Genomic DNA, 72,089 nt, shown 5'->3' with positions numbered 1-72,089 from the left:
TCCCAGATGTACAGCGCCGTGTATAACAAGTAACATAAGAGTATGACAATGTATCGAGGGATATTTATATTTACTCATGCTGTTTATTTGCTGTGTATCGCGTTACCAGTTTATGAAAAGATACATCTTTAACAATATATCCACGTCTGAACTGTTGAATCGCCTTGATAATCCCTCTTGAAACTCACATGTAGTCCTTTAGGCATGATGGGGGGGCAGATTGTCTTAGATGGTCCGTTGGCTCACCTCATTAGCCTCTCTGATACGATGGTGGATGCGGAGATGCGCAAGTTACGCAAAGAAGTGTCTTATTGTAGAGTTCTGAGCTGTCACAGATCTTTACACCGTGACCACGCTGCCTGCCACCAACCCTGGCCTGAGCTCTCTATGGCAGGTACGAATGGGCCGGGGGCCATTAGAGGAGACTTGCACAGGGCCACTTTATCATTAAAGATGGCAGATGGCAGTGGGCGTCACAACTGTACAACACCTTCAAGGTTGTGCTTGTTGGGGGGGACCCTAATCTTTGGGAAAGGTGATCACCTCAAATAGACAGTCTGTCTTCAAGAACAACAAAGGCAAGGGGTTATTCCTGTAGGTATTTTAGGTATAATGCGACGTGGGACAAACTGTCACCGACGTAACTATACATTATACACGGCCAGAATCTCATAGAGGTTCCTCTTCATAATGTATAGCGAAGTCACGGAGCTGAAACCCTAGCTCTCCTGCAAACTCTCCCTTTAGTGAATGGGAAGCTCTGACCACAAGGCAAATTCATGGACGTTCCATGTTCTATATGTTAAAATGTTCGCAAAGCCAAGAAAACGCCACATTCTCTCTTGTTACAAGTGTTAGGAAATGAATGAATGGTGAAAATTCACATTATACGCATTCCTGTCTCATGATGGAATACGTAATGATAAGATAGTTGTGTGTATGCGTGTATCAGGCATGCGTGTGCGGTATCAGTTTAAATGCACAAGGCTATTTCCCGGTTGCGAGAATAATGACTTTGTCAGTTTCCTCCCCGCTTCATTGAGAATAATGATCATCGTAACCTCAGTCCGGTGAGTTTCTAGTAGCGGATCCCTGCTGGAGATGCCTTTGGGACACCTAACCTCCTGCAGTGTAGTGTTATTAGGGGGGTCATTAGTAAATCTGATGCCTCTCTAGCAAGGTGTAAGCGTGACCACCTTGTTTTTGAGTGATTTACAAGCTATTCTGGGGCAAGGCTTAACCAGAAACTCTTTATGTGACTTTATGACCTATAGACAGTTATTTATGTGGGTAAATCACTTACAACATTAGGAAAATATTTACCTAAGAAGGCAAATGTTTATTCCCCGCTGTTGAAACGTATAGTATTGTTAGTGTTAGTGGATTTACGCCTCTGTGATACGGTCATTCATCACAAAACAAACTTCTGGGCAGAAAATGATGCAAACAAGGCTCGGGTTTCTAAAGAGCGGGTATCCAGAAGAAGAGTCCTAGTCTATTCTGGTGATCACATAATACCCAAGTTCTTCTTTCCCACAATGAGTTTTTGATGACTGCCCTTCCTGATTTACATACATCAGTACTGAACAAAGGTGGACAAGGTGCCCCTAAGTAATAGGGCCACAGTGAATCCCAATCTTCTCCTTCTGGCCTTCATTGTCCTTCATTCCTTCCCTGGCCAAGAAAAGGACAGATCTTCTAGGACCTCCATGAATGATATCTAGGGAGAGCTATGCAGTGGGTTACTTATGCTTTATTTGATGCGTTTCCACAATTTAGAAGTTCTTTCTGTCTTCATCATTGTAATTTGTGACATTTGCCAGTACAAGGACTTCTTGTGGTATGCCTGGCTAGTGGGATTCAGATAAAGTGATCGTGTCTTCTTCATACTGATAACTCCTTTCTCAGATCTGGTTGTAATTATCACGGTACTTAGAGCAGACTTCCTTTTTTCATTAAATGAAGATTATAAAGAGACATACAGTTCTCACCTCTAATTAATCTCTGTCTACCTAATTCTAATTAACAGCTACAGCGTTTTATGTGATTTGTGAGCAGGGTCTATGAAAAAGATCATCATGTAAAAAAAGCAGGCATTCTTGGCAAATGTTTACTGAAGACAAGGCTTCTATTCTTGATGTCCAATGTGTTGAAGTCTAATTACTGGTCTTTCTAGACCCGACTTTCTCTATAGAGACCAGCATAGTCTGTACCTAAGTGCTTTGGTATTCATGGGTACATTATTTGGGTGTTGGGGTCATTGTTTACCAGACATGACCTACAGTAGGTACCACTGTTCATAGCTAATTCAAATTGGCTGACACCTCTAGTGGCTCCTCTGATGCTCTCTTTGTCTGGTGTCTTTTTTTCTGATAGTGTCCACTTCTCCACCAAGGGTCTGCATTAAATGAAATTTAGAGGCAATTGTGAAAATTGTGTCCCGTATGGTCAAATTTGATGTACAAGTTTAATGAACAAAAGCTCCATCTGTCAAACTCCTCTAAGAGTGTAGGGCACCTGGGCAAATACTTGGCCGATTGATCACGGAAGTATGTTTTTTGGCACAGTGGAGCTGAAATATAACAATATGCATGTTTTGGACAGTTTTATGAATGTAGGTTTGTTGATTTTTTTAATCATTGAGTAAATAAAGCAGTCTTTCATCCGTGGTGTGGAAAATTAGCAGTGTTGTTGTATGAGAACACCCCGTTCATCTGCATTTGTTTTTAGAAACCACATTTAGATTGCAGGGTAGGGTAGACTGGAAATGCCGAGGTGGCCCTAGCACTAGGGCAGGGGCGTCCAACCTGCGGCCCTCCAGCTGCTGCAGGACTACATCTCCCATCCTCCTCAGCCAGGCCCTTAGCATTATGGGAGATGTAGTCCTGCAGCAGCTGGAGGGCCGCAGGTTGGACGTCCCTGCACTAGGGCATGACTATAACCGTAATGCTGATCTTGAGAAGATGGCTGCTGCCATGGTGTCCATATAAAATGGGTTTTAAAACATTGATATTGCTTATTTTATTACATAAACAGATCTGGGTATTGGGATAGGGATTGCTTAATTGACAGATTCATCTCAAATGCTCCTGCTGTTCTGACAAGGTAGTCAGAAAAAAGTCCGTAAATGTACCTTGATTTGATTAAATTGTTAGAAAATTACAGCTCTGTAGCAAATGCGACTATTTTATTTTTTTTCCCCGTTTCTGACAGTAAGCTCAGTTTTTTAAGAAAAAAAAAATTCTAGTTGTTTAAATATTTGACTAAGCGTCAGGACGGGAGCAGCGTTTATGGCGTAGATTTACGAGGGTGTGATTGGAAATGCTGGAGTGTTTTGGATTTGTTTGTCTTGAAACAATAAAATCGCGTTTACAAATCCAGCGCGTGTAAACAGATCTGTGCCTGAAAGTAATGGATGGTGGAGAAACGGCTGTGACAATCTGCCTTCATCATTTCTTTTCGGTCTTGATTATTATTATTTTTTCAGTTTGTATTTAACCCTTTCATGCAACCTCTAGAAATATTAACATAAGGGTCCCGAGGGGCCCTAAAGTGATGCAGATGCCTCTTGCTCCTGGCATACATAATATTCATTGAGTGACGACACGTCAGAGGAATCCCGGACTTCTCATGGGAGGGAGATGGCGTGTGAGTGATGTGTCATGGGTACCGTATTGCGACGTGCTGTGAGATGAGTGGATCGGTGCTTTTCGCATAGAGGCATTATTGGAGATGTAGCATCTCTGTATTTCTGTAGGCAGCGCACACATTGTATTGGTATATACACCACAATTCAAAAGTTTGGGGTCACTTGTCCTTGTTGGGGGGTTGTCCATTAAAATAACACCAAATGGATCAGAAATCCAGCGCAGATGTTGTTAATGTTGTAAATGACTATTGTAGCTGGAAACGCTGATTTTTTATGGATTAGGTTCATAGGCGTACAGCGGGCCTTTATTACTCCCATCACTCCTGTATTCCAATTTTCCTGTCCCTGCCTCTCCTCCACAGTATCCATACCTCTCTACCCCCTCCTCTCTTCGGTGTTTACCTCCTTCCCCACCTCCGTGTCCCTACCCCTCGTCCTTCCTTCTCTCTTCAGCGGCCATCTTCCTCCCCACCTCTACTGTCCATACCCCTCTGGTTCCATACCCTTCCACCTCCCTGCCTCCCATAAGTATACTTCTGCCACCCACTCCATGTCCATATCCTTCTATCTCTACCCTTATGTTCTTTATTTTGTTCAGTTATCCCCTTTGTTGCTTGTGTTAAACATGGTGCCCTGATAGAGCCTCCCTGTCCACTTATAATAAATATATATATATATATTTTAGTGTGTGTGTGTGGTCAGCTATATTGACCATGGTTCATGTAATACAGACAGGGAAATCGGAAATAATGCATTTTAAGTGCCTATAAAACATTGAGTGGATGTGTTAATGGTAGGAGAGAATTGTTGTTTGGTCGCCAGCATCTTGGTGTACAATGAGCCACCCGAGTGACCCGGTAGCACAATATTATTCATAGTAAGTATCTACGCCAGGGGCCGACAGACTTAGTTTGGATCTAGGAGCCAGCCAGCTTTGTTTCCTCCCCAATCATGTTTTTATTTTCATATATTACCCCCTGGTCTGCAGTTAAAGGATGTTTATTCGCGCATGTATTAAGTCCCAAAAGGGTTTTATGTGGCCGCTTTACACTCTTACTTGTTTTGACATTTTCTCCAAAAAAAAAAACAAAAAAAACTGGGTGTGCAGAGGAAGTTCTGCAAATCGAGAAGATGAAACTGATAATGTTCCTCCGGCAGCTATCGGTGGGACCTTAAAGTCACCGGCTTGTTTTCTTTCTGAGGAATCATTTATTTTAATTTTTTTTTGCTTTTTTTTGTATTATAAACCAGGTTGAAAATATAAAGCCCAAGACAAGCAACTTACTCATAGGTGAGTAATATATATATATATGAAATTATTTTTGTCTTAACCTAAATACTTAATCCTAGCAGCACATCTGAGATCTTCATACTTCAAAGAACATGTTGTTACCCCGAACATGCGTATATGGTCTTAATACAGTATCCGAGGCCAGGCAATAATGAGTTTTTCTCATGTTCTTTAGCGTTATCGTTATTATGAGTGAAGGAATCGTCCAGCCCCTCTTTACCCCAAAGTGCCTTATTGTCTCTGATGTTGAATCAGTCCTTCCTAGCACAAAGATGGCAGCGTCTGTAACATTTCTTAAAGTTACTTATTACAGTGACCAAGGTAGAAGACCACTGATGGGTCATTTATTGTTAATTGTATTTCTTTTAAATGATGTGTCGGAAATAATGGACATGAAAATCATCGCTTCTCCTTATTTACTTCTTTGATTAATCGTCCTTAAAAGAGATGAAAAAAGCTAATTTTATATAACATTAATGGTATTTAGCGGGGAAAAAAAATTACGCGCTCAAAGGGCCACTTGCTTGCAAGCAACACATGCAGGGTAAGACTGTGTTGTATGCATGTAACTCTTTGAGTGCCAGAGGCTATCGTTATCCATCTGATGCTTAGAGGTTTAACATCTGATTTACATGCCGGGAGGTGAAACTTGAGCTTTAGTTCTGACCCTGCGAAAAAAACCTAAAATTGTTCACCGTAACTGAAAGGTATTAATTGTCCCCCGACCCATTTTAATCTTGCAATTGTTATAATGTATTGTGCTTACAGAAGTTTTTCCAGTGATTGCGTTAAGTAGAGATTGGGGAAGTTAATAGCGGAACAAGGATGAAGCTGCAGCTTGGGTTATGTTGCTAAATCAGCTAAAATTGTGCCCTTTACCAACTTGTGGACCGAGTAATATAGTTAAAAAGAATTGCTCATCTCTTTTCCTTTATCCCTTTTTTATGGCCCAAAAATAAATAAATATATCTCAAAGCCTTCAAAGTCTCCAACCTGGTAAAGGGTTAAATCTGTACAGTCCTTTTTCGACCTTGTCTTATTTCGGCAGCTAAATGGTTAAGCCCAGCCTTCGACCTGTAACATATACTGGGATGGCGTCATTGTGTGTTTCCGTTTGATTGTGTTGTGTCCTTGTGTGTGTGATTCATTGAGTCGTTCAGGAACACCGCGTGTGTCTCGTATTCACAAGGTGCGCCTTGTTCCAAGCCATGACACCAAACACCTCTCCTAGCATCCCTCCTTCCTAGCTCTATTCTCTCCGAGCGAATCGCGTCGGCCGTCCCGAAAAAAGGGAACACAAATTAATCCCCTGGTATTGACACAATGCACAAAAAGGTGATTTATACACACAGGGGTTATTTTCAGAACAACTGATGCTGGAGGGAGGTGCGTTAAGACAACATTGATTTATCGGATTCACCGTATTATACATCTGTCATGGCTTGTCTCCTGTCTATTGAAATTATGACTTTGACCTCCAGTAGCCAATCTTTTTGGACAATTCTTTAGCTTGTACAAGTGTTGGTACAATGAGATAATGTTTACCCAATGCAACGGGCGTGACGGAGTTAATTTTGATGAATCCGTGTATATCTTGGGCAGGTATTTGTAAATACCGGTTCATTACCTTTCCAGCGTAAACTGATACGTTTTTTAAGAGAGATGTAGCACTTTGTGTGTACAGCGATACATTTTTAAAAGAAACATATGCGGAAAAACATATATAAACAAAAAATGTATCTAAAAATGAACTTCAATACCGGTTTCTAGAATGAGGAAGGTTTGGTATAGTTCTGCGTGGCTGGCAGTACGTCAAATTACAAATTGTCTTTATTTTTTAATATACCAAATGTCGAATTGACCTATAATGTATCATTCAATTCAATGAATTAATGTTGAGTATCCTTGCCAGGACCCTCTTTACCTAATGTATCGGTTCGTCTTAGCCTGTCCGTTCTGGTTTGGTGAGACGCTTTGAATGTATGTGATGTAAGAAGCGCTGCAGAATGTTTTGGCACGGTATAAATAAAAGATAGTAATAAGTCGGCTATGACTCTAATAGATTGACTCTGGGACATTGCTGAGTTCATCACTTTTCTTCAGAACCCTGCAGGGTTTGTCGGAGCCTTTAGCTATTGATTATGTTTCTGCACTCCCACCTAATTCAGCTAAAACCACAGCTCCACCGGAGTAGTGTGACCCCCTTCTTCTTGTCTCCTCGTACCGGCTCAAAATAGTTTAGAAAGGGCCCTTCCGCACCGATCAAGGTCGGAAGGGCCCTTTCTATACTATTTTAAACTGGCCCAGGGAGACAGGAGCCTATCGGGGGGGGGGTCACATGAGGTCATGTGACCCTGCGGTGAAACCGAGGCTGCCCGCACGGTGTGTCAGCAGCTGCACAGAAAGCTGCAGGAGCGGTGAGAGGTAAGCGGGGGCGGGAGGTGGGATGGATGTATGTGTGTTTGTGTGTATGTGTGTGAGCATGTGTGTGAGTAGGGTAAGATGGAGAGTGTGTATGAGTAAGTGTGTGTAATTTGTGTATTTACATATGTTTTATGTTGGAAGGAGGGGCAAGGGGCAAAGAAGCCACAGGCTAGTTGTTGGGGGGAATTTTCGCATCAGGGTCTAGTTACGCCCTTGCACAGCTTAGTGACGCAAAAGGAGATGGAAACATAGAATTTGATGGTCGATAATCGGTCCTTGGTCTTGTCTTCGATTTAGAGTAGCCTTATACCTCTCTCATGCGTGTTTAAATTCCCTTACTGTATTTTATTCCTTAAATTTAAGCTTACCTCCAGTTAAGTATTACGTATTGTACGCTGCTTGTGACTGCAAGGAGAGGCTAGATAGAGGAAAAGAAGGTTTTGTACACAAGAAGCCATTTAGTTTGGGGCAAAAAAGTGAAGCTTCTAAAAATATATATGTGGATCCTTCTGTGTTTGTGTACATATATATGTGGATCCTTCTGTGTTTGTGTACATATATATGTGGATCCTTCTGTGTTTGTGTACATATATATGTGGATCCTTCTGTGTTTGTGTACATATATATGTGGATCCTTCTGTGTTTGTGTACGCAAATGACACATTTAAAATACAGAGCCTTGCACAATGGCAAAAGAACATCATTCAGTTCCTTTGCAAGCCGAGTGAAATGTATCTCTTGCCTGAAAACCACTTCCTTGAGAACAAACATTTTCTGTAACCTCCCAACAATGTACTTCTCTGCCTGGGTTAACTCTATAAAACTTTTCTAACAACTTTTCATCTCTGTACAAATCTGCATGATAAACACTATTTCATTTTTTTCCTGGCACGTGCAAAACTCAGCTTATTAGTGGGGTGAACCGGGCAGGGGGTCAATTGCCCTGTACGCAGCCTCCAATACTTTGCCTCCTAGCAGCTGGGTTGAGGTTGATAGGTTTAACGTAAAGGAATAGTCAGAACAAAACAATATTTTAACATGAAATTTCCGTTGGGTTTTGCTGATCCTGCGATTCCTCGAGGCAGTCACATGGAATATCAAACAACTATTCTGAATTCAATTTGAAATAAACGTGGAATTCTTTCGCTGAAACATCTGTTTTCGTCTTTAGGTTCATGAGATGGTCTGGAAAGTAGACTTATGTAATAAAACCGCATAAGCTGCAAATTGGAGGTTAACTAACATTACAAGAATGCTCAGACTTGACAACTTTCTGAAACTGCCGATCTGGTGTAATTACTGCTTTTTTTCCTTAGTTAAAGCTTTATTTGTTTAGTATAAGTAGATATGTTACTGAGTGTTCCCCGTTGAGTGAAGCAAATCATATTAGTGGCTCCATAGATTGCTGGTTGTCTCTGTTTGGCAAACCCTTGTTGAGTGTCAAGGTCATCTAACCCATTGGATGCCTGCGAACAAACATGGGTTTGCCTGGCTGCGTGACGCACTTCTGGAATCCACTGGGAAGCAGAGCTAAGTATTTGAATGTTGACACAATTGCTTCTTTACCTTGAATGATGACGCCACTACGTATGTTATTTTAAACAGTAAGTGGTACTTCATCTTAAAAAGGGGAGAGTGAAAGAAAGAATCTTTTCTGATAGAGAGACTGGAGTTTGCTTTCTTAGCACTGGTATAAGGTATGGACAAATAGCTTGTACCAGATATTGGCCAACATTTCTCCTCATTGGCTCTACATTGCCACCTTTAATAGTGTTTTGATCAGACCCATGTATCAAAGCGAGTTCCAGGTTGCATCCGTGCTTTGGAAGAGGTCATTGGTATGCTCTTGTGTTAGTGTCATCTTTTGCATGTCATATTTCCCTATTTTACTGGTCGGCCACGGTCAATCTACCATCCATTTTCCCTTATTTAATTGATTGATCAGTAGATATGTCACATGGATCGTTATTGTAAATTAATTGCAGGTTACTTAACAGCTGACATTGTGGTTACGTGTCATGCTCTGGCGTAATTATATCATGCCTGTACGTGCCGATCATAATTAATGTGTATGGTCTCTTGGCTGCTAAAAGACTTTGTCATTAGATCATAGTAATTAATAAGAGGTTAGCTGAAGGAATGCCAGCACCTGTAAGTCAGATGGTTGATTTATACGCGTTTAACTTGCATGCTGCCATAGGATATGAGTAATAAACTGATATGATAGTGATAATGAAATACTACCATGTCATATGAAGCAACAAGGAACTTCCCACAGCAATTTCTTCCGTGTGCAAGTGGAAACTACTCCATTTTGCTACAAAATAAAGTACAGTAGATATACCCAAACTTCCTTCCGAGAGCCATCCATGTTATTGCTAAAACAAAGGGGGGTTGAATATGTTTAAGGAAAAAAAATATTATGATTATTCCTTTAATGAGACATGTTCACTAAATGGTGAATTGCTGTAGAACTTCGCTCCTCTTCCTTAATGTATCTTGCATGAAGCATGTATGCTAAATGCACATACATTCTTTACATATATGTAGCCGGCAGACAATAGAAATAACTAGAGGACACACGAGCCGCGTGCATTAACTCTGCCGTTTTAGGTCATATGTTTCTAACTCATCAATCAATTGTAAGATATTTCCCTTAAAGAAAGATAAACTATTTTTTTGTAGCCGCTGATAATGTTCTTAACGTGAAATGTCTTCTCCAGAATTAATTGTTTGGCAAGACTCTTACAGCGTCATGTTCCTTAGCTTATAACAATTCCATTACCCCGTTATCTTTTGGTGGTCATCTCGTACCAGCGTGTGGTTTACACACAACACAAAAACTTTCTCTTTTTTGGACTTTATTAAGTATTTGTCATCTAGATGTTCTTGAGACTGCTTCTTCGGTTGTAAGCGTCATAGCAGTCGCGTTCCAAAAATTACTGGACAGCAACTGATTCATAGCTCCTTCTTGGATGTGCTTTGCATAGGTTGTTGGACAGAGTTCCACAATCAAATGTCTTCAAGAAAATTGCTGTCTGGGTCAAGTTGTGCACATGGTGTTGACCCACTGTCTGACCGTTTATTATATTGATATCAGATAATCATTTCCAAATGTGACCATCTCTAAAGTAATTGTGGATCAGCTGAAAGGGGAAAGCCATTGAAGGTTCTTTTCGGGGTTCTCAGCTCCCTGTCCTAGGCCAGTGGATTTAATGGCACAACCCCTGATTTTTGGAAAGCAAGGTTTATTATGAAATAGTAAAAAGAGTTGAATCATCTGAGCAAGAAACAAGACTCCACAGATCTTTCTATCTAAGATCCAGCAGGCTGCTACATAGCGGAGTCACTGGTATTGACGACAAGCCTGGACATTGGAGTGGGACAAAGTCCTGATTGTTAAGGTTATCATTAGGAGACCAATATCTTGCCTTATCCATTTTAATTGCACAGGTCTCAGGGCATGTATTTGCAATAAACTCCCAGTCCTGGAGTGCCTATAAGGTCTACTGCCCTATGACATCATTCTGTTATTGCCATGCAGGGTGATGCGTTCATGGCATTACATGGCAAGCATCATATGGCGGTACATGGAAAGCGGATCAAAGATTTGAAGGCGTAGATTTCCTTCATCTCTAAACAAGGTCGACTTGTAGGTCTCTCTCGTTCATAAGGCTGGTTAAAGGATCTCAATGTCCACTAATGCTTGCCAAGCAATGCTGCAGGGCTAAATTTGGGAAGGGAGGAAAAACATGTCGAATTCGAGGATAAACACCAAAAAATTAGTCTTATTGCATATTGAAATAAATACTATATGACCTTATCCAATATCTCTTTAAAATCTATAACTTTAGAACAATCTGCTTGTTGATTGAAACGTCTGTTCATTTAGCTTCCTGCTCCCAAACTCGTTGTTAAAACAATTAGCAGTCGGAGGCAGTATTTCGTATGTTTGTTTGTTTAATCTGCGTTGCAGTTCCTAGTTTATTAGTTATTACATTGTTAAAGCAAATGCAATTTTCTCGTTCTTCAGATCCTGGATACAGGTTGCTAATACCATTGAGCCCAGCCTCTTCTTCCTGAAACTGTTAATCATTATACAAGTTAAAAATACACTATTCTCCTGTAAAATGAAATATACCAGATTAAAAAAGGGAATATACAAGGGAAGATAAGGTTTATTATTTTTCAAAGAGCCGCATATGCCCCCTGGATTATTCATTCTTTTTTTCTGCTTTGTCCCCCTTAATCTCAGAGTAGCCTGAAAAGGTATATATATATATATATATATTTGTAGTTATATTCCAAAAATATTTTTTGTTCAAAAGGCCAAATTCTGCTTTAATATCTTTTAGCATAATTCGGTTTCTTTTTTTTTTTATTTCTACAAAAGTGGTTGATTTTAATCTGTAAAATCCTTTTTTTGGTGTGATGTAGGTTTTACAGGTTTTATTCCCACATGTTGACATCTGATTGAACGTTCCAAGCCGTCACCGTCTCAGCATTACCGATATAATCTCTCTGATTAGGATGAGTAAACATTTAGTACGTTTTTTTATCCTATAGTATAACAACGGCTTAAACAGCTGAGCCATGAGTTCATTTGATTAACATAATAACCATGTTCTGTTTTGCTTCATGATGTGTATGAGCTGTCGGGGCCTCATGGTTTAATTACATATATGCTGGCGGCGAACATGTTTTCCGTGTTAGGTGTGCGTTATCAAAACATGTCAGTCTAGGCATGTAATTGATAAGACGCTACCAGCGCGGTGCCAGCCCATATCTGTCCTGCTCATATGTTGGATATGCAAGAACATAACATTTATCTCCTATGACGAAACTTTTCTAAACTATAACATTCTTTAGGTTTTTTTTTACTTTAAATATGTGACTTTTTTTTCCATAATTGACTGGAAAAGGGCTTTGATCACTTAACTCAAGTTCTAGAAGGAAGTGAGTGTTTTCATACTTAAGCCAGTCTTCACATAGCAGCAGGATGGAGTCTTGTGGAATTATGTGATGGAAATAAATATAAATAAATATAAATATATCGTAGGGTTTATGTGTAAAAAGTGTTTACGGTGCAAAGTTCAAAAATTGGTCTTATCACCGTGGCAACCATTGGAATGGTACTTTCCCCAGAACCATTCCAGTGGTTGCTAGGGAGACATCAAGACCACTTTTTCTAACTCTGTACCAGAATAATTTTTTGTACCGCAGTGAGTGGTGACTTTTGTTATCAGTCACAGTTAATTCCTAGGTTTTTGGGTTTTTTTTAGCCAACAGCCTTGGGAGGGAATGGGTTAACACCCTGTCTTTGCCAATCCTTTGTGCAATGAACTCTCCGCGGTTGCCATGGAGGGAGGAAAAGCTGCTTAGAAAGAGAGGTTGTCTGACTTCTTTGTTCGAGTCTGTGGCTCGTCTACACAGCTCTTTAGAGCGGACTATGTCTCTCCGCATTGCTCCCTTTTCCGGGACCCCTCACATTCTGCCTCCCTTTCATTGTGTTAAAGTGACCCTCTTTTTTTTTTTTAACAAAATCTCTCTTTTCTGCACATTTTCCCCTCCTTTGCCGGTCCATCTATCGCTCTCTATAGCACACGCTGCCTTTACCATGAAAGCATGTGGCGTAGATCTCCTCCCAGAAATCTCTACGTTCTCACATTGTGTCTCCAGAAAGGGAACTTAGTTACATTGTTTTAGTGTTTACTTTCCCCTGTGTTGTTACACCTTTCAACATAACAAAGTGTTAATGTATTTTAATCTGTCCCCTTGCTGTTTCCCTTGTAGTTATTTTGTAACGTAACATTTGTATCCGTGCCTGTATCATAATTTGCCCAAAGTTTCTTTTTTCCCCTCTCCTTTTTGTCTTGTTAAGTTGAATCCAGAAAGGACTTTATAAAACCAGTTTGACTCTGGTTGAAGTTGGAATTTGCTTTGAATAGACCCAGCGGAACCTAATAACCAAAATTCTGCTCTACAATCGGCACCCATACATAAGCTCCTGTATCCAGATTTAACGCTAGGAGAAGGCTATAAGCTCCTAACACTCATTTTAAAATACTAATCTGGATTTTTCCAGAAGAAAATTCTATACGATTAATTAGATTGCCTTCTGTAAATCATACTTATGTGAATACTTCCTCATTCCACAAATAAGGGGTCTGTTTCTATTGCTCTAAAACCCCGGAGTTAACCTCTTGATTATAAGGGAAGGGTAAACTCTTGGAAACCCATTAACTGCGAGGTACACCTTGTAGCACAGTGGTCGATATAAAAGCACTTCTCCACCAACCTCCCTTTCTTGACATTGTAGGAGTTCATGTAAAAACACATTCTGTTCCTGGTAATGAAAAGTGATTTATTATGTATAGAGTGAGTTTCCTTAGTTATGAATATCAAGTCTTATAAGGGTAAGTCACAATCCTTCCAGTGGGTAAAATTCTCTGTATGTGGGGAACAAACAACTAGAAACGTATAATTTGGCAGCATTTAAGAACCATTCGGCACATCTAGTCTGCCCATTTCGTCCTTGGCATCGCCTTAGACTCAGGATAGCTTTGTGCCCATTCTAAGCATGTTTAAATTCCTTTACAGTATTAGCCTCTACGATGTCTGATGAGTGTCTGTTCCATGTATCTAACAGCCTCTCAGTAAAGTAAAACTTCCCAACGTTACATCTAAGCCTCTGTGGTTTTAGATGGTGACTTCTTGTTTTAACAATTCTTCTACTTTGAGATAAACTTCCCTTCTCTACTTGTTAAACATTTAAATGTTTCTACCATATCTCCTGTCTCTCTATAACTGTTGAGGTCGCTTATGTCTTTTGTGTATCTTAATCCTGCAAACCATTCAGCTAATGGTGATCTGTCAGTAATAGGCAGGGCTAGGTAAAGAATGTTTAAGAGGTGATCCTGCCTCGAATGACAAACCTGAATTACATTGTTAGACGAACAGAGAGGAAGTGGGTTGCTTCATCTTTATGAGCTGTCTCTTGTGTCCTGAGTCACTCCAGCTCTCACACACCTCTTCTAAGTGCTGCATCTGTAACTTCAACAACTTTTCTCCGGTACATTTAAGTATTCGTATACCTATCATCGAACTGTAAGCTCTTGGGGTTCAGAATTTACTTCCCCTGTATACCTTGCTGTTATACCTTGCCGGACGTTTAACTATTTATTTTTTATTACGAAACATGGAGACATTTACGGAGTAACTTGACTTATTCACCGGATACAAAGCCGGAATGTTAAAAATGATTCCACATCACACATGTTCTGTTCTATTCATTTCTCTCCTTTTTTTCCTAACCACATTTGCATTGCTTTTTTGCGGATGGGAGAGGGGAGGTGGGGAGGGGGCGACGATTTCAGTTCTGAAACATTTTCCTAAATCTGTCTTTTTTTTTCTGTGTTGGTTCGCAGCTCTTCCAGAAAGCAAAGGAGTCTACGAGGGGTAAAACTGTGACATGGTGTCTGACGAAAAGCTGTTCTCCTGCTGTAGACTGACAGGCTATCACCCGGCCTCAGCAGTGCCTGTCTGCAACCCTAGATAAGCTGCACACGCTTTTTGGGAGGAGGGACCTGGGCTTCTTACCTTACCCCAGCTGCAGACTTCTCACGGCGGATGCAGGCTTACAATGTGAATGAGCCAGGCGAAGCCATAGCAGCCAGGGACTCGACAAGCTTGGATCTGTGAAATTCTGGGAGATCAGGAAAGGAAAAGCCAGACTGGATTAAAATGCCATCCAAGGGGAAGTATTTTATTAACGATAACGAAGACTGGATTATTACACATTCACTTTATGAGAAGTACCAGTGCATCAGCCAGCACTACCCGCTTCTGCTCATCCTACTCTTTGTGGTCGGAACAGCTTGTGTAACTCTCATCGCCCTCTTCTTCGCTTCCGACCAAGTGAGTAAAACTTTCTACCCCGGCTCTTGTATTTACATGGCTCAGTAGAAAGGTGGCTGTAACTGTTTCACTGCCACAGATACCTCAAAAGCCCCTAATTGCAGCAAAATGGCTAGGCATACAAACCAGAACTGCCATGGATAAATGTTCGTACTGAGTTCTAGATATTTTAGATCCGAGTTTTACGTTCGAGCTTCATATTCTTTAGAACTCCATGATTTGTTTTGTTGTGTTGTGCTTGATAGCAGCGTCTCTTTGTGGGTTACATCTTTATGTGACCTGAACGTTCATTTATAGTTCATTAAGGAAGCCTGTACTTCTATAGTGTCCGAAAGACACTCAGTAAAAGTAGATGAGGACCCTTTTCACTAGGGAGCTATAGTGTAAAGAAAGCAATTGTTATGGTGGGGGGTTGATAAGAGCTGTTAAAGCCTCATTGTTCAGGGTGGGCTGGCTGACGGATAATTGCTTTTCCTTTCCTCATGCAAAGTGAGCACTTGGGGGTGATGGAAGTTTTGTGATGGATAATTGATGCCACCTTTGATGTCCTGAGAAAACTTTGTGCTGAAAGCTTCTTCAATATCTGGTCTTTGGGGCGAAGTTCTAAATACTATATGCTGGTATTCCTTCATTCTACTTTTGGGAGACTTTTCTGAAGATCTGTTGACCTTTCCAATACGCAAATTGCCTTTAAAATCGATGTCCTATCATGCCCTTTTAAATGATTAGGAAATATAAAACTGATTTCATCCAATACCATTGGTTCTTAGGATTTAACATTAAAAGCCAAGCTTAACTACATTTGCTTTCATGAAAAAATATATTCATTCTATATATAATTCATTCTTTCATTCATTCATGCTTCCTACTGGAAAATATTCTTCTTTTTTTCTATGGAAACTCTAAACTTAAACCACAGACAATAGTGTCAGGATCTTCAGTGGCATACGGGTTCTCTCAAAAACCGGTTTACAGTTTCAGTTTCACCGCTGGTACCTTTGGCAGGAAATATCTTCATTAACATATTACAAGCAGCAGGCCAAGCTGCCATACCTCTGCTAAAGTGGACCCCTAATCCTGAAAGATTACCAACTTCAGTTAAGCAGTTGTGTAGATTACACTCGCTTTGTGCCAGTGGAGTGGGTTTCATCAGATTTCATCCTGGGGATGAAAAAAGTTTCAGTATTTTTGGGACGTGGGGGCAAAGGTCTCGGTTAAAATGAGTACTGCTCATCAGTGATTTATAAGCATACCTAATACAAAGGGACCTCTGGTTGCCTTGCTAGTCAAAGTATTATACTGTTGAGCAACTTTTTAATACTGATGGTCATCTATCATTCAAATATTCAGACAATATTAAATCAATGACCTCATACAGTGGGAGCAATGGTTACATAAAATGGACAACTTTGATGTTGTTCATAGAGAAGTAAGCCTTATGTACATAGAGAAGATGCATTGTAACACAGTCAATGCAAAACTGACTCCCCACCCAAACTAACTATACATCTAAATGTCATTCCATTAAAAGAAAGTGATCATCATATCATAACCTTTATGAATAATGGTCATAGTTTGAATCATAACATGACATGTTCCTGATTAGACAATAAATACTGCTTTAGATGCATCAAGTATGCTTTTCATGTACATGATGAAGGCGTCATTCAAGCTTTGGTCTTCTTACTGACAATAATTGGAAAGCATATTGGCGCTCTATTAGTGCCAATAAATCTGCAGGATTATGCAGCCTCCTGTATGGTTTATATACTAATTGAATTTAAACAAACATAGTCTTTACATCAGGAAAAATGGGCAGACTAGGTGGGGGGTATGGGTCTTATCTGCTGTCAGATTCTATGTTTCCTGACAGACTACGCAGAGGGATTCTTTAACACCTGTTGGGATGTGTAGTGTCATTAAACACATAGCCCATTAGAACATATGGAGGAATTTCATGGTTTATATTGGCAGAAAATGTAGCCTTCGATGTAACAGAAATCTATTATGTTTACATACTTTGAATTTAGGATTCTTACCATCCTACGATTCTTTAAACTGAAATCTGTCTCCTAGCATGTAATTATTTTCGAATTATAACCTTTTTAGGGGTAGTGCTCCAGTCCTCATCAAATTCATATACTGCAACATTTCCCTAACTACTACACATACTGGGAACCATTACTGTCTACCCAAATGGTGCATCTCATATTTTTTTTGTGTAAATAGTCTACTGGGTTCAATATAATTTTAAATGTTTGTTCTTGCCAACCCCTACTTGAGTAGTATTTCCCCATTTTTTATGTAGAATCTAGAGTATTTTGTTTGTTTTTATTTATCTTACCTTAACACTAGGATTTGCCTCATTCTAGTTGAAGAAGAAAGAGATTTATGAATGTAAAGATTCTGCAACATCTTGGCTCCATTTGTAAAACATATGGACATTTTGAAGCCGCTGTGCTGTTCTGTATGAGACAAACCACCTTTTTGTGTCTCTTGGGAAGCATTTAAACCCCCTTTATAGGTTTATATGCACAGATGGACAATTCCTAGAAACCTGACCTAGTGCTAGAACCCTACAGCATATGGAGATATATGTTTAGTAAAAATATGTGGTTAAGGCTTTCTGCACGCAGTTTGACCATTTCATGCAGACAGCTCACATATGGTTTTGTTGACGTCTAATAAAAGTATAATTGACCCAGTTTGGTGATACCAGTTAGTATTGGCAGTGATATGAAACACACTGAAGTTACGTTTAAATTTAACATATTAGAGAACAAGTTGAACACATTTTCCACACCCGTATAATCAGTGAGATCTTAGCTGAACTTGTATATCCTGCTTTTGGAGCCTTAAGTCAAAGCTGGTAACTTTTTTATAGCCATCATAGAAAAGGATATGACATGAGCTTTAAGGACCTCAAGAGGTCCATTCTTCAAACATATTGCTCTTGACTGAAGAAGACACCCCTGAGATTCTGAAAGCTTATGTGTGTCTTCACGTTTTAGTGTGTTCTTCTAATCTCAAGATTGTAAGCTCTTGCGAGCCGGGCTCTCTCCACCTAATGTATCGGTTTGTCTTGGTCTGTCAATTCTCGTCTTGTCATACCCCTTGTATATATGTATTATGTTAAGCACTGCATAGATTGTTGGTGCTATATAAATAAAAGATAACAATAATGAATGGTAATATCTATTCTCCTAATTATATGTAACTTGTACACTGCTGATTTATCGATAAATTATAGTGCCAAAACTATAAAAAAAAGGCAACAATGTCAAAACTGTTTTGGCAACGTAGATTGACATGCTTTTATAAAATGCAATCTGAGGGGTGAATCCACTAAACAGAATTGTGGTATGTTTGAACATCTCCAAATCCCAGTGAGAAAAAAAGACAAAACGGCCCTTTGTAATCTATAAATACATTGGAGAGGTTTCTTGGGTCATCTCTCCAAGGATTCTATTTGTTACCCAATTAAGCCTTCTTGCAAAAGAAGCACATCATGGTTGGTGTTCCAACATATAGTATATTTGGTGCGTTAGTATGTTTTAACTCACCTGCACTTATATGATTTCAGCATTAAAATGATCGTGTAAGGTGTACTTGGCCACTTCTGAAACACGATAAAATCAACAATAGGCACACAGACGCGATGTGGTCTCAGACTGTAATATAATTAAGTCTCTTTTAGGTTGGCCACATGTTAAATGCTCCATTAAGTAAACATTCTGTTAGTCTCACTAGAAATCCATTATGTAACACTCAGCGAGACAGACAGAGGACATGCCAAACAGCTGGAAATGCTGACTCAGATGGTTTTATTACTCCAAAATCCAACCATAGCAAGAAGAGGGTTTCAGGCATTGGCAGCAGCTCTTGGGTGGTACAGGAACTTATTTGACTTGTCCGTTGGTTTTAAGGTGCGTATGCACTTTTGTGCAAATTCTTCGTTTTTTAAAACACTCTTTTAATGACGTATCACAACTGTTTCTAGGCGAAAATGAACATATGTTACGTAAAGCTATGTCAACCTTCTTACTATTCTTACTAATATTTTTTTATAAAATTATTATATTTTCATGATAAAACATATATATTTATATAAAGTTTCATTGAATGAAAAAAATTCAGTGTTTCGCTTAAAAGAGTTTGTGATTCCTGTCTGTGCTCAGCTTATGAATTTATAGTTCTACAAACTCAATTCGATGAAAAATATAGATACTAATAGAGTCTAGCGTTATAAATATGTTGTATGTTTTAAATGATTTTGCTTCTTCAGAGTATTTAAAGCTTAGGTGTCTTCATGTTACCAAGATAAATGGCGTGGAAGGTGTTTTCTGTTGTAGAAGTCTTTTACATCACGTCTAGCTCCTCTTTCTGGTGCCTTCTCATATTACACAGCAAGCAAATCAAGGCTGGCCGCTCTCTTAGTACTTCATACTCTCTCCGATTCATATTCCATGGATTTTCTTGTTCTGAGTATCCATATTGATGACAAAGAAGCCACACTTTCCCCTTCCATTTCTTTTACATCTTTTGTTTGTCAGATACCCTTTGAGTATGCTAAATGAATGCCACTTTGGTAAAAGTTGGATTATAGGAGTTAATTTGTATCATTGGGGTCTGTTTTGTTATTGTGGTACTTGGAAGAATCTTTTTACAGTATATCCCACCAGTTCAATCAGCATGAAAACCAACAAAATACGTTGAAAATTATTTTATACCCAGGGAATGCGGTTCATATTTTGTAATGGGATTCCGCGGTGCGCCAGATTGTTTTTCCCACGGCTTCTCACTTACATATTGCCAAATTGTAAATCCGATACTAGCTGTAGCCAAATCCCAACTTGGGCTGCCAGCCTGCTTGAACTTGGGTTCAACCTTTAGATTTTTGACTTTCCTCAGGGTGGGTCAACTTGAACTCAAAGCGACTCTCATGAATAGTTTAGTTGAGAACTTTCAACTGATAAACATAAATTGAGGTTTGGTGGACAAACTCTGGACCAGAAAATGTTTCCTGAGTTAAAGCCCTGAGAAGCACTTTTGTTTACATTGTACAGCGCTGCACAATATATTAACACAATCAATATATAAATTATAACAGTGAGTGACCTGATTTTGTCTCATGATATATACCAATTCTTTCTAACTAAAGACTTCATTTTGGAGCACTGTAGTGACCGTCTCCTATTTTTTTGTTCCCCAGGAGCCTACAGAACACCTTGCTTTATTAATTACAGTGTTTTTGGCACTGGTGATATTCTGCGCCCTCTACGTGCTGGTATACACAGAACTGTTTGCGCAGAAATGGCTGAGAGTGTTTTCGCTGGTGATCTACATCTGCCTCTTGACCATCGGTTACGTCTTGATTTACGACCCAATCGTTGTTCACACATGGGACCAGGTAAAAAATAAAATTACGAGCTTTCTGCTGTTGTTTGTGCAAACGTTATTATTTAAAATAATCGAAAGACTGTGTTATCTTGATTTGGATGATTTAGGTCGAAGCGCTCCTTGCAACGATATCTGCAGCTGGGTCATACCATTAAGAGTGAAACCAAACACTGTTTTATAATAGAGCTGGTTCTCGTTTACAGTTTATTTCTATATGTACAGGTTTCACTTTGTTCTGTTTCCTGTTGTGTAAAAACAAGTATGCAGAGTGAAATAGATGTTCCCAGCACCGACGTTTAGTGGAAAAGGAAACATTTTTTTCCTGTAACAAATAAGACTTTTTTACAGTTCAAGAAGAAATGATAGAAAATGTGGAAAAGTGGCTAGCAATAATAAAAACATAATCTTTTGAGGATTACAGTTCTGTTGTAAGAAAAGGGAAAGGAGAAAAGGCTTTAATTCCCATCCCTGTAAAGCAACCTGAATATGAAAAAAAATCCCAAGAACGGGTGTAAATTAATCTCCCAAAATACAAAATCATTGTCGAGAGGCACTTAAAAAAGTTTAAGACTAAATGCACCTGAACATTTTTTATGTGGATCCAACAGAACATCTGGAGATTAATGTAAATATCAAAAGTGTTTGAACCGGTGTAAATGTGCTCTGCTGTGCAAGAAATATTACATTAGATTAGTTTTTTTTTAAATAATTGGAGGGACTAGATCAGTATGAATAGGCAGAATGAGAAGCTTTGGCAATAATTCATTGGGTTAATCATGCCATGGTGGAACTGATGCCTGTATTGGTAGTCCAAGGGTCATCGACTATAGTCCCTGGCAAATTACATATTGAGTATTAGGTTGTGTGATATTCAGAGAAATAGAAAGCTATGGCACTGTGCCCTGAGTCTGCTTTTTCTGTCCATTATCTGCTACTCTGTGCATCAGCTGGGTCTCCTATACAATAACTGTAACACATCTGTACCTATGCATAGAGTATCAGGGCGGTGAAAGTGTGCGGAATGACTGTACAAGATCAATCCTTTCAATGCTGTGGGAAAAAGGGCTAATGAAACAGGTGTGTGGGTCAGAAGACCATTCGTTCGTTCAGATGTCTGCACGGGATAGGCAAGGGATGCAGCTGCACCTCTTTTGTACAAAAGTGCCTAGTGTATAATGACTCCTTTTATAGCAAAGTATATATGAGAGCTTCTCACAGCAGTCTGTAAACTGCGGCAAACCACTGTGAAACTTTGAGCTTTAATGGAGTTTTCAAAATGTATTTTATTTGCTGATGTGAAAGGGAATTCCACTGTCTGTAACTGGTTCACTCCGGCAGCCTAAGTTTGTAACCCGAGAGGTAAAATCTTTTTTGTGCTTTTGTGAGCAGGTATCCGCAGACTTTGCCAAGCTAGCGCTAGAGCTGACTGGTGGTAGGTATATCATGTGCAAGGATAAGTTTGGACAAAAAATAGGAATAATAGGTGGGGATGGCCAAGGAGGCAAATGTTTGTGCAGAATTCCCTGATGCAAGGGGGACACCATGTGAATTTGCGTCAAAGTGCATATAATGGCTGCCGTGTCCCTTTAACGTGTCTGCCATTGGCGCCCACAATATAAGCAGCATATTTCTACAAAAATATAACTACCATAAAATCTCGGGTATAATGCACACAATTTACCCCTTTTTCAAGAGTCCTGATTTTATGGCAATCACCCCCAGCAAGCTTCTAGTGTAAGAAGTCCTGAGCTGGGCCTGCATTATACAAAGATATCTTCCCACATTAGCTATGTATTATGCTGGGCCATTGCATAGTTAATGTGGGAAGATTTATTGAAAGTTATCACAGATTTAATGAGACACATTCTTATTATAATGTTTTATTCATTTTAAAAAATGACGGAGGGAACTTGGCTTCATCCTGCCCAAGTATGTGGGTATACACTGCCTTCCCAATGTCTGTAGGGGAGTGGGAAAGCTGCGTGTATATATTTCTATGTTTACGTAACACGTTCATGTTTTGATTTGATAAAACAAAAGAAAAACAGGTAGGAAGCTGAGAGAAAAAAGTAAAATTAATCAATCTTCTCCATTCCTTTCCCATACACAAGATATAAAATATGTGCTTTTGGAGTTTTGAGAGCTTTTTGGGTAAACATAGCGAAATAAATCATATTAAGCGTTTGAATCCTTTGCAACTGGTTGTCTGGTAGTCAGACCATAGCATTGTCCAGCTCCAGGTCTTCAGCCAAACGTCTGTCGCTCCCCGCGGACTCCGTAAGATGCTTAATAGGTATCAGGATAACAAGTGACTGGCACGGCTCCCGGTTCCCATGGAACAGCTGCTAATTATCCGGGATGTTCACGGTTAGAATGGCAGGGTTAGCGTGTCATTCTCTGTGAACTCTCTCCAGGGCTTTTCCAGTATCACTGCTTCACCCGTCCAAAGTTTTATGCACAGCTGCAAGGGTTTAAATTTCAAGAAAGTAAGACTTGGAAGCCACTCACATTTGATTGTGTGCTGCACATAAAATGATGCCCCCCCCCCACTGGTCCCAGACTATTTCCAAATGCTTCTGTTTTTCATTTATTTATGTGTTCCGCAAACCCCTGCATGCAGTCAGTGTTTCCCGTTTGACAAAACAAAATACTGCAAACACCTTATTGCGGTAACATGTCACTAGGAACACAATTTAATGGAGACTGGCGACTTTAGGCAGAGCAAATGATTGTGTCTTCAAATAAGGAGGTCCTGTATCTGATTTTCCACAATTTCCATGTAAAATTGAATTTTAAAATTGAAATTGACCAAAAAGCTAACTCTTCTTCAGGAGGCTGACAAATATCACTGGGTTTCCAAGATGATAAAAGAAGTGCATATTTAGTCTTAAGAAAGAAATTAAATTATTTTGTCCTTAAAAATGGATTATGATTTGTGTGTGCATATAATGATTTTTTTTAGCATCTTGGTTTGGTAAGTGGGGATTTGTTGACTTTTACATGCTGATAAACAATAATGAGATGTACTGTATAAAGATATGAAATTAAATATGTGAACATAATATAATATACATGTTCTATGTTATGATAGTGTGCCTTTAAATGTATTTGACCCTGTTCTTGTTACATAAGTTATGGTGGGTAAAAGGTGATGGAAACCCTTCAGCTGTCCATGAGTGGTGATCTGGCTATTGTACCTCTTCCCAAGTTTTGTCTAAAGGCTGTCTTGTACAGCGGACAATTACTTTCAAGGGATCCATGTATAAAGTGGATATAGAGGCAAAGGTGATAATTGTTAACCTTATTTGTATGTGCCTACCCAGAATCCCTTGTGGCTGTGGAAGCGCCATGAGATTTCTGAGGGAAAAACAAGCCTTCTGGCTTGTCTGGTGTCTGTAGATGAGTGTTTAATAATACTTCTACTACCCTGTGCTTGTGAAATACTTTTTGCCATGAACCAGCACCCATCATATTTTGGAATCATAGTGAAATACTTATGGCATGTATCTGTACATACGTGTTACATGTTATCACTTTTATTTTAGGTGCCGTTTTTCCTGTTCATTACCTTCTCTGTGTACACGATGCTGCCCCTGGGGACGCGCGCATGTATGATTATCAGTATCGTGTCCGGAACCTCCCATCTCATCGTCATTAGTATCACTGTCATACTGTCCAACAACACCCATGATTCCATTGCCTTTCAGGTAATGCCACAGAATTTAGTAACTCAGATCACCAACTTTGTAACGTGTTGTGCATTAGTGATGACAAAACCATTATGGAACTCCTGACTCAAAGTGGTAGATAGATCTTAAAGATATGTTAATCGTCATCTGATTACTAATGAGTAAAGTGGACCCAACACCAAAAAAGAAAAAGCTGCTGTCATCAAATGGCATAAAAACCACACTTAGGGCTCGGGCCAGGCTGAATTACTCAGTAGCCCGGAGTTCCAGAGATGTGGTGGCCTGCTACAAATAATGAAAGGTTGACTTTGACATCTAAAGGGCTGGCATAGAATAAGGCACACACAAGAAAGGATTATATGAATGAAATTCATGGAGGAATGAACACGGAATATGAGTTAAAGGTGGGGGTTAGGTCCTTGTATCGCAGTGCGTGCCTCTACTTGGATATGGATGGCAATGGCGGGCCATTAGCCATTTTAATACATATATGTCAAAGGCTTTTGCAAATGGGAAGATAATAAAAATATATTAAAAAGGGTTGTGTTAAAGCCAGTATATTTAATTTCTATACTGATGTTAAATGGAATCTGTCCTCAGAATAAAACTGGGCCAGTGAAGCTCTTTCCGTAGCAGAAGCTTAACGGGGAAAGGCTTACTCGGCTGCAGGAGTAGAGCTCTGTACCGAGCTTTAGCATGCATACAGTTTTTAGGATTTGTCCTCTGATGACCCAGAAAAGTGAGACAGCCAAAAGATAACCCAGATCCGCAGAATTTAGGTCCCAAATTGGGACAGTCGCTGGGATGCTATAACATTATTAGCTCGACATCACTGAACCGTTTAAAAAATGAACTTTAAAAACATATGTTCCGCCCTGATTTTTGTTAAATGAGTACAAAGGCAGACCCTCAGCTTTTGTCAGTTTCTACAGTTTCCCGCAGCATTCTTGGGGATTAACCTGTTTGTTGCTAGAGAGACCTGCAATTCATTGTTTTACCATGTCTTCCACACAGTCCTGGCAGCCTTGATGTTAAGCTAATGTAGACTCAAGCTGTGACTCAGGCACCCGAAATGTTTCTCCATGACTTCATATCCTTCTCTGCAGACAGGCCACTTGTGCGGCAGTGTAGTGCTCAACCTTCACACATCTACACCCAGTGCGTTGAGACGTCTGGCAAAAATTGTATGAAACGTGATATGGGGGTTTCTGAGAAACAGGTCTCCTTTAAAGTACATATGGTCTTGGAAACATCCTTGAAAAGGGTCCTTGTTTGGGTGGGTTTAGGAGACCACTGGGACCTGACCATTGTGTCCCAAAAATAAATTCCAAATTCCTCAAATTGAAAACATTTGTTTATTCCTTCCTTTACTTTACTGTAACGGTCTTATGGAATATATCTTATGTATAGCAGTGTTAAATAGTGTTTGGTTCACTTAGAACACCAGTCCGTTACCCCTGATCCAAAGCTGTGTGATCATTACATGTTTCGGTCCTATGCTGAAAATCCCAGCTGGGAATGTCAGGTTCCTCACATAGAAATTCTTCCATCCGCAGTATAGAACTATAGGATACAAAGTATTAGTAGTTTTTTCTTTGTTCATGTGTGGAATGTAACACATGTGAAATGAATGTGAGGCTTACAGAAGTTATTAGTAATTATGTGCTGGTTTTATAGTTCAGTCTATGCAGTGATTTATAAACCTCCGGGAGGGTTTGAGGGAGGACATTAATAAAAGCTCATATTGGAAACTGATTTCTCTTCTTTTTCATTATTATTTGTGTCCCAAACATACAACAGAAAACACTGGAAAAAGTATCATGTATTAAACAAAATAAATGTACCTTATTGTTTCATTGTCTTTTAACTTAATTAAAATCAAATAATCATACCGGTGATGCCGACCGTCGGATTTTTGATATTCACACATTAACGACCCATCACAAATATTCTTGTAGCAATCTATTAATGGTGACAACCAATTGGTTCTGGTAGCAGTCCTTCAATGGAAATGGAATGTGTCGGGAAGTAATAATTTACCAAATTAAGTCACCCACATTTAAGTAGACGTTTCCTCCATAATGTACTAGTAAGAAAAGTGCACTAAAAGCAGAGTAGAATAAAAAGGTATTAAAGGCATTCATAAACTCGAAAATGTACCTAGTTGCCCAAGAATCAGAATTGTATTGACAAATGCATCCGAATTTAAGAGTGCTGCTGGCTGATTGCGAAGTAGAAAGATTTGGACCTTGGTTAATGATCCATTAGGGTGTTTGCTGAAGCTTGTTTAAACATCACAATGGGTTCATATATCGGCTAGCCAAAAATCGACAGAAAAATACCTTACTTTGTTCTGTTTTTCATGACCCTGGTGGTCAAATCCCTTCTACATATTATGCAAATAATACATTATATACCAGCAGTGTTAGTAACTGTCTAGAACTGGACATTCATCTTATCATGCACTGAATCTTTGAATTTAGAATCTCTTGCTCTTCTGGTAGTCATCTGAAGAATAAAGTTTTATTATATACCTATTTCAGAAATGGTTTCCCTTTGTTATTCAATATCCTGTGTTATATGTTCTCCCTCCTAGATCATTGCTAATGCTATTATCTTCCTCTGTGGGAATCTCATGGGTGCCTTCCACAAGTATCATATGCAGGATGCTTCGCGGGATCTGTACAGTTACACGGTGAAATGCATCCGGACAAAAATGAAACTGGAGTTGAAAAAAAGGCAGCAGGTAAGGGCAGCGCAGCTTGGAAATATTTTCCGCTCTGGAGTAGTAGATTAGATACATTCATTGATTTGTTCCACCATTATCAATTGTTTAGAATCTCAATGTTGTCTTATATTAGCTAGGAGGTCTTGTGCGCCTTCTCTTTTCCTTACACATTGTATGGATGCCAGGCCACATGATGGTGCCTCGTTATGCTGGCTTTGGATGGTGGATTCACCAAGCAGACCATTCTTTGTCCCTCATGATGTTCACTCTCGAGTTGATAAACTATTAGATTATCAGCAAGAAAGCGTCTTCCTCACCTCATGTAAACCCTACATCTGAAGTCCACACTGTGCATCTCAAAGTATATCAGTACTGTTGTTACGGACTAAACTAAGTAGATATTTGCTGCTTGTTGATAGATCCTGGGCCATTCACAAAGTAATGGCAGACTACAAATTCCTGAACCATAATCAATATTAACGCCTTCATGTCATCCTAGGAGAGTCTTCTACTGTCTGTGCTCCCTGTCTATATCTCCATGGAGATGAAATTGGCAATTCAGGACAGACTTAAGGAAAGCAACGACAACCGGCAACCGGACAAAAACTTCCACAGCTTGTATGTCAAGCGGCACCAAAATGTCAGGTGGGTGAACACAATACGGTAGCAGCAGAAACATAGAAGAGTTACCTTCCTCATACACACAGGAAGTATGGGAAAGGACAGAGACATGTTAACTAGGGTTCTGGCCATAAAACCATTAAAAATCTTCACACAAGATGCTCAGTCCTGTAAATTTTACAAGTTCTCAGATTGTTTTTCTGTGACTGTGTACAGGGCTTACAAGGCTTACAATGTCTGGCTCTTAGATCTCTACTCATCTTTTTTCTTGCAGTATTCTGTATGCGGATATTGTAGGTTTTACACGGCTGGCTAGTGACTGCTCACCCAAGGAACTAGTGGTCATGCTGAATGAGCTGTTTGGCAAGTTTGACCAGATTGCAAAGGTAAGTATAATGTCAGTCTAGATACGAGAAGATTGACTTCTTTGTGATTGTATAAATGTATAATACATTTATTATGTATAGAAGTATCAATGTGTGATGCGCATATCTGTAACAGATCCAAAAATCAAATCATACACTTGTTTCAGTATGTCACAATTATGTACAGTCGTGGCCAAAAGTTTTGAGAATGACACAAATCTTAATTTTCACAAAGACTGCTGCCTTAGTTTAGATGATGGCAATTTGCATATACTCCAGATGTTATAAAGAGTGATCAGATGAATTGCAATCGATTACCAAGTCCCTCTTTGCCATGAAAATGAAATGAATCCCCAAAAAACATTTCCACTGCATTTCAGCCCTGCCCCAAAAGGACCAGCTGACATCATGTCAGTGATTCTCTCGTTAACACAGGTGAGAGTGTTGACGTGGACAAGCCTGGAGATCACTCTGTTATGCTGATTGAGTTAGAATAACAGACTGGAAAATCTAAACGGAGGATGGTGCTTGACATCGTTGTTCTTTCTCTGTTAACCATGGTTACCTGCAAGGAAAAAAAGAGTGCACCCAAATCAACCATTTATAGGAAGAATGTGTGAAGAATGTGAAGAATGTGTCAGGTAGGTTGACCACATCGGCCATGTTTTCCAGGACACAAACGTTTTACATACTGCTGACCAGCCCACATTAGATGCTACCCTGCAGTATGGTGGAGCTATAGACTTATGGAAAGGAACCAATTAGTCAGTTATACTTCCCCCACACTGCAGGGCAGCATTTTTAGGGCTTGTGAGCAATATGTAAAAGGTGTGAGTGCATCTGTACACACAACGAAGACTTTTGGAGGATGGTCTGGTGTCAAGAAGAGTAGCAAAGAAGCCACTTCTCTCTAGGAAAAACATTAAGGGACAGAGTGATATTCTGCAAAAGGTACAGGTGCTGCTGAGGACTGGGGTAAAGTCATTTTCTCTGATGAATCCCCTTTCCGATTGTTTAGGGGATCCGGAAAAAATCTTATCAGGAGAAGACAAGGTGAGTGCTACCATCAGTTGAGTGTCATGGCAACAGTAAAGCATCCTGAGACCATTCATGTGTGGGGTTGCTTCTCAGCCAAGGGGGTGGGCTCACTCACAATTTTGCCTACAAACATGAATAAAGAATGGTACCAACACATCCTTCAAGAGCAAAGTCTCCCAACCATCCAAGAACAGTTTGGTGACCAGCAATGCCTTTTCCAGCATGATGGAGCACCTTAAAATAAGGCAAACCTAAGTGGGTCGGGGAACAAAATATCGAAATTTTGGGTCCATGGTCAGGAAACTCTTTAGACCTTAATCCTATTGAGAACTTGTGGTCAATCCTCAAGAGGTGGGTGGACAAACAAAAACCCACAAATTCTGACAAACTCCAAGCATTGATTATGCAAGAATGGACTGCCATCAGTCAAGATGTGGCCCAGAAGTTAATTGACAGCATGCCAGGGTGGATTGCAGAGGACGTGAAAAAGGGGTCAACACTACAAATATTGACTCGTTGCATAAACTTTATGTAATTGTCAATAAAAGACTTTGAAATGTTACTTCAGTATACCATAGTAACATCTGATAAAATATCTAAGAACACTGAAGCTTCAAACTTTGTGAAGACCAATACTTGTGTCCTTCTCAAAACTTTTGGCCATGACTGTATAAGTACCTAGCAGAATCGGTCTGCACTATTGGAATATATATTATTTATGCAATAGTTATACTAGGGATATACAGTAAGGTATTCCTTACACTATAGTGCCTATTCCTGATAAGAAATACATGGTGCATGGTGGCACAGACCACCAGAAGTTTGTATGCAAAAGGAGTACATGACATGAACCTTCTTCAGGACTCTTCATGATTGAAGAAACAGATTATCCCCCCAACTCATAACTGATCACATATTCTGTATTGAGAGTATTGGGTTAGTACTGCATATCGTACTGTGTGCCTTGGGTATGATCCATTAAAATATCCCGAATAAACAAGGCTAAGGTATGCTATTTCACCCAAACATTCAGAGGTCATATTAATAGGTAATTTAGGTAATTGCTCAAATCTGCTACTACCTCTGTAATCAACCTGTAATACACAGTTCAATGAATTATAATATTTCCAGTTACGTTCTTGTCACTAATCAAATTAATTTTGTCACCTGCTGCAGTCATTGATCAATCAACAGAATTCTGAGACCACTTTACACTGTATTCCGTGTAGAGAGAATAATACATTTTTCAAATTATGTCTAAGTTTTAAACACCAAACGTAACGCTTCGCTCATTCAGTGGTTTGTCTCCTGGCCTTGCAGGAAAACGAATGCATGCGGATTAAAATTTTGGGTGACTGCTATTACTGCGTATCAGGCCTCCCTGTGTCCTTACCCAACAACGCCAAGAACTGTGTTAAGATGGGGCTTGATATGTGTGAAGCAATAAAGTAAGTACTGCTCGCATCCACACTGTGTGAAGGAATGCTATGAAAATGCTTTCACAACTTTAAACACATAACAACATTATATAGCCACCTATACCCTATAATGCAACAATGGTCTCCCGCTCATGGTACTAGACTAAGCAATTATAACACAAGAAACTCTGATCAGGATCTTATGCATTCATGTTTTGTCTGTTTAACTTAGTATGTGGGTTTTTTAACACTGGTATGATAATGAAATGATCTTGACCTTGGTAAAACTATCCCAAACAAAGGTATGTTGTACAGCTGCAAGCATACTCATATTAATGGCTTTGTTTCAAGAACTCAAGTAATATTATTGGATCTGTTCTAGTTAAAAAGTGCAACCATTTGATCTTCAGTTTACATTTTTTCAAAACGTATTATCTGTCTGTTAGGAAAGTGAGAGAAGCCACTGGAGCCGATATCAACATGAGGGTAGGGGTACATTCTGGAAATGTACTCTGTGGGGTAATCGGCCTGAGAAAGTGGCAGTTCGATGTCTGGTCTCATGATGTCTCTTTGGCCAATCGCATGGAATCTGCGGGAGTTCCAGGGTAAGATTCTGTTGCAATTAATAGAGTAAATACCTAGCAGTCAGTAACTTCCTCTACCTACTCATTGGCAGGGCAAACAATTAAGGTTTGTCCCATATGTTGAATGAGCTGGTAACAACGTTAGCGTAGTCCCAGGAGGTTTGGTTCTCATGCATGGCTCCCTCTTTTCTTCTGTGTTTGTAGGCTGACTTACCTGCCTAGTACAATGCCAGGAGAAAACAGAATGTGTCCTGTACTTATAATTGTTCTTTTAAGCTTGTATAATTACATTAAGTTTTAAAGTATATAATCCCTGTATTATGTTACTGTTGGATAACTGATACCTGTTTTCCCATCCAGTCGTGTTCACATCACAGAAGCAACATTGAAACATCTGAATGGAGCTTACAAAGTGGAGGATGGACATGGAGAGCTAAGAGACCCCTACCTTAAAGAAATGAACATCAAGACTTACTTGGTCATTGATCCGAGGGTGAGTGAATAGCAAGAAGAAAAATGTTATTTTGGCATACGGTACATAGCCACTAACAATGTCTTTTTAATGCTTTGTTTATGGTGATAATTGCCACGTTGCTACAATTTTGTTTTCCTATTTTCTGTAGGCCAAGCAACGTCATGCCCAAAACAATCACATCTCCAAGCCAAGAGTTAATGATGGCCTTAAAGTCCGACCCTCTGTTAGGATGACCCGGTATCTGGAATCTTGGGGTGCAGCCAGACCCTTCTCCCATTTTGACCACAATGAGACCCCCAGTACTGGTACATTGGTCCCTAATGGAAAACCGAAACCGGTAAGAGATTAATTAAGGGCTATGATGCTCTTAAAATACTTAGTAAATGCTTTCGCCTCAAAGTGTGTATTATAAATAATTTCTCCGGAAGCAAATCAAAGAAAGAAAGGCCCATTCATTTAATCTGTTAATGTGGAGACTCAGTTCAGAACTAGATAAGGGGGGCACCAGATAGAAACATTGCTTGTATTGTAAACAAAGTAATACAAAATTACAAAATGTTTTATAATGGAAACATATGCCACTTACACATAGGGGTTCATGATTCTACTATGTATTTAATTATTCAAGATGCTGTGTTTGAGTGGATTTTAAATAAACTTTTTGCTTAAATTTAAATTCTGCTTCAGTCATGGTGCAGAGATGATATTAAGTTGTATATTTTTATACCCTTTTGATATAGTTACTCATGATAATGTTTGGCAGGTTCCCCATTATAGACTATAGCCGGTATACACAGACAGTGTCTCTGTGTCTTTTAAACATTTCTAAAAAGCAAACATAATAAAAGAAAAGAGAGGTAAGGAGACAGAAGGCAGGTGGCAAATGATAGAAAGGGGGGAAAAAAGATCAGATATGGTGAAATGAGTCAGGAAATCATAAATATTGAGTAATTGTGGACATGAGTATAAAATCTCAATTCCTTTTCATCAGAGGAACAACAGCTTGTAATGCAGAGGAAAAATGTCACAAGACATTTCAATCATGCATCTCAAATATAATCCCCAGCAGGCATCAACAATAGATGCGTGGCTTGGAAATTCCCAAGCTAATGTTCCCTTCTTTTATGTAGTTCAGCATGTTTGTATAATAATGAATACATTATATTTACACAGCGTGATAAATGTGCTATATAAAATTAATGTATCATCGGCAATATTGTGTAAGGTCTCCTAAAAGTAAAAAATGGATAGCCGTTACACTATGTCATTGTTACAGAAAGCTTGTGGGGACAAAGTCAGGAATTGGCCCTATCTGCATACCTTCATTGCAACCTCTTCTGGTTTATGGGAAAATATCACTGTCAAAGCTATTTTTGATACAGTTCAAGCACATGGCCATTGGACTGTTACAGTTGTCGGTCCAAACTTCCGATCCCCATATTGTCAAAGCTCTCTTGTATCAGAACTGAATTTCCTATTAGGCAATGTGGCCCAAACAAGAAAGGGCTCTCAGTGTTGAATGGTGACCATGCTATTAGGTTAAAGAGACGTGCCAAATGTATTGGTGCCATAGACTATTGTCCCTCTGCCAGAAATTCTAGATTGTCAGAAAGGGCTAGATATATTTTAATATGTTCGATGGCAGAAGGACAGTTATAGGTGGTAACTTGGTGCTTTTCATTGCCAGAAAGGAATACATCCATACAGAACCATATAAAATGTAAAAATCAAGGCGTTATGATCTCCTACTCTCTGGGATTACTCCAGCTCTTATTATAAATGATAGCAAGCTGACCTAAATCAGAAATGTGATAACTCAGATTATTTTAACATTAAGGTCAGTGCTAGAAAAACACTGAAAAACCCCATCCTTGCTACGAGGACCTTGCCTGTTCCTTATATACACCTGATTTACCTTTCTCACGCATAACAATTTTTCATTTAACATAGAAATCTGTTAACTACTTACTAAATGTAATACCTATAAACATATAAATATGACTCTGTAATTGCAAATAATTTACAACATGTAACATGTATGTTATAGTATCTGATATTTGACCTCTTCATAGGAAATCCCACTCCAGGGTGTTGGACGGCCAGCCAATACAGACAGGTATGTTTGATGCTGTTTTGACACAGACCCCTGTGCATTTTACAAGAATACTTTTCACACACACAATACGTTTGTTTTCTTTGCTTTGATCTAACACAATTCTGTGCATCTTGGGTATATTTTTATTCTTCTCTGTTATCGGTAATAAAATGCTAATATTTCACCAGGAGTGGCTCACAGAAGAAGAATCAGGAGGAAGAACTCCATGAGCGGATGATGGACACAATCGATGGACTCAGCTCTGCTAAGTACGTTGGTTAAACATACAATATGCGTGCTGCTTAGGACAGCGATGCTGTTCTATTCGACTCTGTAACTGAATGGGTTGAAGCACAATGAGACTATTTATATAGAAAAAACTTTCAAATGAATATGAAACAGCCTATATCACCTGTTACTCAATATACATTTGGTATTTGTATTACCATTTTGTTAATTACAGAATCTCTCTATATTTTTTTTTTATTATTCCAGACCTTGGTTTGGGAAATCTGATGACTTCTATGTGTTCCTGCTCTTTTTCACTGCTGATGGACTGGAAAAAGAGGTAGGGGGCATTTTGACTAATTGCACTTATTTAAAATAACGTTTGTATTTGGAAACACCTATCTTGTTTAACCCCTAAAGGACAATGGGCGGTCCCTAAACCCATTGAAAACAATGCAATTTGAGCCCGTACATGTCATTAAGGTGTTAAGCCGTAGAATGGATATTGCATGCAACAATGTCTCAAATTAAAGAAGAGCCATGGAACAAAGGTCTTTTGACTGTTATTTAGTCTCAACGAAGGTAGAGCGTCATCTCTCTTTTGGACCTTGGTGGGTTATAGTAGACATTTAGGGAAACTTCCTTTGTAAAATCTATTGCTGCTTTCCTCCGCCATTACAAAAAAATGAAGGCAGAACTTTGCTTGTATATACTTGAACTTCACATTTAAAGGTTTTTTGGATCCCTTCAAAGTACAAATGTGATTTTAGCTGCCTACGATGGAAAACAATCCCACAAAAACTGTAGGCCGAACTGGAAGTACTGGTTGAAAAAATACCTTTTTACAAATAAAAATATTTCTGAACCACAAGATGATTTTTTGACATCTGGTAAATCATCTAACTGCGCACAGGGTTACTACATGGGTGGAAACCTTTATGCAAACCTGAATGCAGTCATTAGTAGAATGCAGGTTCAAGTATAAAAACGGGGTGTCTGGATCCTTCAGGGTGTCCGTTCTCCTTTACAGATACCTTTGGCGTCATGAATGAACTCTCGTAGAGAACTGTATTTGAAGTTTTTTTTTTCTTGTTTATGATGGGTGACTGTTTATCTTGGTTCTACAGTACCGCACCATTAGAATCCCAAAGATCCGCAATTATTTCCTGTGTGTGGCGATGGTCTTCCTGTGTATATTTCTGATCCAGATACTGGTAATGCCCAGGTCAGTTTGCCAGACTGTAAAGCGTACAAAAAATTATATTCCATTTGAAGTCTAATGATTGCTGTTAAATATGTGTTTATTTTACTCTAAATACATACTACAGTAGGGTACTACCCAATAGTAGGGTACTACTTTATATCTGATGCGGACCCCAACAGTAATATTTTGTATAGTTCTAGTACACCCCATTATGAACGCCTCTCTTGATTTGACCGCTGTGTTTACATATTCATGGGTAATATAATTTTAGAATGGAGAGTTGGTTAATTAGAATGGAGTGGAGTGCCAATATCCTGGACCCAAAGCACATCTCTGACGTAGTCTGCTCCAAAAAGGTTAATGCTTACTGGCCAGTTTTGGTCAAAACACACATTCAGGTACAAAAAGTTTATACATATTCCGTGGTAAGGATAAAGTGATCTTAAAATTGAATTATGAAATAAAAGGAGGAGAAGGTAACACTTTTTCTTCCTTCAATCGTTCAATCTTTCCAATATTTCAAACAACAGAAATTGTGACCCCTAAAACATAACATGTATTTGAAAATATTTGCCAATATGGTCATGGAGAAATAAAGATAGAATAGAAAAACCCAATCCCAAATAAATGTACCCTGATACCACTAAAGCAACTGTAGGGCAAAGGACATAAAGATAAATCAATAATGCGGATACTAAACAAAAGCACCAAGCCCTACAGTTATAAGCCCCCCCCCCCCCGCCCTGGGCTCCGAGTATGCAGGGAGCCAGGGGAGGAGATAACGCTAGCTGGTATCTGAGTGTATAATTGAGTGTATAATTGCTATATCCTATATATATATATATATACTAAAACTACAGTGCGCCCTTACCTGCTCCTTTAATTCTGTTTCAGGAGCACAAAGCTGGGAGTTTCCTTCGGAGTGGTGTCTCTGCTTGTGATCTTTGTTCTACTTATATGTTATGCGGACAAGTGTGCTGTAAGTAGAGGGGAAGAAGTTTCAGATTAATCTGGGAGCAGAAGATACATTTGGCATAAATGTTACATAGAACCATAGAAACATACACTCATTGGCCACTTTATTATGTACCCCTTGCTAGTACCGGGCTGAACCCCCTCTTGCCTTCAGAACTGCCTTCATTCTTCGTGGCATACTTTCTACAAGAGTCTGGAAACATTCCTCAGAGCTTTTTGTCCATATGGACATGATCTGCCGATTTGTCTGCTGCACATCCATGATGGCAATCTCCCGTTCCACCACATCCCAAAGGTGCTCTATTGGATGGAGATCTGGTGACTGTGGAGGCCGTCGGAGTTCAGTGAACTCATTGTCATGTTCAAGAAACCAGTTTGAGATGATGTGAGCTTTGTGACATGGTGCTGGAAGTAGCCATCAGAAGATGGGTACACTGGTGTCATAAAGTGTGCCCCACACCATTACACCACCACAACCAGCCTGAACCATTGATACAAGGCAGGTTGGATCCATGCTTTCATCTGGAATCGAGACTTATGAGACCAGGAAACGTTCTTACAGTCTTCCATTGTCCAATTTTAGTGAGCCTGAGTTTTCTGTTCTTAGCTGACAGGAGCGGCACCCGGTTTGGTCTTCTGCTGCTATAGCCCATCTACTTCAAGGTTCGACGTGTTGTGCGTTCAGAGATGGTATTCTGCATACCTTGGTTGTAACAAGAGGTTATTTGGGTTACTGTTGCCTTTCTGTTGTCTCAAACCAGTCTGCTCATTCTACTCCGACCTCTGACATCAACAAGACATTTTCGTCCACACAACTGCCGCTCACTGCATATTTGCTCTTTTTCAGACCATTCTCTATAAATACTCAGACCAACCAATCTGAAACCAACAACCATGCCACGTTCAAATTCACTTAAATCCCCTTTCTTGTCCACTCTGATGCTCGGTTTGAACTTCAGTAAGTTGTCTTGACCATGTCTAAGTGCCTAAGTTGCCTCCATGTGATTGGCTGATTTGCTCTTTGTGCTAACAAGCAATTGAACAGGTGTACCTAATAAAGTGGACAGTGAGTGTACATGATCTTTGTTTCTATATGCAGTGTTCTCTTTGGTTGGGTTGATGCAATCAGTGTGTATATGCAACATATTTAATGCTACAGATGCCACATATATGGGTTAGATAAGAAGCTGAACTAACTCCAGAGCTATGTACAGAAAATAAGGCATCTCACTCCACCTTCAACCCTGCAAAATGTGTATTTAAGTTTCAGTCTTGGTTTACGACAATACTACTATAAAACATGGGGTAATTTGGAGTTCATAAATATTGTATGATGCTTTATGAGTAAATGATAGTAATATGTGATGATTCCACTTGACAGCGCTTTTGTAATGAGGGTGCATCCATCTCACGTGCAATGCGTTCGCTAGTGGAGAAGGTGGAGACACAGCCATTACTAAGGGTCCCACTGGCTGCCCTGACTATTGGAGCTCTTTTGGTTATTGCCATCATCAATTTGGTGAGTTTGTGGCTTCCTTTTTTTGTAAAAAGTCTTACTGGCAGGCTACTCAACATCTGCAACTTCTGCAACTCACCATAATCTTTTCATTGCAGCCTCTTGATCAGACACTTTTATCATGCAATAGCTCCAGTCTTGAGACAGATGCCAGGTGCCAGAGTATACCCGTAAGTAATGTTTCTCAATTGGAGCTGGGACTAAAGTACCCATATGATCCAGATATATCTGATTACTAACATTACTCAACACAGAAGTGATAATGTGGCTAACATCTGGTGTCATCTGGTGTAATGATGAAGTCAAATATGTGCCATCAGAGTCCAGTAGGAGGGCTGCCGGTGATACAAAGAATTTCTGCCTCTGGGACCTTTTAACCATGAGAATTTTAATGAAAATCATTTAATAATATTTTTCTTCTCTTTAGTGCTTTTCCACTTAGACAAATAAAGCAAATAAACTTTAGTAGGTCAACCTACCAGCTCCTTCTTTGGTGTCATGCGACATTTAAGCATTCCTTGAAATATTATGAACAAGACAAAAGTTATATATAATTAAAGAGTTGTTTCTGAGAAAGGGATTGGACGTTCAACAGTTTTAGCAATGATGTTTCTTGTGCTGCATTTCTTGATAACCATCAGATCAAGCAGATTACTGATTCCCTTTAAAATGATACATCTGTGCTTATTATAGCTATTTTGTTCTTACGCATTAGCTACGGATACACTTAATTGTGAGAGATTGCCAAAATCCTAAATCTTGATTACTTTTTTTGTTTCCTACGTTGCAGTATTACATTTACTCTTGTATTCTGGCATTCATCGCATGCTCTGTTTTCCTGCGAATGAGTTTTGAGCTGAAGGTTATTCTTTTGTTGGCTGCTTTTACCGCGTACAATGTCATCATCTTCAATACGCATTCTGGCCTTTTCAGAAGTGAGTTGGAACCAAACAGCAAGTAAGTTGTCCCCCTGGATCTAAATTTGTCATAATGTTGTAAAAAAGGCTCCAAATAATGTTAAATAAATAAATAGAATATTTAGTATTGCACTTTATGGATAAATTACATTGCATTATCTAAATAAGGGGATTAAGGTTTCTAATTCCTAATACCAGCGTTTGGTCTTTAGTACAGACTTTCAAGATACATATATGGAGGAGATGGGGGTAAACATATTCCCCAAGGGAGTACAATGTTGCTTCCTGCCCACCCACTGAGGCATATTTCCACATCCCTTACTACTGTTCCAAAAATACTTTGTGGTTGACAGATATCAGTAAAAAATAGCAGGTTATTGAAAGTAAGGTAGGTTTTGATATAAAATGGGTATGATGCCGTTAAGACGGTCTGTTGTTTACTTTGATGCCTGTCTTATAGGAGATATGGTTCTGTCGTGTGTCCCAATCCGAGTATTGCTCTACTGCTTTCCTATTACGTATTATTTTATTAGCTGGATAACCCAAGATTACAATATAATAGACGATTTATTCTTCATTGAATCCTTTCTCAGTTTCCCATTTAACGGTGCTCTTTTAATTTCAGCACAACTGGAATCCTGGAAGATCTTCAGAGGATGTCCTGCTTTTACCTCTCACTCTTCTTTTTAACATTGGTTTTATTGGCAAGACAGGTAAGTGAAAGTAAGTGCAAATATGTACAGATCTACATATGTTTGACTGTGATATCCCTCGTTTTGAATTTTCTAGTGATGATCGGGAAGCCAGAATGTATATACAAAATATATGCAGGGCCAGACTAAGAATTAAAACAATTTTTGCACATGGTGGGTTATGGCCCCAATATGCATTTGTTCAGAATAGGTGCAAACCATTGTGCTGAATTAGGAAGAGCAGTGTTAAATGGGAAACTAAGAGAGGATTCAATGAAGAATCCATTGTCTATTATATTCTAAATTTGGGTTATCCAACTAAAAAAATAGTGTGTATTAGGAAAGCAGCAGAGCAGGTGCCCAGATGTAACAGATCTGAAAAACACATTAGTCAAAAATAAGATACATATGGAAACGCATCGTTTCTAATATCACTGTGGCTATGGGTTGAGACCAACTAAGGGAGCTGAAAAATGCAAAAAGGCATTTCAAGTATAAAATTATCAATTTTTAAATAAGTTGCTGTCAAGTCTTGTGCAATGTTGAACCAGTCAATAAGACGCCTGCCTTTTATGTCAATATGTAGAAACACCATGAATCAAACCAGCAACTGTGCATAATGTGCATACCACCTAACCATTAAACCACAATATTACAACATGCTTGAGATCCTCATGGACATAAAATGACTGCCTATTACTGAGTATATATGAGTGGGAAGTAGGCAAGCATCATATATCCATGGGGCAGAAGCAATACCAGCTGTCTTGTGGCTTGGAGGTTAGGCGCAGCACCTCCAGTATAGCAGGTAACTGGTTCGATTCCCTTGGATGGCATGGTGGGCTTATGTGCCATACAAAAGGTTGCAAGTTCAAATCCTGTGAGCTCTAACAGTTGCAGTGGTGTGGCTGTGTAAAGTTATGTTTGGATATGTCAGCACTTGTGGGAAATTGAATCACAAGATAAAACACCTCTTTTTAAAAATATTTTGTAAAAATATTTTGAGCTTAAAAACTGTAAGACAGAAGCCATGCACAAACACTCCCTACAAGGGGCACCTGTGATCGAACCAGCAACCTTGCATATCTTAGGCACCCAGCCCAACCACTACACCACAAGATTGTTGCATGTTGCATGTTGCCCTCCCCATAGACATATAAAGTCTTACTGTTTCTGTGTATATGTGAGTGAGGAGCAGGCACGGCTCATATATCCGTGTGGTGGGAACATCTCCAACTGCCTGGTGGTGCGCAGGTTAGGTGAAGAGCCTCCAATACTGAAGGTTGCTGGTTCGATTCCCCCTGGATGCCTGTGTATATTATTATAGTTTCTTTATATATATAGACATGTATAGAGAGGTTGAATTAAAAGATATGATTACCAAAAAAGCTTTGAATGGTTGGCCACGCGGGTGGCACAATGGCCAGGTGTCTTATGCACCATACAAAAGGTTGCTGGTTCAATTCCCATGAGCCCTAACGTAGTTCACGTTGTCCGTGGTGGGGGGGTCGGCCTTAGTGAGTGCTTGAGTCGGTGTGGTTGTGTATGGGTATGTTTCTGTTTGTGTGTGACGGCGTACTTGTGTTAGGACTCATGGGAAAAGAATCACGAGATAAGGCACCTGTTTTTAATGTCGCTATATATAAATATTTTGCGCTTAAAAAAAAATTATAAGCTACATGCACGCTGTATATTTTATATATTAGAACAGCTGTGTTTATATACACACAGACACATTATAGAAGCACTGCCAGGGATTGAACCAGCAAACTCATGCTTCATAGGCATCAAGCCTAACCACTAGGCCACCGAGATCTTACAACTGATGTCTCCCCCAAGGACATGTAATGCCTGCCTGCTCCTGAGTATATGTGAGAGGGGAGCAGACAAGCCTCATATATCCATGGGGCAGGACAGAGCCCAGGCATCTGGATATGTGTAGAACCTCCAATACAGGTTACTGGTTTGATCTCCAAAGACGCCTGTTATATGTTCAGGCAGGCACCATAAGTAAGTTTTGTAAGTGGGTGCATATGAGTATACATGGAGCAGGCAAGAATCATATATCCACAGGGAGGAAGAAAGTGGTCTGGTTATGTGTAGAACCTCCAATACAGGTTACTGGTTTGATTTCCGAAGACGCATGTTATATGTTCAGGCAGGCGCTATAAGTAAGTTTTGTAAGTGGGTGCATATGAGTATACATGGAGCAGGCAAGAATCATATATCCACAGGTAGGAAGAAAGTAGTCTGGTTGTATGTAGAACCTCCAATACAGGACATGGAGTAGGTACATATACATTGGGAGCAGGCAAGCAATATATATCTATGGGGAAGAAAAAAGTCTAGTCGTCTCATTGCTTAAATGTTAGGTGTAGAACCTCCACTACAAATGGAGTTTGCTACTCTTTTATTTGACTTCGTTGGTACTATTTTGGAGACACCTTACATACTCCAAGAACTCTGCAGGACCCAAACAGGCTTCGGAATCCAATTTTTCCAACGCCCTCAACCAGACCGTAAACCAGATTTACCCGTTTCATCGTCATACCCTCTCCTAAGCACTTCCCCACATATGTAAGTGGATGGCCAACCTCAACACCGGCATCACTGGATCAAATTTCCCAGTATGCGAGTCCAGCCCTGTACATATGTCATTGTGAATCTCTATTTCAGTCTTTATACCACACATTTGTAACTCATGTTCTGTCCAAATTTCTTCTTCATCCTTAAAGGGGAAGTCCCATTGCTGTCAGACACGGTATTCTGGATGTCTTTTTCTAATGAAGTCTGTTCCTCCATTTTTATTTTATTAGTCAGAATGTTCAGCTGGGCATTAAGAATTAGCAATTCTATTGTTTACCACATGCAGTATAATAAAGAGTCCAGATTGTTAAATAGATTAAGGTAAGGTAGCTAGAACACATAAAAATAGTCAATGTAAAATTTTTTATAAACATTAAACTAGAACTGTTTAAAAACAAATTAGCACAATATTTTAGAAAACATTTTTATTTATTTGATACTGGTAACAAAAGCAAACTGAGAATCGTCAACAGGGAGGATAATACAATTAAATTACACAATTTTTTGGGGGGATCATTATTTATTGTTTTACATAAAGCAGGGGTTTATGGCATTAAGCAAGGATTGTATTTACATCTTGTTCCATATTTTAATAATTGTCATTATAGTCTTAACTGTAATACTTGTGATAAACCACAATCCATTATTCGATGATTGTCTGCCATCTTATTTCAGGTAGACTATTATTCCAGGCTGGACTGCTTGTGGAAGAAAAAATTCCAGGAGGAAGACGAGGAAATCGAAACAATGGAAAATCTAAACCGCCTTCTCTTGGAGAATGTCCTCCCTGCACACGTAGCGGCATATTTCATTGGCGACAACAAGTTAAATGAGGTGTGGATTCTTGCAGCTCCAACGATAAACGCAAATCTAAAAAAAAAAAAAAAAAAATAAAAAAAAAATAAAAAAAAAGATAAGAATAAATGTTTTTATTTGAGATCTGGTCAAACAGAATGTAAAATAACATTTCTGATGTCTATTAAACTATGGGATTTGATATAATATCAGGTTACATAAACAAGCTTGGCAAATTCACCACCTATATCCGTGAATCTCGGTAGGTTAATAGATTTAAATGAAAAGTCATCATTTACATATAATAGTGATGGCATTTTGGGCCAATTACAACGCAGGAAATGCAATACACCAGGGATGTCCAAGCTGTGGCCCTCCAGCTGTTGCAGGACTACATCTCCCATAATGCTCAGCGAAGGGGATGGCTGAGGAGTATGGGAGATATAGTCCTGCAGCAGGTGGAGGGCCGCAGCTTGGACACCCCTGCAATACACATTACACTGTGCCTATAAGTGCCACATAGTGATTGTTTTGATTAAATAATGTAATTAGCCTAATGCTCTTCATTGTACTGGCGATGGGCTGATGTAACTTACCCGGTGAACTGATTCACATAAACTGTATCGCTTTGTCTCCTGTCTTTCCAGGACTTGTACCATCAGTCATATGACTGCGTCTGTGTGATGTTTGCCTCTGTACCTGAGTTTAAGGTCTTTTACACAGAGTGTGACGTCAACAAGGAGGGCCTTGAGTGTCTGCGACTCTTGAACGAGATAATAGCCGACTTTGACGAGGTATCCCCTGTCTTTTCTCCAAATGAAGCGTTGTCTTGCTTAGCTTGTCAGATAAGGGCTCATTTTCTGGATCTTCTGTTAAAACAGCTTTTAATGAAACCCAAATTCAGTGGTGTGGAGAAAATTAAGACCATTGGAAGCACGTACATGGCAGCAGCTGGACTCACTGTCACTCCCGGACAGGAGAATAATCAGGTAAACATTATCTATAGCCGGGGTTCATGTCCCAATGAGTTTTTGCTTTAAACACATACAAAATACAGCTATATCTACAGCACATACCTTAATGTTAGGTTAGCGGTTACCTTATTTTTTTTCGCTCATTAGCTGGAAGTTTTTGTTAGACTTGTGCATTCGTCTTCGGGCGAACATGAAAACGAACACGAAGAGTGCGTTTTCGTGTTCGTTCCGAAGACATGAAGAAGAGAAGACAGTGCCGGTAAAACGTAGGCGAAGACGAAGACTCACACACGAAGAATCTTCGCCTTCGTCTACTATTCTCCCCGGTCCCTCCCCCATCTAATTTACCTTATCTTATCTTCACAGCATCGCGGGAGTTGACTGAAGTGGAAATCCGCAGGTTCGTCGTCAGGGGTTACAGGGCAGTGTGAGTGAGCCTATTGGTCACCTGCAGGGTCTTCCTCTGCCATCAACCAATTGGTTGATGCCAGAGGAAGACCCTGCAGGTGACCAATAGGGCTCGCTCGCACGGCCTTTTTAACTCCTGATTTCCGCTCCCGTTAACCCCTGCGATGCTGCGTTGGATAACGGGAGCAGAAATCCGTAGGGTAAAGGGCTGTGCAAGCGACCAATAGGCTCACTCGCACGGCCCCTTACCACTAGTTGCTAGGCAGAAAAAAAAAATCAACCTGGGACCCTGCTGAAACAGTTAAAAATCCGTGCCAGCGACCAACAAAGTCGCTGGTACGGACATTTAACTGACACAGCAGGGACACCAGTGGTCTCCCCGCTGTGTCAGTTAAATGTCAGTGCCAGCGACAAACAAATATCCGAAGATATATTAGCCATATGTGGCAGTGTGTTTATTTTCATTTATTAATTATTTAAATAAAATATATCCCCATGATCCGCTGGTCTCCCCGCTGCAACAGTTAAATGTCCGCACTCGCGGACATTAATTCTGTCGAACTTGCAAACTCTTTTTTTCTATTTATTTTGGGTTTTTTTTGTATTAAACCATTACACGAAAGGATCATGGGAATATATTTTATTTGAATAAATGCAAATGAGCTCACTGCCACAACCAATGGCGACCAATAGAGTTGCTGATATGCACATTTAAACTACTGGCGCCAGAGCTGCTGCGGTACGCGTTAACCCCGTATTAACCCCTTAACCGGAAAAAAACGAAGAAAAAACGAATATTCGCCCGAAGAGAAGACAGGAACGGGCGAATATTCGCGGAATACGAAGATTTTTTTTTTTGACGAAGACGAGCACGAAGACGAACACGAAGAGCCCCCTGGTGCCCAAGTCTAGTTTTTGTTTAACACGTTTTCTGTACCTCGCAGGATCAGGAAAGGCAAAACGCTCAGATAGGAATCATTGTAGAATATGCTATGGCCCTCATGCTGAAACTGGATGGCATCAACCGGCATTCATTCAATAACTTCCGCCTGCGTGTTGGTGAGTTACTATTGCAATTTATAATGTACAAATAGCAAGTGTATTGGATACAACAAATTGTGTTGAAAAGGTGTCGATGGGGTGTAGGCTATAATCGGGTGGAAAATGTTCAATATTTTGTAAGTGCGCTGCGCTGAGGGGCTGCGTAACAAATGCTTTAATGCTGTATGTGCAAAAGGCCCCATTTGCACTACACACTACCAGCGAGACAGTAGGTGCCTCCACTTGCCCAGGCTGCATTACTAATTGCCTGTCCTGTGAGTGTCCACTGCCAAGTCCAAGTCTGACTGCATATACTCTTTAGGCATAAACCACGGGCCAGTTATTGCCGGGGTAATTGGAGCGAAGAAACCCCAATATGACATCTGGGGGAATACGGTGAACGTGGCCAGCCGGATGGAGACCACAGGCGAACTTGGGAAGATACAGGTAATTTGTTACGCTAATATTTCTCACATTAAGAGGTTAACTGTGATTCCATGAGCATGTGTGGTAGTGTAAAATACCCCTCGGTGCTCACACATCTGTAATTTCCCACAGTTGCAGAGACTTAAAGTGCCCCTTAACACTTTACTCATACTGCCTATTGATTTCCTGTGCGCAGTTTCACAGGTTCCCATGTTTGGTTCTGCAGTAATGACTCTTATTTCCTCCTGCCCTGCCTTCCACGGGGCTTCCTTTGAAGTCAGTAGGGGTTTAAACACCCAACCTGCAGAAATGATATGCCATAAATGTGAAAATAACTTTTCTCTACAGCTGGGAGAATTCCACATGGCAGTAGGAAGGGCCCAGCTGCGAGGGGGGCGCACAGCTCCAGAAATAGATGCCGAGCACTCGGATATGACGTCATCCCCGCGCTCTGCATCATTAGCTGGCGCATAGCTGGTGTGTGTATGTGCATATGGGTGTGTAAAGGCAGGGGTGTGTAAGGGCAGTGTATGTGTATATGTGTGTTTATGGGCAGGTGTGTGCAAAGGCAGTATATGTGTATGTGCTTGTGTGTGTGTGAAAGGGCACTGTTTATAAACATGTGCATAAGAGCTGTGTGTGGGCAGTCGTGTGTAAGGGCAGTGTATGTGCATATGTATGTTTATGGGCAGGTGTGTGTGTAATGGCAGTATATGTGTATGTATGTGTGTGAAAAGGCACTGTGTATATGAGTGTTTATAAACAGGTGTGTATAAGAGCTGTGTGTGGGCAGTCATATGTAAGGGCAGTGTATGTGTATGTGTGTGTTTATGGGCAGGTATGTGTAAAGGCATTGTGCGTGGGCAGTGTGTGTATATGCGGGCTTATGGGCAGGTATGTGTAAAAGCAGTGTGTATGGGCAGGTGTGTGTCTGTAAGGGCAGTGTATGTGCATATGTGTGTTTATGGGCAAGTGTGTGTAAGGGCAGTAAATGTGTGTGTGTGTGTGTGTGTGTGTGTGTGTGTGTGTGTGTGTGCAAGAACACTGTATGTGTATATGTGTGTTTATGGGCAGTCGTGTGTAAGGGCAATTTATGTGTATGTGTATGTAAAGGTAGGTGTGTGTGGGCAGTCGTGTGTAATGGCAGCGTATGTGTATATGTGTGTTCATGGGCAGGTATTTGTAAAGGTATTGTGTGGGGGCAGGTGTGTGTAAGGGCAGTGTATGTGTATATGTGTGTTTATGGGCTGATGTGTGTAAAGGCAGTGTATATGGGGAGGCGTTTGTAAGGGCAGTGTAGGTGTATATGCATGTTAATGGGCAGGCGTTTGTAAGGGCAGTGTAGGTGTATATGCATGTTAATGGACAGGTGTGTGTAAGGGCCAACATTAGGGAGTGCGACGTCAGTTACTTCAAACCTCGGCTTCCGTGCTTCCTAATTGCTATGCCCCGGCAATAGATGCCGAGCACTGGGAAATGAAGTCTTCCCTGTGCTCTGCATCAATAGCTGATGCGAGGTGATGAGGAAGCAGTAAAGCAGAGCCTGAGTGACAGACCTCACACTCCCAAAATTGGATGGAAGATGAGAAAGGTAAGAGATGGGGAGAAAGGGGTGGAAGGGCAGTGTATGTGTATATATGTGTGTGTTTGCAAGCTTGTGTGTGTGTATGGGCAGGTGTATGTAAGAGCAGTATAGGTATTAGTGTGTTTGTAAGCTGGTGTGTGTATGTGGGAGTGTAAAGGCAGGGGTGTGTAAGGGCAGTGTATGTGCAAATGTGTGTTTATGGGCAGTCGTGTGTAAAGCCAGTGTATGAGTATATGCGTGGTAATGGGCACGTGTGTGTAAGGGCAGTGTATGTGTATAGGTGTGTTTACGGGCAGTCGTGTGTAAGGGCAATGTATGTGTATATGTGTGTATGTAAAGGCAGGTGTGTGTAAGGGCAATGTATGTGTATATGTGTGTTTATGGGCAGGTGTGTATAAAAGCAGTCTGTGTGGGCAGTCGTGTGTAAGGGCGGTGTATGTGTATATGGGTGTTTATGGGCAGGTGTGTGTGTAAGGGCAGTGTATGTGTATATGCATGTTAATGGGCAGGTGTGTGTAAGGGCCAACATTAGGAAGCACAAGGTCAGTTACTTCAAACCTCGGCTTCCGTGCTTCCTAATCACTATGCTCCGGCAACAGATGCAGAGCACTTGGATATGAAGTCATGTGGGCAGTTATGTATAAAGGCAGTGTGTGTGGGCAGTGTATGTGTATATGCGTGTTAATGGGCAGATGTGTGTAAAGGCAGCACGTATGGGCAGGTGTGTGTTAGGGCAATGTATGTATATATGCGTGTTTATGGGCAGGTATGTGTAAAGGCAGGGGTGTGTAAGGGCAGTGTATGTGTATATGTGTGTTAATGGGCAGGTGTGTTAAAGCAGTGTATGTGTATATGCGTGTTTATGGACGTTGTGTGCAGATGTGTGTATAAAGGCAGTGTATGTGTATATGCGTGTTTATGGGTAGGTATGTGTAAAAGCAGTGTGTAGGGCAGGTGTGTGTAAGGGCAGTGTATGTGTATATGTGTGTTTATGGGCAGTCGCGTGTGTGTGTAAAGGCAGTGTGTTTACGGGCAGGTATGTATAAGGGCAGTTTATGTGTATGCGTGTGTTTATGGGCAGGTGTGTATAAAGGCATTGTGTGTGGGCAGTTGTGTGTAAGGGACAGTGTATGTGTATATGTGTGTTTATAGGCAGTCGTGTGTAAAGGCAGTGTATGTGTATGTGTGTGTTTATGGGCCAGTGTGTGTAAAGACATTATGTGTTGGCAGGTGTATGTAAGGGCAGTGTATGTGTATATGCGTGTTTATGGGCAGGTGTGCATAAAGGCAGTGTGTGTGTGTGTTTGTGTAAGAGCAGTGTATGTGTGTGTGTGTTTATGGGCAGGTGTGTATAAAGGCAGTGTGTATGGGCAGTCGTGTGTTAGGGTAATGTATGTGTATAAGCGTGTTTATGGGCAGGTATGTGTAAAGGCGGGGTGTGTCAGGTGTGTTAAGGAAGTGTATGTGTATATGTGCATTTATGGGCGTCATGTAAGGGCAGTGTATGTGTATATATGTGTTTATGGGCATTGGGTGTGTAAAGGCAGTGTGTAAGGGCAGTGTAAATAAAATAGCCTCTGTAGAAAAATAGCTGGGGGGGCACAATTTTCCATTCTTGCCTCAGGCGCAAAAGGAGCTAGCTATGGCTCTGGAATTCCAATGTGGTGCAGAAACCATCTTAGTGTTAATAAGTAATAATACTTATGTTGGGCCTGAAAATCACAGAGCAATATATATATTAGCATTACATGTAAAGTTTTTCCTAGATGTCAGGGAGAGGATATAAATGCATATTATTAACAGACATTAGGAAGAACACTTAACCAAACTGCCCCTGCTCAGTTTCCCCACAGGTTCTTCTCGACCCACTGTGCTGTGTAGTATAGAAAAGAAAAGAAAAAGGTTTTACGCAGACTGACAACAAAAATAATATACCTTTAGTCTATACAGCATAAAAAAGGAAAGCACAATAATAACCCCTAATTTTGAATTATATTGCAGACAACAGAAGAAACGTGTCGCATTTTGGAAAGCCTGGGGTATTCCTGCGAGTGCCGAGGGCTTATTAACGTCAAAGGGAAAGGAGAGCTGAGGACTTACTTTGTGAGCACAGACATGGCCAAATCCCAGAGCATTGCCATGAACTAACTCTGCCTGGTTTTATCTGAAGAAGACGCGGCCGTGGGAAATCATCCAGGTTAAATAGTATTTATCCTGGGGGAGTTTATCCTTACACAGGATCATCCAAAATCACGCACAGGGTACATAGGAGCGACACCACGAGTGACCCCTGTCTTATGCCAAACAGACAGTATTTCTGAATGGAGCCAAATGATGAATCCTGGACAGTGTTGGAAACGCAGCGTTGTGTGATTTTGTGCAGCTGTTAACACAACCCTATTGATGCAAAAGGAGGAAAGCGTGTTTAGCAGCTGCATTTGGATTGCTGCCTACTACAGCATAACCCTATGGGATATTCAATCCCTTAATGACAAAGCCCATGTTTTCAATGGGTTTAGGGACCGCCCATTGTCCTTAAGGGGTTAATGGGAAATCATCACTGATCAGTTATATCAGACTATATATGATTTGGGAGACACGAGGTGTAATAATAGTTATTGGGTGAATAACAGCAGAGAGGTTCTCTGAGTCTGTAGCATTACAAGACAGCTGTCTGCAAAGTGTGTCTTTAAAATAAGGCTTCGCTTGCCATGCGGAGGAGAGTTACTAAGTAGCAACTTTCACAAGCAAAACATGTTTCCGGCAGAAAGGTTTCCACCAAGTGGACACCGCAAACCACTGCCAGAAGCATCAATATAGGTACGCCATTTTACCTGATTTTACAGTGTTTTGGGTTTTCCTGAGTGTTGTGTGTTCTAACCAGCCATTACAAAGTGTTTTATTAGGATTTTAAATTCTCCATATACTTCACATTGCTCTAGTTTAATATCTCTGCTAATAAAATGGCACGCCTGCTGTTAAAGCACGGATTGACGTGTAGCAGCACCTTCCCCGAAAATGTCATTATTGTTTTGAATAGTTACGTGCCTTATTTTTAATATGTTGATATAAGATGTCTGAATGGTACCCTTGGCTTTCAGACTATTTTTAGTGCGTTGTGGTGTTGATTCACTTGGTGTCTCGTTTGCCAACTAATGCTGTGTTTTCCTTAGTAATTACTATGTAATGTAAGCATATAAATGCCATTGTTCTCTTAGAGGGAACAAATCCCTTCGTTTATTTGGGCGTGGAGGTAAACGTGTTTCCTGTGGGTGCGTTTTTATAGAAATATGTATTTTATGCATACACACCTCTCTCTTTTTTTTTTAGTTTCTGAAGTTATGTATTAGTTACCAGTAAAGCATAAGTTCTGCCTATATGTTTAAAAATGTTTGATTCCAGTAGTGTCTGTTTTTCAAGAGGGGCAATTTAAATAAAAGTGAATTATAAAAAAGTTAACCATTTGTCTGCTGATTAATGCAGTTTTGTTTTTGCCGTCAGTCTCGCTCTAAAAAACAAACTGGCTGGCAACAGTGTGCGTACAAGTCGGATAATGTGGATGTATGGAATGGATTGAATAAAAAAAGGATTTTGTAGCAAAAGGTTTAGAAGTGGTCTTATCACCATGGCTACCACTAAACAGGACCATACTCTTGGTTGCTATGGCAATAAGACTACTTGTAAGAGTTTGCCAAACTGATTAAGTTGTCTACCGATGGTTGTGTTTTAACAGCACACTCAATACTAATGCTTGAACATGTACGATATGACTTTATAGAATATTGGATGATATTGCATTGGTCCTTCTATATAATCATCCACAGTAAACAAGCTCAGATCTGACGAACATTCAGATTTATTGTCTATTTATAATTTCATCTGGTTTATAACATCTAGATATAACACCCTAGCAATAATTCTGACAACAGCTTTTTTGTAACATACTAGATTGCTGCTGGGTGACATTTTGAAATGAAGTCTACGATAAACAAGTAATTTAACAGACAGTAATCTGTAATTACAACAATTTTTGTATTTGGCATAAAAACGAGACACTTTCCAATTTCTACAACCTCCGTAAGAATGTGGGGATCTCGCATTCGGAATAAGACAAGGACCTGTCTCATATGTTAAAAAGCATCTTACCTCAAAAAAGAGACATCTTGGATGCAAATATACCGTTATTTCACATTCGCATCGAGTCCAAGAGAAAGCTTGGAAAGATTCTGCATTTGGTTTCTTTGCAAGAAAAACAACACTTTGGGTTTATGAAAAACACAATCCTCTGGTTTATTGTCATTAAAAGATTTTTTCGGATATTCATTTACAAGTCACGGGGTTGCATTTGTCTACGCTGAGACTGGTTGGCATTCTTTTCGGTTTCTAGGGAATGTTTCATTTTCTTGTGTATCTGTTAAGAATACAGAGGCGGGGGTAAATGACAAGATGGAAATTTACATTACACTCTAAAAAGCCTGGTCTTACGCATTGCTACCTCTGGAAGTGTGCAGATTCATGGACTACTGCAAAAATTGCCATTTAAAGGGGCCACTGGTCCATTTGCTTGCCATAAAGAAGGGAACATACCTGTTGTCAAATCCATCATGGAGTCTTCTGCTCCCGAGAGAAGGTCAGAGATCCCCATAGCTTTCCGGATACCTGCAACGCTCACAATATCTCCCGGTTGCACTTGCTGTGCCAGTTCTTTCAGGTTCTCGTTTACGCGATCCGCTACAAGTAAAAGCCAAGAGTAAGTATCCTGCCTCAACATCTAACATGAGTATGCTTGTAATTCTGTGGACCCATTTTAACAAGACAACCTTAATTATTGCAATTTTTTAATTACATAAAATTTTTTGAGTATTTTAGTATTTCAGCTTCCGGTCTGCCATGCTCTGCTGTATCCTGAGCTACTTTCCTTGTCCTGTTTTTGTCCTCCTCTCTGGCAATTCCTGACTCTCCAAAAGCTACAACCGCAACTCCCATCAAGCTTAGTTAGAGAATGACGGGACTTGCAGTTTACAGCTAGTGGAATGCCAGAAATATGGCATTTCACCATAAGGATAGTTTTAGTCCACAACAACAGCAACTTGTATTTGTTGCCAGTATCTCACTACTGACTGCATGACAGCACACCTTAGGGTCTTATTCACTAAAGCGAGAGTTGACAGCTGAGTTTAGGTTTCAATTACTTGTCTTCACAATACCTTATGAAAAGCCAACTTCTGTATAATGCACAGTGAAATCAGTGAGATGTATCCACTCCTTACCCAATGCATTATACAGGGCTCCTTCTTGCTGGAGAAGCATGCTAGCGTTGGCCCTTCATACCGAAAAGCGAATTGAGGGAGTTTAAACCCCAACTCTTTTGCAAAATGTTCCTTTAGCAAATAAACCCCATTGTCTTAAACTATGTATAGATGTCAGAGGGATAACAGAGCACCCAACACACCCTGTTCTTCTGTATCATAGACCACGCGAAATACATGTATGTATGATCCCAGATGCTGCCTATCAGTAGAACCATATTTAAAAGGCTAACCAATCTGTGTGGTTTCACCAGCATCTACATTTAGTTTCAGGAAGGGCTGATGCCTGACATACCAAGCTGTGTTTCCCGGGCAGACGGTGCAAGAAGGCAGACTGTGTTTGGAGGAGGTTTGGTGCTTAGCCGTTCGCTCTGTACTTCCTGGAGTTCTCTGAGAAGACCGGTGGTTTCATCAAGCTTCTTTTGGAACCTTTCTGCTTCTGCAATGTTTAAAGTTAAATAATAAAGATACATAATTCCTACTTGTTGACTCCAGTCTCTGTTTTACTTGAGCATGTTGTATTGATACCTTTACATTGATCATTTTACATTTAACACATGAAAAAGGAAAACCGGGGTGAGATCACTAAAGATAATGTAATGAAGTACGTACAGCTCTACTTTACACAAGGAACGGCCATGCAGTGGAAAGACAATAGAAAATATTAACCTTGAAACACGTTGTATAGTATAAGATGTATAAACAATTTAAATGAGACAGTTTTTTTATAGCATAAACCTTGGTGTAAATACGGAGAAACATAAGTTTAGAAGTGATCAAATTATGTTTTTCGTTTATCTATAGCTGATTTGCTCCGGATAAACGATATATTTATTCATACTGAGGCAGGAATATTAACAAAAGCAAATTGTACTCTAAATTCAGATGTCACTTTTCTTGATGAGATGAGATGCCTTACCTACTGAGTCAAAGGTCTCGTCAAACAGTCCCAGACCAAAGACAGATTTCAGATAGGCAAACTGGTCAGAGGTACTGATACAGTCTGGTGTGGCTGAACAATCACTGGCTCCTGCGTCCACCTTTGGAAACAAACATATTGTTGAAGACCATTGCAGATGTATCCCAAAACTCAAGTTAAAATGATTGTTATACCAGATAATTAAACATGTAGACATAGTATTTAGTTACCATGTCTTGCTCTCTCTGTACTCTGGAATATTCTCCATCGGTGAACGCATCAAGAATGCAGTCCGCCATCCCATATGGTGGGTCCTGGGTGTTCTCCAAAAACTCCTGGATGCTACGAATATGCAAAGAGTTTAGAATTGTTCAGACGCTGATAAACACCATTACTTAGTTTTTCATGCTAAGGTTAGTACTCTTACAATAGAGTGGGCTCACATTATTGGTGATCACAAGCTATTGGAGGACAAGGTCTCCATTAATTCTCCAATTAAAAGCTCTTATCCCAGCGCTGTATTCTAAACTGTTATGATTGGGCATGAACAGCAGACAAAGACATAAAGTCTTTATACAATCACACCAAAAGGGTCAACGTAAGAAATCAATAGCTACCCGCAGACATTATCTACTCGCTATCCTATTAATTTTGTTAAATATAGATTATTAGTATTATATTCAGCTACCATGCGGATTGAGTGGAGGTAGGCACACATTCATGCTATTACTTACAACCCAACAGAGATTAATTCATTTCATGGGGGAAAAAAACCCATGAAAACTAAAAATAAGTGTGGCCAATAACTACACCAGGGGTAGCAAGTTGCATATCTGACATAAAGCTATCCACCAGCTGCAGTAAATATTTTCATACTGAATAGACCGTCTGACATTTCTTTTGTTAAGTAAAAGAAAACTCCCTTTACTGAATTATTTAGGCAACGCCTGCCGGTTTCCTTCCACCCGGGCAAAATGACCTTTTGATTTGAGTAATGATGCACACCCATCTATAGGTGGGAGCCAACTGATGTGACCCACCAAAAACAGGAATCCCAGCGGAGCACAGAGGAAACTGGCTAACACGATCATAGCAGATTTCATTTAAACTATTAGTAATTTACTATGACCGGCTAGGAGATAATGATGTATGCTGACGAAACAATAAAAAATAAACCTACATTTGCGTAGGTCTTATGCCCAAAGAAAAATCAGTTTATCTGCAGACCGGGAGATCTTCGTTGTAGGAAGTCATGTGACAGTCGGGAAGTATCCACTACGAATCTCACGTTTCCACATTATCACATGACTGCCTACAAAGCCAACCTCCAGGTTCGTACCCCCCTCCAAGAAAAAAAATAACATTTATTCCCTTTTAGACTCTGGCAAAGAGAACAAATGGCGTCTAGCCTTCAAATGAATGAGCCTTCTGCTCCAGTGAGTTTATAGGTCAGGGAAATTTCATAAGAAGTAATGCTGTCCTACCTGAAAGATCCCTGAAGACTGGATTCATCTCCATAGGTCGAGTAAATCAGATCAGAGTCATCTTTGCTTACATTTGCAAATGTTGAGTCATAACATGGAGCGTAGGAGGAGAACGGTCCGTAATTCAAGTACAGAACTAAGGACAAATAAGACATTTTATACAACGACCAAGGATGTACTTGAACAATGATTCTAAAATTGTCACACTTTCCATTTTTAACATTAAAGAAAATGTATATAGTGGTAAAAATTGAGCCATTAACCAAAAGGTGACACCTTTTAACGGAACATTACAAAAATGATGAAGAGTCGCATAAGTTTCCAGGAGCTTCAGATGGAATAGCCAGAGTTTCTTCTTTTCCTGCTCCCTGCCAGTCAACATGCTGTCACAGAACCAGAGTCATCTGCTGGTCCTTTTAGATTTTGCAAACGTATAACTGGCAGGAAGCCGGATAAAAAAACCAAAAAAAACCCCCTTTACTGTTCCAAGGATGGATCTCTGATGTGCCGTAACATACACTTCAACACACAACGTGCAGAGAAGTGGGAGATATACAGCAGCGAGGGCCCTTTGAGGTGCAGGACTCTCTGCCACATTACAATGATTACTCTGTCCAAACATTATGTAGGATTGAGACAAGTGCAACATAAGCTTAACATGCCTTAATAAAAACTTAAGTCTCACTAACCTGGAGTCACCTTGTTACGTTTATCTTCTTTGAAACCTTGCAGTGAATTAACTCCAGACTGAAGCCGGCCCGCTGCGGGACCAAGAATGGCAGAACCAGGTTCTGTATAAATATGAAACGTTTTTTAGCAAGCTGATGCCAAAATGCTAGTATAACAGGGAAATTATTATTTTACAGCAGCAGAGCAGGTGTACAATGTGACCTGACCAGATATCTGGTCCCACTACTGCACAGTACAATGTCAGACTGGTTACTCAATATTACAGACCCATATCCAGCGAAAGAGCAAGTGTTTTACTAGCAGCATACCTCCAGGATATAACTCCCCAGGATTAAGCAGGGCTAGTGTTGTGGTGCCGTCAGCTTTCCTCCTTTCAAACTCGACCTGCAACATTTTTAATGAAGGCTAAATCATAGATATTCATAATATGCACCAGGATCTATATAGTAAACACTTTTACTAAACTCAGTTTGCAGGGGAATGGATGTGAATTTTACTATTTCAGATCATGGCCTTCACTACAGATTACAAATCCTGGCAAATTTCTTCTGCAACAACGGCATTGGCCCTCCGTAATGTATAAATTACTTTTGTGAGATCTACTCAATGTAATATTACTGATCCAACAAGCCTAAAAACTACATTTTAATCCTGTGATCATGTTCCTTTTGATCGAAGGATGGAAAAGGTATATGTGCAACGTCAAACACACTGCACCCATTGAAAGCAAGGAAGAGGGGTCTTCTTACCTGGCTGCTTATCTGTCTCTTTGATAATTTGCCGAGTGAGTCTTTAATTATCTGATCGATCTCCTCCTGCTCCTTTTCAGATGCAACTTCACCGACTTTCTGTTTGTCCTCTAGCTGATCTTTATCCTTCCTGTGAAAGAGTCAATAATCAGACCATACAAGCTCAAATAAAAACAAAGTGTGGATAACCAGTGTAACTAAAAAGAAATGGACTGTATACTAAAAGTTTTAATGCTGCTATATAATACATGCTATACAAAGAATTAGAAGGTTTTTGTCTAAGCATAATGTTAGTCAGATAACATTAATAATGGTTACCTTTTCACATCCCTGCTTGGACTTCTGAGAGCTGTTACTTCACACGTGTCCATTGACTCTTCTTTTGTATCTTCTTCTACCTTCTCTCCGTTCCCCAGCAAATCTGTCTTTTCTTTATCTTTCCCATCGTTCTGAAGGTCAGCCATAAACTCGATGCTCTGCTTTAGACTCTGGATTCTCTCCTAAAAGTATATTAAGATATAAAGGATAAAAGGCAATTAATGTTAGCCTGTAGTATCTCTGTTGCTGCTTTGGATCCAAATAGCTAAAAAGATCCAAACAATAAATAGGAAATGTCTGGCCTCCAAAATGACAAAACTCCATCAACAATATGTATTTTAATGTAATAACTCCCCTTCCAATTCATTGAGGGATAAATGAAGCAACACATCATTAAGCAGCTGGCCTGGGCCCGCTCTACCCCCTAGGCAGTCGGCGTCTGCCTTCTCTTCTACCTTAACACGCTACCTGTGCCACCTCTACCCCATACGTCTATAGGGGGCCTAAAACAGCCTGGCTGTTTTATTTTTGCTCCCAAACACTTACACATTAATTAATTTACCCATTGAGAAAAATCAGCGCTGCCATAAATTGCTAGAAACAGCCGAGCATTTTATAAAGTTAAAGCATTGCAGAAAAGCTATGTCTTACATATATCAAGAGTTTCGCATTGTTATCTTTCAGGTCAAAAGGACACCCCATGCTGTACTGATCCAACATGCAGTAGAAGACACATACTAATGAGAATCGAAGTGGTCTTTTTATCACATTTCCAGTTACCTTGCAGCTAAAAGAATCTGATGTGACAGGAAGATGTTTTATAATTATTTGATTAGGAACACAAACTGTGATTGACATTTTACCTGACTGAGGATTTTCATGCCAGAGTTAAGCAGCTTCTTGGCAGCTTTGTGATATATCGTCCCAGGCTTGTTGTAAATCATGGCATTGTGGCATATTTGCTTGAAGTTTTCCTGTAAAATAAATCCATGCATTAGTTATTTGTTAAAAAGAATCCAGATTAATAACACATTACAGAGCAGCAAGATGTCAGCACACTTTAATATCTTCTTAAAGTCAAAGAGACCTTTGCAGACTTTGTTTTACCTTAAGTTCTTCTAGTGATTCATATTCCTTATTCCTAATCTTCTCTTTCATTGTGCTGAAATCCATTGGATTCTTAATAATCATGGAGTAACCAGGAGCAATAAAGTCCGTGACAGGGAAAGAGAAGAAGTTGCTAGGATCCTTCCTATGGATGTAAGAGCACAGATAATTGATGTGACTGCACTCTGATCACATATACACTACATTAAGATATCTTTAGTGACTCTCAGTATATGCGTCTATATTCCTGTGTGCCTATATCCGTCTGTGAACGCCAACAGAGATGTAATATTCAAAAACAGAAAAAGGTTAAAGGGGTCAGATGAGGACAAACCAATAGCACACCATGCATTATAAAATATTTTGGTCCATATTATATATAGAATGCAGAATGCATTTGTTGTCACCTGATTATAGCACACGATAGTACTCACCTTTGTAGTTGTCTTACTAGCTGATTCAAAGCTTCTTGAAGTGGAGTTTGCTCTTCTAAAATGAATGAAAACGCTATTGTTATTTATAGTTTCTGGTCTTCTGTGGCATAGGTAACTGATCAGAGCATAGGAACATTTGAAGAACATGTGATCCTAATCCACTGTTTAAAATGTGGTCCATTACACAAATAATTCATTGGTTGCTATGGTGACTTGCCCAAGTACCCAACTTGGACCAGAATCGAGTTTACGTTTATATATATTATATTAGATTTAAATATGTTTTTCCAAACGGAATATGAACATTACAGATCTTCAGAAGAATATAACTGATGTTACCTAAAGCGCTGGTACCCACATTAATACTCTTTTTTTTCCATATATCTGCCCCAATTTTAACTGCATAAGAAAGACCCTTTCAGTGAATGTGTAACTGGGCATTGTCAGTACGACCACACGATGACAAACTACTTTTACAAGACTACCATACCTGCCTGCATTATCATTCTAATAAAAAGATAAAGATGCACTCTCTTTATTAGCACAGACATCTCTTAATACTCGTCACTGGCCTCACACACAGCACTGGAGTCATTTTTTGTCTCCAACTTTTGTAGATATGAATATAGTTTACTATACTGGAGTTATACTAGCATGAATAAAAACAGAGAATTAAGGCTACACCAGCTACTGTTAAGATTATTTTTTATTTTAATGAAGGCCCCGTCTTCTTACCTTCTGGCTTTGACAGGGAGGATTCTGGACCAGATCCTGCTGCTATATCTGGTCTCAGTGGAGAATGGTTATCTTGTTCTTTGTCAGCATCATTTGCCTGTTGATTTCGATCTTTCTTCTTTTTATCATCCTGGAATCAAAGATGGTTACAAAGGCAACAACTTAGGCCGTTTCTTAGAAATACACTGCAAAACTAAAGTTGATTTAAATGCAGAAACAAAATATACGCAGACTTATTCTGGTGGCATTTCATTTGCTAAAGAGGGGAGAAGTGATACGCTGTCCTCCAGCCCGCAAAGAAAAAAATGGAATTATTTCACTAAATTACCAAAAGCAGCAAAAACTGCTGGCTTTCATTAGCAATTGTATAATAATGTAAACCAAAGGTACTTTCACAAGCTAATTTTTTCATCACCGACGTAGGACTATAGCTTTAAGAAAATCTAACACTATGTGCATACATAGTACAATCTCTGCATTCTGAGATGAACACAGACGCAGGAACAAAGGTAAAATTGAGACAGCACTGGGTGGCTCTATATGCAAATGACTCATGTCAAATAAAATAATTTTTCATGAATCACATGATGATAAAAAGGTGGCGCAAGAAGCTTAATATTCTGTTCTGTATTATGTCATACTTCACAGCAACAGGAACAGAATCAGAACACTTCTTTCCTTGAGATATACATTCACACTTATTTATAACATAATGTTTATCACTTTCATAAACAAAAGATAAACAGTTTCAAAACACAGCAAAGCCCAATGGCAAACACACCTTTTTCTTCTTCTTTTCCTCACTTGGATTTACATCCTTTTCCCCTTTCTTTTTCTTCTTTTTCTTTTTCTCCTTGTGTTTTTCATGGTCAGATTTATCCTCCTGGAAGCCCTGGGGGAGAGCTGCGGCACGAGCAGTGGACAGTTCCTTCACCTCTCCGGTTCCCACTTTCAGAACAAGTTTTAGTGGCTTTTCCACATATTCTAGTTGAGGGAAATAAAGGAATTTTATGAAAACTGATCTAAGACTCCAGCTTCTATAACACGGACTGTGACAATTCATAGAGATCAATGGTAGTATTTAATGTGTGTGAGTGTGTGTGCATTTATATATATATATATATATATGAATCTCTATGAATTGTCACCATCCGTGTGTTTGTGTGTATATATATATATATATATATATATATATACACAGATTGTGACAATTCATAGAGATCAATGGTAGTATTTAATGTGTGCGTGTGTGTATGTATATATATATATATATATATATATATATATATATATATATATACGTATGACAGAAGAACAAGAGATTAGGACTATGAGTTGAAAGCTGATGATGATAATAGTCATCATAAAAAGAAGCTACTGCGGCATCATATAAATAAAACAAATTCTATCTTCAATATTATTTATTGATTTATATAGCACCATCATATTCTGTAGTGCTGTACAGTAAGTAACAGTAGTGTATCAATGTACTTCACATATAACATCTATTTACATGAGGTCTGAAGACACGTATATTCATACATATAATCTTTGGTTTACATTAATACATTAATAATAATAGATAAGAATATGGCTGCAGACAAACTCCATTGCAGGGGGAATAGGGAAGTGAATTAAGACGCATAGAGCCCATTCAATCGCATACTGTATAGCCTACATAATGCGGAGGCCATAATGTAGTTTACAGTGTGTATACAGCACGGCCCACGGTACATAATAAACGGGGAGCGTACACACTACGTCAGTAATGAGTATACGGCGAATACGTAAAACGTCTCACCGGCTCCCCGCACGTCCGTTTTTGCCTCATATCCGTGTTTATCCCCTTTGTGTTTCTTGTGTTTTTTGCCCATTTCAGCCGCCGGTCGCTTCAAATTACGTTTCCCCGTTGCGGTAATGACGTCACCTCTCCGCGCCGTCGGCTTTCTTTGTTGTTGTTGTTGCGGGTAGCGGGCGGATGGTACTACGGGCATGCGCACTGGGGTAAGACTCGGCTCTCAGGCCTGCTCGCTCGGTGTGGACACGCAGAGCACCACCTCGCGGCCGGAGTACTACGTTGCACTGTTAACAACAATCATAATTTCATAAGAATAAAATAATAACAAAAAACAATAACAATAATAATAATAATAATAATAATAATAGAAAGAAGAAGCAGCAGCAAAGCAATAGGTCATCAGGGGTGAAACTTTAAAGCAAAAGTAACCATCTCCTGTAAAAAATAATAATCACTAGTAGTTCTTATGACTAATTATTTGGTGTTTTTTATAAAGGCGTCGCAAACACACAGTGGGCTCAATACCTAAAATCAGGCTAATAGTATAAATAAAACTACCAGCCTTTACACATCCGGATTCCATACTGCAGCATAGGATGTGGAGGTTAATTTAGTCTCAGCTTACTTTGCATTAAAAAATATAAATAGAAATATATATATATATTTATAAATTATATGTGCTACATTTTATGGGGTGATTTTGTGCCTTTATATTTACAGACCTATTTTTTGGCACATGTGTAGAAAAAGAGAGAAAGAAAATGCAGCATGTCTTTCCAAGCATTCTTTAATTTCATAGAGGGACAGTTTACTGAAATCAACAGGAGCGTTTCTGCGCATGCGCAGTGTCCGCCAAGCCAGCGCTGAAGCTAGAGTTGGGGAAAGGGGCAAATGCATATGCGGGATTCTGCAGCAGGGGAGCATCATTACAATTATTACATTTTTTTCTAATTATTCCCTATCTATACCACTGGGTCGCAGAGTGTCGCTCCCTCAATGCCTGCATGCTGAGTCTGAGTGCAGAGATATGATATAATTTCCAGGCGCTTAGACATTGGCAGTGTGTGGGGACAGCGGGTGAGCAGAAGAGCTGCTGGTCACTGGACAAAAACATGGTTATGTTGTGGGTGTAAGTATGTTACTGTGGGTGTAAGTATCTTAGTGTGTGTGTAAGTATGTTACCATGTTTTTAAGTATGTTACTGTGTAAGTGTGTGTGTGTGAATGTTATGTTACTGTGTAAATATGTTACTGTGTGTGTTTAAGTATGTTTCTGTGTGTGTATGTAAGTGTGTTTGTGTGAATGTTATTATGTTACTGTGTGTGTTAGTGTGTACATAATTTACTGTGTGTGTTTAATTATGTTAGCATGGGTGTGTTTATGTTACTGTGTGTGCACAAATTTTACTGTGTGTGTAGAAGGACCTTGGGGCCCCCAATGTAAGTATTGCAGGGGGGCCAAAGTATTTTCTGTTACACCACTATATCGAAGATTCTGCAAGGCGGGTACCACAAAAATGTAAAGGGACCGCATGGCCATTATGTGCATTAAAGTGCATATGGTGGCTGGAGTGTCCCTTTAGAGTGGAGCATGCCCATGTTTTTACATGACAAGTTCAGTTTATGTATATTATTGAAACCAATGGTTTTGATTCACCTTTTTGCTTCTTCATTAACCCCTTCACGACACTTTACGTGACAGGCATGCCATTGAAATATATACACTCAAATACAACAATATATGTGTGTGTTTGTAAGCTTGTGTGTGTATGTGCATATGTGAAAAGGCAGGGGTGTGTAAGGGCAGTGTATGTGTATATGTGTGTTTATGGGCAGGTGTGTATAAAGGCAGTGTGTGTGGACAGCCATGTGTAAGGGCAGTGTATTTGTATATGTGTGTTTATGGGCAGATGTGTATAAAGGCAGTGTGTGTGGGCAGCCATGTGTAAGGGCAGTTTATGTTTATATGTGTGTTTTTATGGGCAGGTGTGTGTAAGGGCAGTATATGTGTGTGTAAAGGCAGGTGTGTGTAAGGTCAGTATATGTGTATGTGTGTGTGTGTGTGTGTGTGTGTGTAAGGGCAGTGTATGTATATATGTGTGTTTATGGGCAGATGTGTATAAAGGCAGTGTGTGTGGGCAGCCATGTGTCAGGGCAGTGTATGTGTATATGTGTGTCTATGGGGAGGTATGTGTAAAGGCATTGTGTGTGGGCAGTCATGTATAAGGGCAGTGTATGTGTATATGCATGTTTATGGGCTGGTGTGTGTAAAGGCAGTGTATGTGTATATGTGTGTTTATGGGCAGGTGTGTGTAAAGGCAGTGTCTATGGGCAGGTGTGTGTGTAAGGGCAGTGTATGTGTATATGCATATTAATGGACAGGTGTGTGTACAGGTAGCATGTATGGACAGGTGTGTGTAAGAGCAGTGTATGTGTATATGCGTGTTTATGGGCCGGTATGTGTAAAGGCAGTTTATATGGACAGTCGTGTGTAAGGGCAGTGTATATGTGTGTTAATGGGCAGTTGTGTGTAAGGGCAGTGTATGTGTGTGTTTATGGGCTGGTGTGTGTAAAGGCAGTGTGTAAGGGCAGTGTAAATTAAATAGCCTCTGTATAAAAATAGCTAGGGGGCACAATTTTCCATTCTTGCCTCGTGCGCAAAAGGAGCTAGCTACGGCTCTGTTAGAAAAGGATTAACAAATGCTATCTTTGCTCAGCGTTGTTGCTGCAATGACTTGATATCATGGGATTCAGCAACACAGAAAAAATATACCAGGGCCAGAAACAGTAAAAAAAAGTTTGTGTGGATACAGTAAATGAGAATGAATAAAATTACAGCTAAACACAAACACAGCAGAGCTTTTAAAACCAGCCATTGTCATAAAGGTACAATTTTCCAAAAACAGTCCCGCTATGAAGGAGTTAAAGCTGCCTAGATAGCCGCAGTCACCAAACTCTCCTCGGCTTCACGAAGAAAACATTTCTGCGAGATGGTAAAAGTGATGTTTAGTTAGGATGAAATTCCAAATGTCACTGCTACTTAATTCTGTTAGGCTAAAGAGTTTCTGCATGAATGTTTGATAGAACAAGATTGTAACCCTCTGAAAGGGACCACGTCAAGATGAATAAACTGACATTTTCCAAAATGTGCCCAAATTGCTTTTATGTGATTAAATCTGGCAGATTATTCATCATTTATTGAAAAAGTGTCCACTGACTCGTGTTAATCTGGTCACTTTACATTTCCCAGTGGAATTTTACTTGAGGTTCGTGACTGATCTGTTTTGCTGGAGGTATTTAAATATCATTACTCCATCTCTAATGAAAATATTAGAAATATTTAAAAATATGGTACTGTAATCAACTTTCTACTTTATTTCTCATAGAAAAACTCATGACATCCTTCTAGTATGATGCCTTTTTATCTAACATAGGCTTTGTGAGGGATTTTATGAGAGCCCTAACAGGTGAAAACATGTTTTAAGTTGTGGAAGTGTGCATTTTATATTAGGCATAGTGCTAAGGTAGATGACACTCCAGCCATCATATGCACTTTAATGCAAATGGTCCCTTTACATTTTCATGGTGTTCATACCTCGACCCTTCTTCAGGGGAAGGGACTTTACAATGGACGGGGTTATCCACACATGGGTGAGGCTAGTCCGAAACACTTTAAATTTGTATGAGGCAAGAGGGAGAGTAGAGTGGTGATGTGGAGATAGAGTGCATGTGTATAAACGCTGCTTCCACGACCCAGAGATTGGACCGGAGAAGTGGTGTCTCAACCGAGGAGGTCCTAGGTATGGTGGTGTTCCTTTTCCAAATGCATGCCCAGCTTTTTTGCCTGCATGCGATGTTTTCCGCAAAACACAAGTCCCTGTACATAATATACTTACTTCCAGTCAACTCCAGCACTGTCTCGGCAAATGTTGTTGGCGAGGGTCTGTTCAGACCCCTGTGTGCATGAGCTGCAAGCGCTCCCATTAATTTCAATGGGATCTCTTTCCTAGAACTGATCTAGAATCATTTGAGCATGAAGTAGGAGGAAGGCAGCTACAGCACCAGAGCTGCAGCTCCCACCTCAGGCAAGTGTTTAAAGGTTAATAAGCATTCTTCTTTAGTAAGGTGTCAGGAACATTAAATTACCTCCTTAACTCTTTTTTAAACAAACTTAACTCTTGGTATTTATGGTATTACAGGCCACTTACTGGCTTATCCTTTATCCCAAATCCTACATTTTCAAATTATGTACAGAAAATGTACCCATGTGATTGTGTTTACACAATAAAATAAAAAATTGGTAAATATAACTCCCCATTAATTTATCTGACCGGATTGCTGTTGATTGGTTTAGGCTGCCACATGCTGCCACCAATCTCAGCTTCCATAAAGTTAACTTTTATGCTATGTAATGTCACAACAATTACACTTATTCAAGGTAAAGCTGTGACGGTAAGAGTTCCTTTTAAATTTATATCTCAAAACATTTCTTTATTACAGTCACTAGGGGGCACACTATTCCATACTTCTCACTATTTTCTTTAATTTCGCATTGTACCTTGCAGTATAATTAGAGGCAATGTAGTGAATCCACCGTTATTATATACAATTAACAAAACAATGTTTAGAAAAATCATATCAACTATTTCTAGGCAGATAATTTTAATGGCAACAGTTTGCTACTGAAATATGTAAGATATGCATACAAGAAAGCAAAGAATCGGTGCACAACCAGCAAATGCTTCTTAAAAGCTCAAAACATAAACATAAATATTGAGGATTCAGTCACACTATATGACCATATATTGCTTAGGCCTCCACATCAAAGCCAACATTGGCATTCAATTATTTATCCAGAAACTCTTTGGTGTTAGTTGGTATGTTACTATAGTCAGAAGGATTCTCATGATGTTTCTTGTCTTCTTTTGGATCACTGATGTAGCTACTGGTGTAACACACAAATACAAGAGATTCTAATTTTATCTGACTTCATCTAATATTATCATGCACTACTTTTCAGAAGATGATGCCCTTGGATGGGGCTGTCAACTCTCAACACAGATGAGGAGGGAAAACACAGACATAGGCAACCTATCTGCCCAAAACATCTGCCAAACAGCAAGTGAAGCGTCCAACACATACACAGGACACCACACAATGAACACAGAATGGATCCAGTCTACAACTCAATGCTGCATGAAGCTCTTAATTACTCAAGACGGCCTGCTGGCTCAAATCTGAAGCTATGAAAAATGTCTCTATTTATTTCAAGCATAATCATTGTGTTTGCATATAAACAGAACATTTTCAAATTATCTTGTCAATTAGAATTTTGGGTCACAATGTTATAAGGTTTTTTTACAATTCAGCTTTTTGCCCCATTAACTAACTTTTAGTGTAAATAAATCATGTAATTTCAAGTACATGTTTTAGTAGAATGGAAAAAGAATGGTCTTAGGGTGTAAGCTAGTCACACAGAGCTGGTCAACACTCAAAGGTTTGGTGGATGTGCAGTCAGATTCTAGTGAGGTGTTGAAATCATCACCTGTTGCTCCTGCAAGCATAAACGTGGCTTTGTATAGATCCTTCTCCTAGACTGAGGAAGCCACTTAAATTCCAAGAACACCCTCCGATCAAGGCTAAGCTGTTATAGACCTTTGACCCTATGTTCATTGCCTGATTTCTGCTATGCTTTTTTGAACTATGGACTTCTGTGACCCTGGCTCATGACTTTGGATCAGCCTTTGGATAGTTCTGGGTCATGCTATGCACTGTTGCTTTGTCTCTACTACCTTTAGATTTCATCGATTGTGACGACCATACTGTTTGCTAGAAATTTGGTACCAAATTACACTTCCTGGCCTTCAAGTCCCATGTAGGCGAAATTGAAAGCCAAGGTGATTTTGTTGTTGGTCAACAACAAAGCCTGGTCCTTCTGAACAGTCCAATCACAGACATGCCCACTTAAACCAAATTATTATTATTATTATCTTTTATTTATATAGCGCCAACAATTTACGCAGCGCTTAATACAATACATATATTCAAGGGGTATGACAAGACGAGAATTGACAGACTAAGATAAACTGATACATTAGGTGGAGAGAGCCCGGCTCGCAAGCTTACAATCTTGATTATGAAACATATGCTAAGCAAGAAGTATATAAATTATTATTCATATATTCTACACGTATACAACATATAGTCTTTACTATACCATTTCTTTCTGCTGTTTATTTTTAAAGCTGGAACCACATCTGGAGTACATGTCTGTTACTCTGCTCTCCTCTCTTCTGGGCAATATCATTCACACAGCGTGGTACTGTGCTATATCTGGACTGATCTGGTTTGGCACCAGTGTGATACATTGTATACCCATGCACAAAACTCTAAACAGATAACATTAGTTTGGGCAACATATAAGAGCTTCAGAAACAAGAAAAAATGATATTCTAGTGGCAGAATGTGATTCTTGTTCTAATATGTATTACAGTCCATCTGGCAATTGTACAGTATAGCCCACATATTGTTTTATTCTACCATTCTTCTAACATATAAGCCTTTAGAGAATTGCTTATCTGTTTACCAAATATTTAAGGTTTTGGGATATTTCCAAAAATAGGAGTAACAGGAAATGTTTCTGATTTGTCCTATAAATAACAAACGTCTAGTTTGCGTAAAAAAAATATGGAATGCGTCCACATGCTAACCTATTTCTTAGAAAGAAGAAAAGGTAAAACAATATTTTTCATATTTGTATATGTATATTTGTACCCTTTCATGTGCACAAAAAAATCTGTTTACATTTTTGCGATCTATTTGATGTTGCCAGATGGGTACTTTTTTGAACATTTTTGGCATTGTGTCATGAGAGCTAGAATAGAAATAAGAGAAACTGTTTCTAATGATATCACAGAGTGGTGTGGAGCCAAATTTCCAGTCCTTTATATAGGACAATATTATAATATCTCCATTTTATAATAGAACATAAGATGAGCCTTTTGTTACCATGGAAGGAACAGAAGAGAAAAGTAATGCTGTATACCAGGCTTAGACTGGCTATCTGACAAACCAGGTAAATGCCCAGTAGGCTGGTGGCTGATGGTGCCACACACTTACCTTTGATGCTGTTCGAGTGGCAAATTGTGCCCTTCAATTTTCAGCCACCAGTTGTGAGCATTTTGCAGCATTGTTTGTGCCCTTGCATGCCCACCCAGTACCCAGTAGTCACAAGGGTGTAAATCAGTGTTGAAAACCATCACATAATCATAATTAATCTCAATAATTTAAGAGTTAATGAAAAAAATGTTCTAAAATTCATGTTGTAAAGAAAAATCAATTCGTTTTTTAACAAGTCTTTGGTCAAAATATCCATATTAAAAGAAAACTGCTTAACTATGAACTGTTAAGGTGCTTGAAAAAAATCAATTTAAAATACTTGCTTGTGTCTTTAGGGAAGACTAATGTCCACGCTTTTAAAAGCCCTATTTCATTTTTTTAAAGCATATCTCCTGCACTTGCTAAGAGTAAGCCGTGTCATGCATACACAGTACCATTGCATGTGCTGGTTTAACTCTAAGGGTCATAGAAGGGGCAGTAATAACAGAAGTTGTTAACACTACCAATTAGTGAAAGAATGCTTTTTGACCCAAAATGCTCTCTGTTATTCTATTTGCTTCTTTAAGAAAAATTATCAAAAAGTCACCTTGAACTATGGGAAACTTTTCAAAGTGAATGATAGTCTAGATATCAGTTCTAGCCCTTTAAAACTTAAAAATCATAAAATGAAAGAGATCGTGTACTCAAGATAATGAGTATGTTGTAATTTGGTCTTTAGATATGTTTTAAGAAACATAAAGCTTTAAAAAAAAACGTAATAGCTGTGGATATGTGAAATTATTTTGTCAGGTGAAGCATTCATTTTGTCTGAATACTATTCCCAAAATATTGTTTGATGATAATTATAGAACTTTGTATGAGACAGCATGCCATCACATTTGGACATATTATAAGACCACTTTAAACCAGATTTAACTATAAATTGTAACACATTGTTCTAGGCTAGCAACTAGTAAAGACTTTGATCTTCAGCAGAACTTGATAAGGACAAGGCTTATAACTTATTTTCTGCAAGTTCCCATGGAGTTCAGATGAACTCTGCGCTTCTACATTGATGTTGAACTTGACCTGGATCAAACTCTCAAGAGACCCTGCAGAGTTCAGATGCTTAGTCCAGGGGAGTTAACATTGAATCCACTTTATTCAACATCCAAGTCCATTGGTTTTGTAGTTTCATCCAACAATTTTACTACCGGATATGAATGCACTAAATTTGATTTTAGCAACTATGTAGACCCTTTGAGTGATTTGTTTGGTGTTTTTAAATTTGAAATGAAGCTCTTTATGTCAGATACTAACACATTTCTGCCAACCTCAGGTACCACTGCACTTTTATTTTGTCACTACCATTCCTAATTGAAGGTAGTTCTATAGAATGTGTGAAATATATCAATAGTTTTCCCTTTTGATTGAGAAAGAAAATTATCAATGAGGCATGAAACAGAGACACTTTCAGTTAAAGAGAATAAGTAAATAGCTTTGAAGTACTTTATTTCTGGTGAACCTCTCATAGTGATGGGGATATAAGCTGCAGTGGCAGTGGCAGATACAGTCAAATTGGTCTTGACCAATATATATATTTGGGATAGCAAAATGCCTATCCCATGAATGTTAAAACTCCCTCATTGCATTAGCCTCTACTATTGTTACTATTGTTAGGAGGCGATTCTTCTTATCTACCACCCTTCTTAACAATGTATTCTTAACAATACACCTGCTTTATCTTGCTTCTTACTAGAGTAGACATATCACTCATTTTGTCCAGGACACATGTGGTCGGCAACATGTGAAACTGTATGTATCCTGGAAAAGATGGCTGAAAAAGCAACCTTTCTGCGGAAAGGCATTTGGTTTTCATTTGTAGTTTAGTCTAAAAGGTGTTACTTTTATGATGCTTTCCCCTTACCTAAAACTGCTACAAAATTAGCAAAATATCTTGTTATACAGCAGAAGGATCTCCAGCTGTTGCTTAGCTTTGTCTCATGAGATAATCTCATCCAGGTTTGAGCAGATGACATGAGGTCCAGGAATAGGAGAAGCTTTACCTGATGCCTCCCCCTGCTTTGTATTTCATACAATGAATGCTACCCTGGTATTTGTTGATGTGACAAATGAGAACAACTAGCTAGGAAACTCAAAATATTATCAAATCATGTATAAAATCATTAGCACCTTACAACAGCATTATATATATGATTGAATGTTTATAAACTATTTCTGTTGCAGATTATGTATATATAAATAATGTAAACTACAACATTCAGACCACTTCATTACATTTGATTCATTTATAAGCTGCTGTTATCTATGTGTATATAAAGTTATAAAGTGCATTGCAAGAATGTAAAGGTAACATTGTCAAAAGATGCATCAGTACCTTTTTTGCTTGTGTGTAGAAGCCATTTACATCTTTATAAAGAGCTATAATGGCAAGCAGTCCTTACCTCAGATGAGGAGTCCAAATGCAGGAAGAGACACTGCACACCCGTACAAATGTAAACACTCTCTCAGTTGGGTGATGATAGAAACACCAGCTGAGAAGGTGAATCTATGCATGAGGGCAACAAATAGTCCAGAGGTGAAGTACAGAAGGGAAATCCAGAGACGAGGTAAGACTGACGCAAAGGGTCAAAGGCAGCTAGCGTAGATTCAAATTTACCATCTGCTATCTACAATAAAGAAATAAGAGAAGAATAAACAAAGGCTAAGAAGTCAGAAAAAGTCCGGTAGTCATGTACCATTGTTTTGTGGCTTTATGGTTAGTTACTGATCAGCTAATTTTTGATGCTTTCTATTCTACAGGTCTAAACATATAGTTAACTTCTTTAGGGGACAGCCTAGGGTTAGTGGCCCTAGGTACACTCCAACACGCTCATGCTAACATCACTCACTGGCACCCACCCATACACACATGCTAACACTAAACTAGCTACTGCCACATACTAACACACTAGCACACTCATTATAACACATATAAACACACATTCACTATAACACATTTTATGTGTTTTATGTGAGTGCTTTGGTTACTTGTGCCCTAGCCCACCCCTTGAACCCCGTATTGTCCAGAGAGAAGGACAATCTCTTAAGCCATGGTTCCCCAGAGGTTTCCCCCAGGGGTTTTTCCTCTCTCGAGTGCTGAAGGGTGACTTTTTGAATCCAGAAGTAGCTGTCCCTACGGCCTACTGGTCTAAATATCAATCTTAGAATAAATAAATATTAATTAAAAAAACTAAGTCCTTAGTTTAATTAAATTAAACTAAATTAAACTAAATTACTATTTTTCTTGTGTACTGTACCAGTTACTGCAGATAATGTTATTTAATCAGTAACCTGAGAATTTACTCTTTATTCAACAATAACACACTTATGCATCTCCTAGGAATATGAAAATGGTGATTAACAGGATCTTAAGAACCTACAGGAGACCATTGGAAAATACCAAAAAATTAGTAGTTTTTATTGTATTTGCTCTTAAGTGTTCCTTGTTCAATCCTATAATATATCAATATGGGGCTTGGTTCTGAAAGGTCACATTTTTGTAAGTGTGCAGTCAAACAAGGAAGGGAAAGAAAAACAAGTACATATAAAATAAAATTGCAGTAGCTTCATAGACGGTAGAGCAGAAATTTATAGATATCTGTCATTAATCATTAGCCACATAATGAGCAACTGCTGAAAAATTGTATGGGGCAAGTATACAAGTGTGGTACTGCATTACCTTGTGCTTGTTAGAGATGTTAAATTTAACAATCCAGTAAGTGTTTGCTTATGTAAAATGCTGTAAGCAAAACACTTGCAATCAATTCAATATACAGGAGAGAGATGAAGCTTTCTAGGGATACCTGTGACTCCAACTTCTTTCAAACAGATATAATAAGCCATTGCTCACCACCAAGAGATGTAAATGTAACTTCTTTATTTGTGTTCCATATTCAAAGTGATGCATGCCCGGTGCACCAGAACTGGCCAGAAGCATGCTTACCCCTGCTTTAGGCCAGCCATGACACAGCACGTACCTGCCCAGCACCTTCATCAAGTCAAAAGATCTGACATTTCTACCTTTCTGAAAATGTCTTCTTTTTGCATTTGATGTTAGGATGTGCTGACTACAGAGTTCCACATAGATTTGTATTAAGAATGAAAAAAGGCATTTTCCCCTAAATTATCTAGTTCATCTTTAATATAACAAAGCCTTTTAGAGTAAAATATAAAAATAAAAGTTGTGTGAAGTTTTTGGGCCCTAAATGGATGTTTGGTTTCGTTTGGTTTGCTTATCGTGTGTCCCCCTCTGCTTTTTGCTCTGTTAGCGCCACATGCATATTTCCTATGCTTCTGATGACTCTGGCTTGTTGATTGCTACTAGCTGTTATTGTAATTGCTTTCT

The 72,089-nt window shown here is 39.4% G+C and overlaps 2 protein-coding genes across 2 annotated transcripts; one reads left to right on the top strand and one right to left on the bottom strand.

Annotated features, from left to right (window-relative positions):
* Positions 1 to 15,107: 15,107 nt before the first annotated feature.
* On the top strand, positions 15,108 to 49,189 carry LOC149298445 (adenylate cyclase type 7-like). Its single transcript, XM_089487281.1, has 25 exons — positions 15,108 to 15,281; positions 20,497 to 20,691; positions 24,227 to 24,388; positions 26,967 to 27,116; positions 27,598 to 27,743; positions 27,994 to 28,105; positions 30,443 to 30,570; positions 30,987 to 31,145; positions 31,485 to 31,617; positions 31,748 to 31,936; positions 33,672 to 33,715; positions 33,883 to 33,963; positions 34,190 to 34,262; positions 35,050 to 35,147; positions 36,021 to 36,105; positions 37,483 to 37,620; positions 37,716 to 37,787; positions 38,408 to 38,574; positions 39,160 to 39,247; positions 42,488 to 42,646; positions 43,255 to 43,401; positions 43,489 to 43,596; positions 44,934 to 45,048; positions 45,353 to 45,477; positions 49,043 to 49,189. The coding sequence occupies exons 1-25, from the start codon at positions 15,108 to 15,110 to the stop codon at positions 49,187 to 49,189; spliced, it is 3,195 nt and encodes a 1,064-aa protein (XP_089343407.1).
* Positions 49,190 to 51,390: 2,201 nt separating this feature from the next.
* On the bottom strand, positions 51,391 to 60,660 carry LOC149298444 (bromodomain-containing protein 7-like). The gene is made up of 16 exons (XM_089487280.1): positions 60,588 to 60,660; positions 59,568 to 59,770; positions 58,787 to 58,916; positions 58,052 to 58,106; positions 57,618 to 57,762; positions 57,374 to 57,484; positions 56,511 to 56,692; positions 56,193 to 56,322; positions 55,752 to 55,827; positions 55,443 to 55,544; positions 54,754 to 54,889; positions 53,500 to 53,611; positions 53,270 to 53,390; positions 52,646 to 52,789; positions 51,629 to 51,772; positions 51,391 to 51,452 (listed from the first exon to the last, which is right to left on the bottom strand). The coding sequence occupies exons 1-16, from the start codon at positions 60,658 to 60,660 to the stop codon at positions 51,391 to 51,393; spliced, it is 1,926 nt and encodes a 641-aa protein (XP_089343406.1).
* Between the last annotated feature and the right edge of the window lie 11,429 nt (positions 60,661 to 72,089).

Source organism: Sceloporus occidentalis, unplaced genomic scaffold, assembly GCF_023333645.1.
Source record: "Sceloporus occidentalis isolate IW3139 unplaced genomic scaffold, rSceOcc1.0.p SCAF_32, whole genome shotgun sequence".
NCBI classification, from domain to species: Eukaryota; Metazoa; Chordata; class Lepidosauria; order Squamata; family Phrynosomatidae; genus Sceloporus; species Sceloporus occidentalis.
This window is presented reverse-complemented; position numbering and strand designations above follow the sequence as displayed.

Coding starts and splice junctions, on each gene's coding strand:
- LOC149298445 (XM_089487281.1), top strand. CDS start 15,108: ATGCCATCCAAGGGGAAGTATTTTATTAACGATAACGAAGACTGGATT. Junction 31,937..33,671: donor CTAATGGAAAACCGAAACCG/GTAAGAGATTAA, acceptor ACCTCTTCATAG/GAAATCCCACTCCAGGGTGT. Junction 38,575..39,159: donor GAGTTGGAACCAAACAGCAA/GTAAGTTGTCCC, acceptor TTTTAATTTCAG/CACAACTGGAATCCTGGAAG.
- LOC149298444 (XM_089487280.1), bottom strand. CDS start 60,660: ATGGGCAAAAAACACAAGAAACACAAAGGGGATAAACACGGATATGAG. Junction 55,545..55,751: donor TGGGGAGTTATATCCTGGAG/GTATGCTGCTAG, acceptor ATATTTATACAG/AACCTGGTTCTGCCATTCTT. Junction 51,773..52,645: donor TGCCCGGGAAACACAGCTTG/GTATGTCAGGCA, acceptor TTTTACTTGTAG/CGGATCGCGTAAACGAGAAC.